The 72,089-nt window shown below is 41.8% G+C and overlaps 2 protein-coding genes across 2 annotated transcripts in view; both read left to right on the forward strand.

Annotated features, from left to right (window-relative positions):
- Positions 1–20,653: 20,653 nt before the first annotated feature.
- Positions 20,654–59,769, forward strand: LOC134077435 (NACHT, LRR and PYD domains-containing protein 12-like). Its single transcript, XM_062533077.1, has 12 exons — positions 20,654–20,850; positions 21,568–21,681; positions 35,322–35,435; positions 37,397–37,479; positions 37,744–39,595; positions 40,683–40,853; positions 41,762–41,935; positions 42,431–42,601; positions 54,612–54,785; positions 55,089–55,098; positions 55,303–55,438; positions 58,784–59,769. Exons 1-12 carry the CDS (start codon positions 20,666–20,668, stop codon positions 59,293–59,295), a joined length of 3,696 nt encoding a protein of 1,231 aa, XP_062389061.1. The 5' UTR covers positions 20,654–20,665; the 3' UTR covers positions 59,296–59,769.
- Positions 59,770–71,155: 11,386 nt separating this feature from the next.
- The window catches only part of LOC134081944 (NACHT, LRR and PYD domains-containing protein 3-like), a 56,558-nt gene continuing 55,624 nt past the window's right edge, over positions 71,156–72,089 (forward strand). The window contains exon 1 of the mRNA XM_062537596.1: positions 71,156–71,230. The gene's annotated coding sequence lies outside the window, so the exon portion shown is untranslated. The remainder of the gene's footprint in view (positions 71,231–72,089) is intronic.

Raw genomic sequence — 72,089 nt, forward strand, 5'->3', positions numbered from 1 at the left:
TTATGTTACACAGCATCACAATATAAGAATTCACAAAAAATACTCACAAATATGCGAACGTAAAATATTCGTTAACAACATTACTTACAAGCAAAGCTTCTCCAAGGCTTTTAAACACATAGATGACGTAGATTGTATTAGGAAGGAAAAATGCTTTCTGCTGTAAGTGTGCTGGTCGTAAAATGGCTGAATGGTGGTAACCTAGCAACCACCAGACAGATTCATAACAATAAAGAGATTACATAACACTGACCAGAAACTAGCTATCCTGCTGTATCAGATATGGCCAGTGTGTGTCGCCAAAACAAAGAATTAATAACACATAACATGACACTCCCCGTTTGATATTGAACACAATATCACTAAACACATTTTTTAAAGGAGTTAAAGGTAGCAAGTACAGTAGTAACTAATAACTAAAGCTAGAAGTAACTAAGGAGACATAAGCAGTATCACTTCCACGATAGGCCTAAGAAAAGTTTTTGCGCTGCCTCCTTTTGTTACTCTCAGTTCCAACTTCCTGACTTTTCCATCAGTGCCAGGGATGGCTTTAGTGACGAGAGCCATAGGCCACTCATTCCTCTTCACTTGGTTGTCCTTTAACAGGACTAGGTCACCTTCTTTAATGTTGGGCCTACTTTCTTGCCATTTGCTGCGTGTTTGAAGAGTAGCAAGATACTCGCGTCTCCATCTTTCCCAGAACATGTTGGCAAGATGCTGTACTCTTTTCCATTGCTGTCTGTAAAGGTCTGCGCTCTCAAAGGATCCAGGGGGAGGATTAGGGATGGACGTTTTCTGTGTGAGGATCATCGCTGGTGTTAAGAGATAAGGAGATTCTGGATCATTGGAGATGGGCGCCAGAGGCCTTGCATTAATGATGGCGCACACTTCGGCCATGAAGGTAGACAGCACCTCATGAGTGAGATGTGAGGGGGCGACTTGTGATAACATTGAGTCTAGGATCCGTCTCGATATCCCAATCATTCTTTCCCATGCCCCTCCCATGTGAGAGGAGTGGGGTGGGTTAAAGGTCCAAGTGCTTCCCTCCTCGCTGAGATATCTTGACACGCTCGGCTCACCTGTACTGTCCATAAGCATTTTCAGCTCTTTGCATGCTCCTTTAAAGTTAGTTCCACAGTCGGAGCGTATTTGTTTTACGGGGCCACGCAGGGCAATGAAGCGGCGTAGAGCGTTAATGAAGGATGAACTGTCCATTGACTCGATTAGCTCGATGTGCACAGCTCGCACACTTAAGCATGTGAAGATTACAGCCCACCTTTTGCTGTTGGCGTGACCTCCGCGGGTGCGGCGTGTGGACACGTCCCAGGGTCCAAACACATCTAGGCCCACGTTTGTAAAGGGTGGCTCTGTGCTTACACGGTCAGCGGGCAGGTCTCCCATTTTCTGCTCTGCTGTTTTTCCTCTGAGCTTGGTGCATATGACACATTTACGGAGATTGCTGTTGATGCATCTTTTAGCTCCAATTATCCAAAAGCCCTCTGTGCGGATGGAGGCCTCAGTGAAGAGACGGCCCTGATGTTTCACCCTCTCGTGAAAGTGCTTTGTTAGGAGAGTTGCAATGTGGCTGCGACCTGGTATGATGAGTGGATGTTTCTCTGTGGTACTAAGAGTGGCGTGTTCAAGTCGTCCTCCAATCGTCAAAAGACCATGTTCCAGAACAGGATTCAGTTTTCTGAGTGGACTATTTCTAGGAATTTCTTTCCCTTTTTCCAGACATGTGAATTCAGCTTGATAGGCCTCTCTTTGGACACATCCAATAATGACTGCTTTTGCTTGTGCCCACAGGTCAGCAGGGAGAGGCTGTGTACAGTGGTGCCATCCTCTGCAACTCTCTTTGTGCTTGAAGGACTGTGTAATGTGGATAAGAGATGCTGTAGCTCTAACAAGAGACTTCCAGGTAGAAAATCTCTCAAAGCGGTGAGAGCCTAGAGTCGTTTTTAGTTTTGTGCATGAGGTGATCAAAGAGCGCACCTCAACATCGGACTCTGGGTGAATGAGGTCAAAGGTCGCTTCCTCTGGGGTATGTGAGGATTCTGGGTGCTGTAAGAATGTTGGACCAGTGAGCCAAATGGTCTCAGTGAGACGAGCCGCGGGAACTGATCTGGTAGCCACATCTGCCGGATTAAGTGAGGTGGGAACATAATGCCATTGCTCAGGAAGTGTGTACTTTCGGATTTTTTACACTCTATTGCTCACATACACGTAAAACCGTCTAGTGACATTACAGATATACCCCAACACCACCTTGCTGTCTGTGTAGAATTTTAGGGAATCTGGCTTATAGTCTAGCTCTTGAACAATCAGCTCTGCTACGTCGACTGCAAGGACAGCAGCACATAGTTCAAGTCTGGGAACGGTGTGGTTTGGCTGAGGAGCTAATTTAGCCTTGCCCATGATGAAGCCTACATGACACATGCCATCACTGTCTGTGACCTTCAGGTAGGCTACAGCTGCTATGGCTTGTATGGATGCATCAGCAAAAACATGGACCTCCTTTCTCACTGAGTTTGAGAGAGATGCTACTGTGTATGCTCGTGGAGTTTCGAATTGTTCGAGATCCTGTAGTGAGTCTCTCCAGGCATTCCATTCAGCCTCTTTTTCAGTGGAGAGAGGAGCGTCCCAGTCTACAGTTGTGCTCGTGAGCTCTCTGAGCAGGAGTTTTCCTCGGATAGTGATGGGGGCCACGAGACCAAGGGGATCAAATAGACTGTTGACGGTTGCTAAAACACCTCTACGAGTGAATGGCTTATCACTGTTGGCAACGCGGAATGTGAAGGTATCATTTTGGAGATTCCAGCTCAGTCCAAGGCTGCGTTGTATAGGTGGAGAGTCTATCTGTAAGTCTAGGTCTTTCAGGTCCTTTGCGTAATCGTCTGAGGGAAACGCCTCCATGACTGCTGGGCTGTTTGATGCTATCTTATGGAGGCTGAGGTTAGAGATGGCGAGCATGTCTTGTGTAGCTTTGAGGAGGTTGATGGCTTCGGCGACAGAGGGTAGGGATTTGAGCCCATCGTCGACGTAGAAATCCCTCTGCACAAAGCGCTTAGCATTCGCGCCATACTCGGCCTCTCCATGTAGAGCAGCGCGCCTGAGACCATACATTGCAACGGCAGGGGAGGGACTGTTCCCAAACACATGAACTCTCATTCTGTATTCCACAATGTCTTTGGATGTGTCATTGTCTCTGAACCACAGGAATCGGAGGAAGTTCCTGTGATCTTCTCTGACTACAAAACTGTGGAACATTTGTTCTATATCTGCAGTGATGGCTACAGGCTCACGCCTAAAGCGTATTAGGACCCCCAGGAGGCTGTTGTTTAAGTCTGGGCCTGTTAGCAGCACATCGTTCAATGACACACCATGTTGACGTGCACTGGAATCAAAGACCACTCTAATTTGGTCAGGTTTACGTGGGTGGTACACACCGAATGTGGGTAGGTACCAGCATTCTTCTCTTTCTTGCAGTGGTGGAGCCAGTTCAGCATGATGGTGAATGAAGATTTTCTCCATGAATGCCACAAAGTGTTCCTTCATCTTAGGCTTCTTGCTGAGCATGCGACAGAGAGAGGTGAGACGACTTAGAGCCTGCTCTTTGTTATTAGGCAGGCGTGAGCGAAAGGGAAGCGGCGCCACCCAGCTGTTCATGTCGTCCATAAACATCTCGTTGTCCATAATCTGAATGAACAGTTTGTCCTCAATTGAGGGACCAGTTTTATCGTCATCCTCTGTTCTTTCAAAGACTGTGCTACCTAATGTGCTTTCACAGGTGGAGCTACGACTATGAGAGGGGTGACTGGCGGGAGCATACTGAGGGAAGAGGGGGGTTTTAGAGACTCTTTCTGCATTCAGCGATTCTTTCAGAGAGATGTGGTTAAGACATGGTCTGAAGATTGAAGGGCGGCCATTACCTAGAATGTTGGTGTGATAAGCGCTCACAGTTGTAGGTTTATGAGCGCCGCCTAAACAGACTTCACCAACCACGACCCAGCCGAGGTCAAGCTTCTGCGCATAAGGTGCATTTCTAGGCCCATTGTGCTGTTCTCTCACTTTGTGAACTTGTAGTATGTCACGTCCAAGTAAGAAGAGGATCTGCGCATCTGGATCCAGAGGGGGGATAAGGTGTGCTATAGACTTGAGGTGTGAGTGGTGTTTTGCTGCCTCGGGAGTCGGTATCTCTGACCTGTCATCTGGCATGTGATTGCACTCAATGAGCGTGGGAAGCGACACACTACAAGTTCCATCTAATGACTGCGCGATGAAGCCTGTAGCTCTCCTTCCAGACATCTCTGTGACTCCGGCGCATGTGCGAAGAGTGTAAGGAGACTCTGTGCTTTTGAGGCAGAAGAAATCAAAGAATTCTGACCTGGCTAACGACCGGTTGCTTTGGTCGTCGAGTATAGCATAACCTTTCACAGCTTTGTTTGGCTGGCCTTTATGATGGACTTCAATGAGGCATATTTTAGAGCAGGACCGGGAGCTTAGTGGATCTCCACAAACATCAGTGCATTTAGAGTTAACAGTAAGAGAGGTTTTCTCCTCTTCCTCCCCGCTATGCTCTGCATTAGGGGAATTAAAGGTCCAGGAGGGTGGTCCCGGATGGAGGGCTGTTACGTGTGCACCACTGTTACATTCTGAGCACTGTATAGCTGTTTTGCAGTCTTTGGCTAGGTGTCTGTTTGAAGAGCAGCACCTGAAACGGATATTGTTCTCTTTTAAGAATGTCTTGCGTTCCTCGATGCTTTTAGCCCGAAAGCCTCTGCAACGCCTGAGGGGGTGGGGCTTTTGGTGAATAGGACAATGTCTACCTATGTCTGGCCTGTTATCGGTGAAGTTGGTGACGTTTGGGGTTTGTGTGTGAGAGATCTCAGTCTTATGGGCTGATACAAGGCTTTTAGAGTGTCCATAACTTTTTATGGAGCGCTCTGGCTTCACAGCATTGACCACAGGTGAGCTCAGAGCAAAGCTAGGGTCATTACGCTTGTAGGCTTCACGACACACAAAGTCGACAAAAAATGAGAACGGAGGGAATGCTACCTGCTGCTGAATCTTATACTGGGAACCCTGAGACATCCATTTCTCTTGGAGGTTGTGAGGGAGTTTATTGACGATGGGTGTCACACCTCGTGCCGTGTCCAGATAAGTGAGCCCAGGTAGGTAGCCATCCAGCTTTGCAGACTCAATTTCTCTCAGCAGGTCTCCAAGTTCTCTAAGCTTTAGAGGTTCTCTAATGTTAATTTTGGGAAAGTTTTCCAGCTTATCAAAAAGAGTTTTTTCTATTATCTCTGGACAGCCATAGCAGTCTTCAAGACGTAGCCACGCCATTCTTAGCCCTGCAGTGGGGTCAGTATTGTGAACTGCTCTTAGTCTCTTAACCTGCTCTGAAGACTTGGGCCCTAACCATTTAACGAGAAGATCAAGCTCTTCGCTGGCTGTCAGTTTTAGCCCCTCTATAGCATTAAAGAATGTGGACTTCCAGGCCCAGTAGTTTTCGGGGTGATCGTCAAACTTGCTAAGCCCTGAATTAACAAGCTCACGGCGTACAAGGTACCTGGCTATGTCGCTCATTCCTGTATGGTCGCCAGCGCATGGCTGATGCACTGGTTTTATAGGAGGGGGAGCGTGTGGCTGCGGAGCTGTACCTTGAGCGTGGGACTGACCAGTAACTGGGTGATAAGGAAGAGAGGGATATGGCTGCATACCTGTATGTGCAGCGGCATGTGGCTGATGCGCGGCTCTGACTGGAGGGGGACTGTGAAGCTGTTGTGCTTCACTTTTTGCATATGTCTGACCGTGCGCTGGCTTGTAAAGAGGAGCAGGGTTTGACTGTATGCCTGTATGCTCTGCAGTGTATGGCTGGTAGACTGTTTTGGTTGGAGGGGGCACGTAAGGCTGAGGCTTATAAGGGGGGAGCTGGCTATGGCGTGAGGCGGAGAGACAGTCAACATAGTCACTGGTGCGTTTTTCTGTGGGCTCATGAGGTAATCCTATGATGTCCCTTCTCCTTTCACCTAAAGCCTACCTTACATTGCCAGACTTTGCAAAGATTTGGAAAAGATTTTTGAAAAACTACAGTCTCAGACCCTCTCACATCTAAAGACAATTCATTGAGGTTTTAGTCACAGTCTAGTCACAGGCCAGTCTCAGATTAGGATTTTGCAAAGACTGTGGGTCACTATTTACAAGACTGCTGCTAGATTCCTTCAAATTATTTCCATCGTGCAATAGGCTACACGTCATCATTCACAGGAAATCACATGATAGCCTACTCATATCAAAGTAATTTTTTCGCGTTTCTGCAGCATTGTTTGATGTGTGACATCACTAACAGATATAGAGCTGTTCTGTCACGTAGAACAACCGACTAATAAATTATAAGAAATGAAATAACAAATAATCATAAAGGCTACAGCTGTCGCCTATTTTGCCCCTTCCTGTTTCATGTTCGCGCAAGGTTACTATTGGTTTTTAATGTTCACGTCACTATTTGCATGAGCCACGACTGAAAAGACTTCCGATAATATCAAACATGTTTGATATTGTCGTAACGGCAAAACTAGAAAAAGACTGCCTCCGACGGACTTAAAACCGCTAAGATTGGCACCTTACACTAAACGATTTAGATGACGGGAGCGCGCTGCGATTTCAGTACAACTCCCAAGATTTCCGCCCGATTTTGGAAATTTAGTCGCCGACTGTTAAAACAGACCAAAATCGTGCAATGTAAGCCAGCCTTAAGTCTAGCTCCTCTGCTATTGACTCTAAGATTTCAGCTTCTGCTGTGGCTGCTGCAACTTCCTTTTCATGCTGCAGTGAGTGCAGCTCTGCCTCCAATCTGGCCTTTTCTAAAAACATTTCAGTCTCTCTCTTTACAAATGTGGTGCGTGCTCTTGCACCTTCTGCCTTTGCGCGTGCCTTGACTGCTGCCATGCTCGCAGAGGAACTAGTTGTGGACCTAGATACCACTGACCTGGTCTCCAGCTGACTAGATGAGTTGACCGGACCCCCTTCGGTAGTCTCTTCCATCTTGTTTATGTCGCGCAGGAGGTGGCCTGACGAAGGCTAAAGATGAATGAGGATGAAGAGTAGCTGTCTTCCTTTAGGATCTGTGTTTCGCCCGCTGTGATGCTGCTTTTTCACTATTCTGTCCTCCAGCGTGCGTGTCTGCTTTGCACGTGTTGACAGATAGCTAAACAGTCAGTGATGAATGAAAACCCCAGACGTGGATATAAAGTTGACACTTTACTCGTGTAAAGGCATTAACACAGGAAACCACTGAATCTGTGAAACTAAATACAAAAACAGTATTTAGAATAAAGCTAACCTGTTCCAATAAATCACTTACAATCAGGTCTGAAGTAAACACTGTAAATATTGTAAATACTCATATAGCCTAAATAATATATACCAAAGAAAGAACTACAGCCTATGCTGTATTAAATGCTAGCTCCTAAGTGAACTGCATAGTAAATGCATTGGGTGAGCTGCTTATGTTACACAGCATCACAATATAAGAATTCACAAAAAATACTCACAAATATGCGAACGTAAAATATTCGTTAACAACATTACTTACAAGCAAAGCTTCTCCAAGGCTTTTAAACACATAGATGACGTAGATTGTATTAGGAAGGAAAAATGCTTTCTGCTGTAAGTGTGCTGGTCGTAAAATGGCTGAATGGTGGTAACCTAGCAACCACCAGACAGATTCATAACAATAAAGAGATTACATAACACTGACCAGAAACTAGCTATCCTGCTGTATCAGATATGGCCAGTGTGTGTCGCCAAAACAAAGAATTAATAACACATAACATGACAAATGTGTTTAAATAAACCACTGTTGTCATACAGTTAACAGGCCTGCATTGCAGCACATTAATTACATATCAAGTGTTTTCCGTGTGTATATATTTAACCAACAGCATAAAATAGCAGAGTATCCTCACGTTTTCAGTAGGCTAGCCTACCGCTGTTCCAGAAATCACAAATAAGAAGGTATCCGTTCGATTTCTGTTCATTTTAGCAGATTCTAACGTAAGGAGCAAAGATTCTAGAACAGAGCAAGATGGATCACAGGGATAAGCTCCAGCGTCATCCCAGACGTTGGTTTTAGTGCAGTTGAACTGATCCGTCTTGGTCCGCTCTAGTGTCTTGGGTAAGGAGGCAGAACGAGACACCTGTCATACTCGTCATGGGGAGATTCTTCGAAACGGCCCTATCACAACTTTGAACTGACGTCATTGGGATGGGTTTTGGCCAGCGCAGTTGCTTAAAAACCAACTGCGCTGAACTGCGCTGGCTGAGCTAAGACGCAGTCTCCCGAGATCTTGTAAGGACATGTGACTGCTAAGACGCAGTCTCCCGAGATCTTGTAAGGACATGTGACATGATGTCACGGGGGTAACTCCCACCGCGACTGCAAGAAGTCGGACATGATTTCTAACCAGTTTGCATTTCGTCTGTCCCAGTATGCACTCTGTTTAACCCAGCATGCATCACATCAAGTCAGATCTGCGCAGATTTTCGTCAAGTCAAAAGCCGTGTTCAAGTTCAACTCCAAATGACCTTTTGCAGCAACGAAAGCTGCCGGTGGCAGCAGGGGAGGGGATACAAACGCTGCTATGAAGTTGTACACTCTCTACTTCCCGTAGTGTAGACTTGGCTAGACTTGACCATGTGACGAATCACGAGGCACGGACCCGCACGGACCCTTGTGGATATGAGGCGGCATCTAAACACCTGCACATACGTCAGGGATGTAAAAGCCAATTAGGGCAAAGACCTGACGTCATGAAGGCAGGGTCTAGGCTCCGCTGCTCTCCGCAGTACCTCCAGAGCGGCTGCTCTGCTGCTCCGCAGCAGCCTGGTCACGACTTGCTCCCGCGATAAGTTGAGGCCATGTGATACCGACTGCCGAGTCGAAAACACACCCATCTAGACCATCGTGGACAGACTTTTAACCACGTGCATCTTGTGCTGCGCAGTTTTTGTGCTGCGCAGCCAACTTGAACGCGCCTAATCGCACCTCTTTTCGTGCATGCAACCGGCTGTATCCCGCCCCATGACGTCAGTTCAAGGACTTGATAGGTCCGTTTGGAACAGGTTTGGAAGGAATCTCCCCATGACGATTATGACAGGGGTCTCGTTCTGCCTCCTTACCAAAGATTCTATAGCGGAGCAAGATATCAGCTAACATTTTAGGACAGCCCTGTAGTCAGCGTCTGGGACGACACCTGAGCTTGTCAAAAGTGATCCATCTTGCTCTGTTGTAGAATCTTTGCTCCTTACGTTAGAATGTACTAAAATGAACAGATATGGAAGGGATACCTCCCAGCAAACAATTAACGTTCTGCTAACTTTCACTAACGTTAGCTTTTGGTTCCCCTATGGTTCGTTTTTCAGCAACCTACTAATAACGTTTAGAGAACGTTATCTCCAGGTTGTCAAAACAAATAACGTTCCCCTAACGTTTTTACAACTAAAGAAAAAAACGTTATATTCTGGTTGAATCCCAGCAAGCAAATAACGTTAGCCGCTGGCTTCCTGTGGTTAGTTTATCAGTAACCTTCTAATACCCTGGAGAGAACGTTAGCTCCAGGTTATCAAAGTTTCCCGAACGTTATTACAACTAAAGAAAAAAACGTTATATTCTGGTTGCATTTCTCTTTTCACACAACGTTGCTACTTAGTTGTTTTTAGGTATCTTATTTGTATAACCATATCGGTATTCTCTGGTTATGTGCGTGGGGTTGATTGATGAAAATCGCCCCAGAGTTTCTATGAGTTTCTAATTGAACACGGCCAGCAGCCACACTGCAAAGTCGGAATAATTTGTTGCAAAATCGACATATAGCCCTATTCTATTCTTCCCCCCTCTGTTGGATTGATATTCGGCCGACCAAAGCCAGCCCGTCAGCTGACTCAGCTAAAGGGGCCATCGCGAGAAGCTAGGTTGAGAAACTTTCATCTCGGGTCCGTGAGTTCTGGGGTGTTGGTGTTTTAGCAGACTCAACCTCGCTAACTTTAAGACATTTGGATAACACAGAGATAAAGTTACTCACGTAGGCTGGCTGTATGGTATCGATCACATTCTTCACATCGTTCTCCATGCACTTGTTCCATTAAGTCCAACAGGCTTTTAAAAAACACTGTACAGGGTAAACCGGGTGGAAGAGCTAGCTAGCCATAGTCCCAGGCAGGCACACAACGATTTCATGCTAACTAATCTGACGAATAGTTTTGGATTAATCCATAATCGATTAGAGTGGCACCTGAAATGCATTCATGTTTTTAAAGCTTTATTTGTTATGAAAATATGATGATGAGGACTCCAATGAATTCTCAAACGTTGAGACTGCATCTTAAACAGCAATGTTCCCAGGGGAGAATTGTTTTATATTAACACGTAGTCCAAGTTATAGCCTATGTTACTGTGCTGTTCACTCAGCCTATCCCACAATTCCCAGTCCCAATTTAAAACAAAATAAACCAAAATCCATCATAATTCTGAACCGAGGACTTTTAATGGCATACGATGCAATAAAAACAGCCAGTTTTGAATGTTGAAACAGTGTGTTAGGCTAGCGCCTGCTCTGCTTATGTTTTGATCTGACTAATCGTTTATTATAGGAAAAGACACCGTAGACAAGAAAGTATTAGACCTAACCGCATTTAAATACTTAGCTGACACAAAGTCATGTTAACGGGTCGTATTCGTAGCAGTTCAGCAAGCAGCTAATGGTAAGTGAAGATTTATATACTATATATAATCATTGCCTTAGCCATCAGAGACGTTCGTTCTCCCAGGTTACAGATAGGCTGTCGTCGCAAACGGCGAGTGTGCAGAGAGTCATGTAAGAATGTCACAATTATTCTACATATTTTTCCCCCTTTACACTTTGTTGCTGGGAGGTTAGGGGAACGTTAATGCAACCAAATATAGTAAAGTTCCCTAAAGGGTAGGAGAACGTTCTGCTAACCAAAATAAACAACCAGAAAAAAACGTAGTATTTTCGTCAAGAAAACTTTCCTGGGGAACCTTGTGGCAACTTTCGCAACTTTCAGGCAACGTTTTCCTAACCAGGAAAAAAATGTTCTAAAAACGTTCTCCTAACCAGAAATTGTTAGCTGGGCTTCTTGTTTGTGATTTCTGGAACAGCGGTAGGCTAGCCTACTGAAAAGGTTTTGACATTCTGCTTTTTTATGCTGTTGGTTACATAAACACACGGAAAACACTTGATATTTAGTTAATGTGCTACAATGCAGGCCTGTTAACTGTATGACAACAGTGGTTTATTTAAACTACTTCATATCAATTTATTTCGTCAGTCATCATGCTCATTGTAATGAGTAAGAATGAAAGTTAAATATTGTATTTAATGCACACAAATTCCGCGATATCTCCCGCGAGGTCTCACGCGAATCACGTCTGTCAAATTTGCAAAATCGTGTTCGGGACCATCTGCCTCTAAAACGTTCGCCCCTCCCGGTGACACTCAAGCTCTCGTTGACGTATGCAGCCAGACGAAGTCAGCCGTTTCCGAACTCGAATGCACCTATGCTCACGCGATTTGGAGCACAGGTTGTCTCGTGTGCACGCTCTTCGCTCGCTCTAGATTCCGGGAGATTTGAAGTAATTCACGGGCATCAGGGAGCCGCTATCAATATGCGGGAGACTCCTGGACCTTCTGTGAGACTTGAGATGCCTGGCCTACCATAAACTCTATTTAAGTTACGATCAAAAATCGCTTTCACACGTGGAGGGACTTTTGAAGTAAAAGCGAAAGTAAGTCTTTCTCCGTGACGCGTCTGTAACTTTGTTGTTATGTATCGAGGGCACACCGTTTGTATTTAAAGGTAAGAAACCCACTATTTAATGTCCTCATGTTGTCATTCATTTTGTGTTTTTGGTAGGCCTTTGTGGAATATTTGGAATAAACATGTTAGAATTGCATTGCATAAACTTGAAGATTTCGACGGACAGGGCGCGAGCTGACGTGAAAAACCGGAGATTTTTTTTTAATCTGTAGCCTATGCCTTCCGTTATTGATAATTACGAGCATGCACCTCCATCTCACAAAACACACACAAACAAGGTATGCGTAATATAGACTCTTGTATCATTTACCAGATGAAAATGTTAGTCTGTCCTGGAACCATAGAACTTTCGAAAAAAACTGATTGACGTCGGCATTTTAATTGCAGCGGAAACAAAAAAAAACGTTCATGTTCGAGACGAGCGCAGTGAAATTGAAGGATATCTTGGCTATCTGTCCAACGACACAATTGCTGTTTTGCGATCTCAAAGAACAACTGCTTGCACGGAAACACTCAGGTTTTGTCTTGCAAGTGGACAAGGCCACTGACAGTAACAAAGGTGCTTTAGTTATTGCTTATGTCCGCTTTGTTAACTTGACAGGGAGCGAAGATATTCTATTCTGCGAGTAGGCTATGTCAAAAGTAGGGCCACTGCTGATGAGCTATTCAACATTCTCAACAATTAGTCTACCTGGCAGAACATGACATCAAATGGGAAATGTGAGAAACTTTGCTCGGATGGCGCACAGACGGTGAACTAATGGCTCTTTTCGACTGGCAAACTAGTCCGACTCTACTCGGTACGGTACAGCGCGGCTCTACAGGGCACGGCACGGTACCAGTACTATTTGCCTTTCCACCTAAACCGTGACCTGGAAGTGGGTGGAGTCGGTGGGGTTCCCACTGACGTGACGTCGGTTTCAGGCTTCAGGCCACTAGAAGTTGTCACACCGCAGTCAGTAAAAAGTGAACACAACTGTGGAAACTTTCTCTCTTAATAAGCAGTAACAGCATACAAACACAATTGTGATTACAATGTTACTGTCTAAAATCATCCATGATACCAATGAATCATTATATAGGACACGGAATGAATAATTGAATTAGTCTGTGAACGAGCTGGCTAGAACTAGCTCGCAAACGCTAGCTTAAAAAGCTAACAAGTGAATGGCATACTATATGGCAATACAGCAATTTGCTACCAGGTCACTAACAGTTGAGGGACTTCGCTTAAACTGAATACTGTTGCAAGTTCACTTGAGTATAAACTACCTACTTTAACTAACGTCACTATAATGTTATTCAGGTAATTGTCACTTCAGAGACATTACACTTCTCCGTTTAAAATGTTACCTTAGCTAGGAGGCTAGCTAGCTCGCTAGTAACCAGACAGTCAGGGGCGGAGTGGTAATCGGGAGATTCGGGAGATTTCCCGCCAGGCCGGCCGGCCTGATGTTGCATTTGAACGTGCCTGAGCGGCCGTTAGAACATTTGTTATCATAAGATATTTTCCCGAGGGCTTCTATGCCCTGAAATCGCTCGTCAGTTTATACTCTTATGAAACCAACCACTATTTAAACCATTTAGTTGCGATATATACCTTAGTCATGGTTACCCTACATATTAATTACAGGCCTATTCATCTCAGTTCTCTCCCATCAATGCATTTGTGGGTAGCCTTGGGTGTCTTGGGTGTATTTAACTCTTTTGGTCACAAATAAATTCAAAATAGAACAGCAAAGCCTCCTGGGAATGGCAAATACGTTTGCTAGGTCAAGTCTATTACAGAAATGTAGGGGGATAGATGAGCGACCCCTCCTCTAATGGCATGGCCCCATAGCCTGTAGGACTATTCGTGAAAGTAGCGTTTTGATAGTGAACGGATTAGCAGGTGTTTGCTTGATTAATATGGAAGGCAAGAAGAGGAAAGAGAAAGAGGGGGCTGAAAAAGGCAGAATTAAGAAGAAGCGACTGCTGGAGGAGCATGCATCTAAATGCTCAAAACAGATTTAGGCTATCCGTAGCCTAGTCCACGGCCATTACGAGTGCAGGTAAATTTGACAGAATGAAAAACATTGACGCAAAGCTCAACTACGTTAGGCTAGGCCTACTTGCTAGACGGAAAATATCACAAGCTAACTCATGTAGCCTACATTTCAAACGAATCAATGGCTTACAGTTTTTTTCAGTGACTAACATAGCGTTTGTCCAAACAGTTGTCACGTTTTCAAAACTCTAAACACATTGTGGCCATACCATTCACACATTTCATGTCGTTTTCGCACAATATGCAGGCAGTGAACACATTTCCACAATGCTTACATTTTCTTAACAAACAAATTATACCTCTCAACAAAATGATGGATCGTTTTTCTATTATTTTGCAGATGTTAACACATGACATCCCACTAGTTAAAACAATTCCAAACCTTAGTAACCTCTGCTTCTGCAATGTTATCAGTTCAAAAACAATATATCTCAGCTGATAATAAACAAACAATTGAATAACTGGCACACAGATGATGTTGGGTAAATTGGGCCAACCACAGCTGATTCCAGTTTGTCTTAGACTCAGTGGCAGGGGTTACTTTTTACATTTACATTACACTTACACAGTAAAAGGAGGAGGTGATGTTTTTGGAAACAGGAACATGAAAAGACAAATACTGTAATGTCTGGATGAGGAAGAGTAAGAGCAATGGGCCCAGGGAGAAGAGCAGTGAAAGGTGCAGTAGGAGGTGCAGGAGCAGTGAAGCAGTGAGAGGAGCAGGCCCAAGGAGAGGGCAAGGTAGAGATGTAAAATGCTTTTGAATGTGAACATTACAGTATATGGACATACAGTTCCCAACCAAGAAATTTAGTGTAAAAATGGTGTATTGCATGTTTTGCATGCAAATGCCCGTAAAACTGAAACATGAAAGTCTGGACCTGGACCTTCATAGATTGACTATATTACATTTAGCCAACATTTTGTTTGTGTTTATAATATACGGAAGGTGGTCGTGCTCAAGGCATGGGTGGGTTGGGCCGGCAGTGGGCTGGCGGCGGGTAGGGGGCCGGTGTGGTCAGAATATTCCCGGTGGATTTTAGTGTCCCACTCCGCCCCTGCAGACAGTAACTGGCAGCAGCATTGTCTGATATTAAGTTATTTTCTTAACAAATCCATGCACTGACAATTACACTAGACGACCATGTTAGGACACCGCACACCGTCGTTAAAACGATCGACCATCTGTGCAACCAACTGCGTCCAGCTAGGTCTCGTTATAACTGCAGTTCAAATGGCATGCTAATCGCGACTAGCATTTAGCTAGTTGGTTTTAACTTTGCAGAGCTGTTTTAACACTGATTGCAAGGCAGTGAAAGGTAGGCTAATTAAATGCATGGTCCTAGCGGAACGAGTGGAGAGTGTCCTGTGTTACTATTATCAGAGAATGTCTAATAAGTAGAAGGGCTCTGCTATTGTCGTTTATCGCAACTCATTGAGCTAACAAGTCAAGCAGTGCATAGATAAAACTGGTGGGTGGCTCTGGTCAAGATCCCCGAGCTTCCTTGCGCGCATAACGTCATTTATTTGACCAATCAGTGGACTGCACTGATCACGTGGCATTTTAGTATCGCCAGGTCCCGACTAGACCCACCTCTGAAACAGGTACGATAGGTACTAAAAATAGTAACGGCTCCATCCGCTAATCCGCAGTCGAAATGCTCCCAAACATGGTAGAGTCGCACTGTGCCGTACTGTACAGTTACGAAAATGCCCAGTGGAAAGACGCTATAAATGGTCTGCAGGCCGTGATAAAGAGGGTAGTGCCCGATGCGCAACGGATGGACTGTTTCATTCAGGGAAGCGATCATGTCAAGGCCTGACCTGAATAAGATTTTGAACGAGGTTGTGAGATTGGTGAACCTTCATTTATAACACAATGGTAGCATATAGTTGGCCCTTTTTCTTTATTTTTGGAACACCTTGTCAATAACTGACATTATTGGTCATTGATTTAGATTTTTATTTTCTCTATTTTTGAAGTGATAATCTGTCGTCAAATGTTATTTGTTAGGCCTACTGATGTAGCCTATATTTAGCAACTGACATTATGTCAATACATTTTAGATTTTTGAGCTTGACCTACTACTTTTTTAGAGCGATGATGGACAGGTGGGGCTCGAGAAAGCCCCCTTGATCAAAGTGGGGAATGAAAGAAAAAGTTTGAGAACCACTGGGCTAGTAGAGCTTAGATCGGGCCCAAAAAATCAAGCCCGAACCGGCCCGAGCCCGTGCACGTTGTGTCCGAGCCCGGCCCGGCCCGACATATTAACTGTAATTATGAGCCCGAGCCCGATTTAAACCCGACACTTTTTTAAATGCGTGAGCCTTATAACTGACGTTCTCAACTACAATTATGAGTTGTTTGAACTACATAAATCTGAATTAGGCCTATCTTAATGAATAATGAAACAAGGACTAAGCATGTAAACTTCGTTGTTTGTTTATTCTGAAATGGATCACAAATGGATCCGAATGAAGAAACGCAAATGTCAAAACGAAACGCCAACGCAAATGTTGTCACTGTCCACGACTTGTTCGAAACTCTTCCATACGTCCGACTTTCCTCCAGACTTGCTCAAAGTTAATTCTCCTGATCTAATTTTCTGCTTTATATCGTCCATCTCCATGTTGCGCTTAAGCTAGGCCACACAATGTTCTACAGCAGAGCAGCAGTGTGATGCGTGCCAGTGGAGGAGACCGTGCGCATGATGTGTTGCATTTTGTAACTTGCAACTTTGTACACATTTTGTTACTTAAGCCTACTTTGCTAAAAAATATATTTAATATTTCGGATAATGGCATAGTCTTCCCACCCAGTTAGGCTAATAAAGAAATTATATATATTTTTAAAAAACACAAATGCTTGATCAAAGGCCCGACCCGGCCCGGCCCGAGGATAGTGGCGGGAAATATCGGGTCGGGCTCGGGTCGGGCTCGGGCTCGGGCAGAGAATCTAACCTCTATGGGCTAGCGCCCGTAGTAGAGAGTTATGCATGACGATTTGGGGCTTGATTCCATAATCTGGCCCTGGCAAAGGTGTAGGCTAACTCGATATTATGTTACAGCGGAGTTTAGTTAACAAATATGATTTATTCAGTAGCCTAGATTTATATGTGATGTTAGTAAGCCCGTATTTACTAATGGTTTGTTAGGGCAGGACTACCCTAAAGGCGGAAATGCACTGTAAAAAATGACACAGTGGAAATGCAAGAAAAAATTGAGGCAACTTATTACGCGTGAAAATATTAGGGGAAAATATCACCCTGTTATTTTCAAGAATATAGTCTTAAGGCGAGACACTACAGGTGAATAGGGGAACATTTTAAACTTAAAGATATCTTCATGAAACTTTACCAGTTGAATACTCACATAAATAGGAGAAAAAAATGTATTGCAAGTTTTCTTTAATTTAATGTTTGAATATGCTAATTAGGCGATATCTCATTAAATATGCGCTAACTTGCATATATTTTGATGCGAAGGATCTGACCATTGGAAAAAGCCAGGTTGAAAATTATTTTTTTGTTGTGTTAATATATCAAATAAAAAAACATTTACAGAGGGGATTATGAATATCTTCTTTTGTTTTCCAGAAAATCAGAAAATACTGCCAATTGGCTTAAAAAGTGGATTTTCGCCCTATTTTTAGGCATAAAAAGTCATGTAAATCATGCCAAGAATGGTATATCAACAAATCCCTCTGTAAATATCTTCCAAATATAGTTAGGAATAAGACTGGAAAGTTTGGTGTATGTAGGTGCTGCAGAAGTGGAGATCCTTTGCATGGCGTGTGGGGAAAAACTCGTTTTGAGAAAACAGCCTTGAAACACAGCCAATGAAATGCGTTCTCAGCTTAGACTCGTCTGTGAACTTTCGCGATTGGTTGCTAATACAAAGGAAATGCCCATATTTGGATAGCATAGCGTCTTGTAGGAGACACAGGGCTTTCCAACGGTATCAAACACGATATGATTTGGATCACGGTCACGGTAGTACATGACACTTTAGAATGGGAACTTTTGGTAAAATTTGGAGAAATATATAGGCGCGAGTAGACAAAATGTCATGAAATAAACACTTAAATGTGCAAATCGGACTTTGTTGTTGTAGTAGGGTGGTAGAATACATGCTAAGGTAGCAAACTAGCACAAATTCTCGAAATTGACTGATGCTAAAAAATCCAATGTTTTCACCTGCCGTGTCTCGCCTTAAAAAATCATGGACATTTCCTCAAACAATTCATGTGTATATATTGTAAAATAAATGTATCAAATTTGGAACGACCCATGCTGCCAAAAGACTTTGAAAACAAAAAAAAGAAATTAAATTTGTGAATCAAACCTTGTGTGAATAAAATGTGAGAGATACCCAAGCACAAGGAATGGTCAGGGAGTTTTGGCCAATGATATAACTTGAAATTTGTATGTTTGAAATGTGATCATTTTTAAATGTAAGCCTGTGTAAGGTATGTGGTGACTGCAGGTGCACAGGATGTTCATGTAACCACACGAGGGTAGGCTGTCTGCTAAGCTCACTCAAGAAAAACCACAAAAGAACACAAGGTGCTCAGAGATAACTGAGTGGAACAATACCCAGAAAAATAAACGTCAATGTGGCGGGAATGTGGAGGATGAGTATCCTGTGTAGGGGTCATGGCAAGGTAAATGATCTGACTGTCAAAAAACTGGTTTACACCAGAATCGGGTGAAGTGTTGGAGTCTTAGGGAAAGGAGTATAAAAAGAGAGAACAAGATAAGTTCGGGGCTTTTTGTTTTTGCGCTTTTCCGAGATGTAGCGACAGAGGAAGCGGGCTGCTGGGACCTGGTGGGGGGTGATCACGCAGGGTCGCTTCTTAGTTACCATTGGGAAGAAGACAGAAATACTTTTGTTTTTCACTTTATTTGAACCATTTTTCCTGTTGAATTTTTGCGTTTTTGGTTTTTGCTTTTGAACCTGCATGGTGATTGGGTTGTTAACCTTTAGTCAGTAGGCTTTTCTTTGTTCTTTTATTTTGTATTCCAGTCCTATTTTTATACCTTTTTAGCTTTTACTTTTATTGGGTTTTTACTTTACTATTACATTTATTGGAACCAAAAACAAAATAAAAACAGCTTCCAGTGGGGAAGAGAAAGACATCTTTTGGTCCCAGTCTCCATCTTAAAGGGATATTCCGCCATTTTTGGAAATACGCTCATTTTCCACCTTCCCTCGAGCAAAACAATCGATATTTACCTTGTTCCCGTTCATCCAGCCATTCTGTGAGTCTGGCGATACAACTTTTAGCTTCAGCCTAGCATAGATCATTGAATCGGATTAGACCATTAGCTTCTCGCCTGCTAGCTTCATGTTTAAAAGTGACTAAGATTTCTGGTAATTTTCCAATTTAAAACGTGTCTCCTCTCAAGTTATAAAGTGCAATAAGACCAACTGAAAATGAAACCTGCCGTTTTTCTAGGCTGATTTGACATGGAACTACACTCTCATCTGGCGTAATAATCAAGGCAACTTGCAGTTACTGGCACTACTATTGCTTGTTGTCTATGGGGACTATTTTCAGATGCTGCGTAAGATATCACTGCGCCTATGGTACGTTTGCAAGTTGCCTTGATTATTACGCCAGACTCACAGAATGGCTGGATGAACGGGAACAAGGTAAATATCGATTGTTTTGCTCGAGGGGAGGTGGAAAATGAGCGAGTTTCCAAAAATGGCGGAATATCCCTTTAAGGGGTTCTTTCCCCCCCGGTGTGCATGAAGTAGCCCAACTCTTTCCGCGGATATTACTCGCTGACCCGTTGGGATCAGTGGTCGGGCCGGTGCGTCTTCGTTCCAGAGAGCCTGCGTATCCGGAGGAAAGTGGGGTAAGTCAAAGGTTGTTCTCTGCTCCTTCCCTGTTGGCCTGAGGGAAAGAGCTCTGGTCATACGGCAAAAGGTTGTGATGTGTGGGTGACATTTTGGTCTGTACTGTATGGTTCACGGTGAGAGTGTTTGTGTTTGTATGTCTTTAGAATAGGGTCAGGTATTATCGTGGTTGTGTTAGGGAAAGTTAGGCCTTAACGTTCCTAGCATCTTTAGGTCAAGGTGTTCTGCTAGATGAATAGACGTTTCAATATATATATATATATATATATATATATACTTAAGCGAAGTCATTCGTATATTGTTTTGGCTGTGAAGTCGTTCCGTCCGATGTATCCTCCTAAAGTGCGCCTACATCTCCAGTAAAACCACTTTAGATACGCTGTCAATGGATTGGCTGAAACCAAAGATGATTTACCAGTCGGTCATGTGAAAGTGTCAAACCAAAGGCTAGGCCTCCTGTCGTGTTAGTAGAATAATGAAGGCAGCATAAAAGCACATGATGAAAAGTAGCATTAAATGAGACATCGTGGAAGCACTGAATTGTCAGTGGAAAGTAATTGTAGTGGAGTAAGACATCAGCTTCAACAAGCTGCCTTGATCCCTTAATACGTCAGTTTAAACACACTTTGATCCATTAAGGGGCTTCTGAGAGGGCTCCATCATAACAGCCTACCCTCTAAAGTCCTAAAAAAATCAGTCCACTATTTCATATGTTTCTGTTGCTGTGACTGTTAGCATCTTCAACACTGTTCTGGTTACAAGTTTGTTTATATTTGTGTTAGTGTTTTTCTTCATGTTGTTGAGCTTCTTTCATCATCTTACATTTGTTGTGTTTCTTCATCTTATCAGAGTGCTAAAAACAAAGATAGCGGTTCATGTTTAGCTACAGTTATAATCTATAGTATGCGGTGACCCATGAAACAAGAGGTAAAGCTGCATATGTCTCATGTCCATTCCCAGAGAGACTCTCCCACTGCTGCTAGGATGAGTGTCTCTCAGGAGAGAGAGGAGGCTGCAGGTCACAGTAAAACACCCAGACCAGAGTCTGCAGCACACAGCTGTGTGCAACAAAGCAGCAAAGCAACACACTCTGATGGAGGGTAAGTGAATCCACAGATGCAGTACACATCATAGCTGCCCCCACACCCTCTCTGTTCTCTGGTGCATTGGTGCCTCATTGTCTGTGTTTGGAATCATGTGGTGCCTGTCTGTGTTGGCAGTAAACTTGTAAACTGCACAAATTAATCCACATGTTCATGGGAGCAGCAGTAGAAAGAGAATTCAATAGCAATAGTGGACATTAGACTGATAATACCATCACTGCAAGTTACCTACACTGCATGTGAACCTTTTGTAGTTATGTGTTGGTATGTGTGTTTGTGTGGTGCTGCAGTTACCCACCAAAATGCTAGAAGTGGCAAACTCCATCTGCCATGTTTTCATTGAAATGTCATGTGCCATTTTATTGCTTAGATTCTGTACAGACAAATAGACAAACTGCGGTATATTCTGAGAGGCTTTTTATTCTTACAAAAACAATGTCTGTGATGATTTATGTGCCATTTGACATCCAGCTTATATTAGCAACACACACACACACACACACACACACACACACACACACACACACACTTAAGAAATAAGATGCCAGAAGGTATCACTTTTCATCCATGTCAAAGTGAAGGTCTAACTTCTCCCTAAATTATGGACACCATGTAGATCTGTATGTGTTGAGAAAACAACAACATATGGTATGCTTATTTACTCAGTGAGTTGATGTCATTGAGTCAGTTTCTTGTGTCTCCTTATGAAACCAGTCCACAGACACACAGACCTCCATCTCCAGTGCCCAGCTGTGTGTCCATGAAGAGTGATCGGTCCATGGATGCTATGCCCTTCTTCAGCAGAGAACCAGTTCCATCAGTTGTAGAGTGAGTAGTTATCAGTCTGTAGTTTTTAGATAGATAGATTGATAGATACTTTATTGATCCCCAAGGGGAAATGCAAGGTCCCAGCAGCTTAAGACACCACACACAACATACAATACAATGTAAACAGGAAAATACAAAGCAAAGCAACAAATCAACATGACTAGAGGAGCAGTACAATACTATGGATAAGATGTGCATGAATGTACTGAGGATACTGAGGATTGGAACTGTGATCCAGTATGAGGTGTGTGTCAAGTTGGTAGTGCAAATAAGTCCAACAGTGCAACAGTGCAAGATTAAATTCTAGTGACCAGCAATAAATATGTACAGTACAAAATGTAAGCATAGTGATAATAATAACAGTACTAGTATAAATATATGGACAATTAAAATAGACCTAACATAGTAGTAATATAAGAGTTATAGCAGCAGTGCAAGGATAGTTAGATATGGGTGCAGACATTAGTCATTGGTCAAAAATATGGACAAAAAGAAGGTAGACATGTAAGCCATGCCATGTAAGTGTATAAGAGGGTGGAGGTGCAGATATACTATGAATCGAAGTCCAACTCTCCTTTTCCCTTCAGTGAAGCATTGTACAGTTGTATGGCCCTGGGTACTAATGACTTCCTCAGTCTGTCTGTTGTGCATGTCATGAAGCGTAGTCTCCAGCTGATCAAGCTCTTCTGCTGTATGATAGTGCTGTAGAGTGATGACAGTCATTGTCCAGGATGCTGTGTAGCTTGTTCAGGGTCCTTTTGTCTGATACTGAAGTGATGCACTCTAGATCAGCTCCCACAACAGAGCCAGCCTTCCTTACCAGCCTGTCTAGTCGCCCAGTATCCCTCTTCCTAGTGCTTCCTCCCCAGCATGCCACAGCATAGAAGAGGACGCTGGCAACAACAGACTGGTAAAACATCCAGAGGAGCTTGCTGCAGACATTGAAGGAGTGCAGCCTCCTCAAGAAGTACAGCCTGCTCTGCCCTTTCTTGTATATTGCTTCAGTGTTGACTGACCAGTCCAGTTTATCGTCCAGATGTACGCCCAGCAGTGATGGGCAGTAACGCGTTAGAAGTAACGCGTTACTGTAATCCAATTACTTTTTTCAAGTAACGAGTAAAGTAAGGGATTACAATGGCAAAATCAGTAATTAGATTACCATTACTTTAGGCTGCGTTACTGCGTTACTAAACTGCGATTTTAATTGCTTTGTGAGACTGTCTGGTGACAATCAGTATAATGTCCAACGCATTGCGAGAGATGTAAACAACAGACGAGACAACAGAGTGCGGGAGAGAGCATGACCATGCTGCATTTAATAGCCTAGGTGAGTTGGAGTTTTCCTAAACTTTTCCCATAGTTCGGGACTTGGACTTCTTTTGCTTATCTTTACTTCACTTTTATTGTTCTTTCTACTTTCATTTCATTCGATGACTTATGCTTTCACTCTGGACTGATGCTTCAACTCAAATGTCTTTTCAAATTCGAAATTGGGGTCGTTGACGTTCGAACTTGTTTTCGGTGGACATAATTAAGTTTGTACCGTCGGAGTCTTTGCGAGACAATGAGCAAAATGTCCGTAAATAATAGAGCCTGTATCATCTGCGTTCTCTGTAGTCGCTTTCAGACATAACCCCTGCGGTAGCCTATGAGGTTTGCCAGACGGAGGTCCGACTCTTCGGTTAATTATAGGCTACAGAATCTATGTATGTTTGAGTGAGGGGTGGCGCAGAATGCGGCCGCTGTCACAGGACTTACTGTTTTTATTTTACCAACGACAGCGCACCCGTTCCGAACATTGTTGCAACATTGCAGCATGTATTCTGTTACATCCGCAGCATCGATGAAAGATTGGAGCGTGACATGCAGGTTAACTGCGCAACGTTTAATTGAAACTCAGCAGTGACGCTCACATAATCTGAACGAATTCACGTTCTTTATTTACAAATGTGTTGCATGCAGTTCATAGTTCACAGAACTCGTTTATGCACAACACTGCATTTGATTCTATTTTATATGATGGAATATGCAAAAAGAATAAAATTAGGCTGAAAGGTGTATTGCTTTATAGCATATTCAGGTTGTGTAGCCTTAGTGTGTTTTTGAAAAGTAACTAAGTAAAGTAATTGTAAAGTAACTAATTACTTTTGGGAAACAGTAATCAGTAAAGTAACAGGATTACTTTATTGGACAAGTAATCAGTAATCAGTAACTAATTACTTTTTCCAAGTAACTTGACCAACACTGACGCCCAGGTACTTGTATGTGTTCACCACCTCCACATTGACCTCCTCAATGATGACTGGCAGAAGAGCAGGCTTAGACCTCCTGAAATCTACCACCATCTCCTTGGTCTTGGCCGTGTTGAGTTGCAGGTGGTTGAGTCTGCACCATTGCACAAAGTCCTCCATCAGGCTCCTGTATTCCTCCTCCTGCCCATCCCTGATACATCCCACAATTGCAGTATCGTCTGAAAACTTCTGCATGTGGCATGACTCCGTGTTGTAGCAGAAGTCAGACGTGTACAGGGTGAACAGGACTGGAGAGAGCACTGTTCCCTGTGGAGCACCTGTGCTGCTGATTACAGTGTTGGAGAGGCAGTCCTTCAGTCTGACAAACTGTGGCCGCTCTGTCAGGTAGTCTGCAATCCAGGATACTAGGTGAGCATCCACACCCATCTGCAGGAGCTTGTCACTCAGTCTGGGGGGTTGGATGGTGTTAAAAGCACTGGAGAAGTCAAAGAACATGATTCTCACAGCACTTTTCCCCTTGTCCAGGTGAGAGTGTGTCCTGTGTAGGAGGTATGAGATGGCATCGTCGACGCCCACTTTCTCCTGGTATGCAAACTGTAACGGATCTAGTGCATGGCGCACCTGTGGCCTAAGTATCCCCAGAACCAGTCTCTCCAAGGTCTTCATCAGGTGTGATGTGAGAGCGACTGGCCTGAAGTCATTCAGCTCACATGGATGTGGTTTCTTGGGGACGGGGATAAGACATGATGTCTTCCACAGTGTTGGGACTCTTCCGAGACGTAGACTTTGGTTGAAGATATGCTCCAGTGGCTCTCCCAGTTCAGCAGCACAGGCCTTGAGCAGTCTTGGGCACAGTCCGTCAGGCCCGGCTGCTTTCCTGGGATGGAGTTTCTTCAGCTGTCCCCTAACTTGATCTGCCGTTATGATGAGGGGGGAGGGGAGGGGAGGTGGTGCGGTGTAACCATGGTCTTGGTCACTCCGGGGGGGAGGGGAGGAGGAGACGTGCTGCACTGGGGGTGAGGGGGGAGGTGTGAATTGGGCAGTTAAGCTGGTTGTCCGTAGTTGATGGTGCTGGTGATGGTGATGGTGGACGACCATTGTCCACTGAAACAGTTGATGGTGCTGGTAATGGTGGTGGTGGACGACCATTGTCCACTGAAGCAGGGCAGTCAAACCTGTTGTAAAACTGGTTTAGCTGGTTCGCCCTGTCCAGATCCCCCTCCACAGAGCTGCTGCTTTTCCTCAGGCCGGTGATGGTCTTCATTCCATCCCAGACCTCCTTCATGTTGTTCTCCTGCAGCTTCTGTTCCACCTTCTTCCTGTAATCCTCCTTGGCCTCTTTCAGCCTGACTTTTAGTTCCCCCTGCACTTGCCTCAGCTCTGCCTGGTTCCCCTCTTTGAAAGCCATATTTTTCCTATTTAGAAGGGCCTTAACATTGCTGGTCAGCAAGTTGTTTGGAGGTTGCAAGCTATTTAGAAATGTCACTAACATGCAATACCACACACTAGGGCTGGGCGATATACCGAATATACTCGATATATCGCCGTTTACAGTACGTGAGATACATTTTTGTCATATCGCAAATATCGAGTATTTCACCATTTTCGTCATTTTTGCAAGCGGCAACCTTTTACTGTGGCGGCAATACTGCCGTTCTGTGCAGACCTGTGTCCCTATCCATCGTAACCTCTCCCCCTCCCTCTCAGTAACAACGTGAGCACTCACCAACCAATCCTGAACTATCTATTCAGATGAGGGTGTGACGTCTAGGTGTAGCAGACTAGAAGAAGTGAACTTTCAGTTCAAAACAAGCAGCGGTAGCATGTCTAGGCCAGTGTTGTTCAACAACGAGCTAGGTTATAGATGGAAGCAGTTCTGATTTGGTTATATCCTACGAAACAAAAAACGAACCGAAACAGCAAGGGATCTTCAAATTAAAGTTACAGCGATGCCCATGCATTAGGCAGAAGACTACTGTCTATCTAAGTGCACGTCTGACTTTCAAAACGACAGCGCAAATGCGCACATCTCACTCTACACACATGCATTTATTGTGCTATGCTCGTCTATGCGTCCTCCCGATTGATTTTTAAATTAAATGTATGAGATTTGCGCATTGAGGCAGATTAGGCTACTGTCTATGAGTGCATCTGACTGTCTCATAACGAAAACGCAAACTTCTTATTTATCAACGAACAACCGAACGACTAATTAAGGAAGCACACACCACCGTCATCATTCATATGGAGACATATCAGAGACATTAAAAGCAGCTTAATTTATTTGGAAAGTCAACTAAAGCCATGAAGCCATGCAAAAAGAGAAGTGAGTTAACATTTTTATCCTTAAGAGTGTATAGGCAGAGGGGCCTTTCAAAGACGGCAGGGAAAGAAGAAGAGAGAATGATAAAGCATAACAGGCCATGCTCTGCAAATAGGCTAAAATAAACCAATTGATGTACCATGGGTGTGTTGAAATGTTTGCATGCACACGTTTCCCTATGAGAAACATTCATAGTAGGCTACTAGCAAGATTCAAAAGTACTTTCACCCCTACTTTTACATACAAATTTAAAAAAGAAACCACTAAGAATGTTTTAATGTGGATATCATTTCCAGGGTTTGGACTGGTATGATTTATCCTAGCCTGCTGCATCATACTGACATGATTTAAAACATCACTGGGTAAAAGTGAGAATTCATTACCGGATTACTCCTCACACTACCACGGGATTAGCCCCGGCGGAGATGCTATTGGGAAGGAGGCCAAAGTCTCACCTGGATCTCCTCCACCCGGATGTGGGAGAAAGAGTTGTCAGGTCACAGGACAAGCAAAAGCTGAGGCGGGACCAACATGCGAAAGACAGACTCTTTCAGCCAGGGGATAGAGTGTATGTGAAAAACTTTGCCACTGGTCCACCCTGGCTGCCGGGAGTTATTCAACACCAGTCTGGTCCAGTGTCTTTTCTGGTGGATTTGTCGGATGGCAGGCAGGTGCGAAGGCACCAGGATCATCTGTGTGACCGCTATGATACAGGTGGGGAGGAGCGTCAGAGTGTTGGGCACAAGGATTGTGTGAGCAGCTCGGGAGGCGCTAGTGAGGGGCCTCAAGCACCTGAGCAAGAGCAAGTGTCACCTGCAGAACTGTCAGTACAGGGCGCGCCACCTGCCTCCACCCCAAACCTGCTCGGGGGAGCACAACCTGCTCCTGATGTTGGGGACATCACGCCAGAGCTAAGAAGATCAACAAGGCAACATAGGCCTCCAGATAGACTGACCTGTTAAACTTTATTTGTGTTTCCAAATGTTAAAAAGAAAAAAAAATGTTGACAAATGAGACCAGCAATAAGTTGTGTGGATAGAACTTTTTGTTATTGTTGGTATGGTAGTTAAGTAACATGTGTATGCTTTATATGTTTCTAACCAGGGATGGACTGAGGTATCCAGACTGGGGTTTGATTTGTGCTATTATATGTTTGCACTTAAAGGGGGAGAAGTGTTGCATAGTGAAAAGTGTGTAGGCTTTTGTAAGAGGACTGGTTTTCCCTAGGAACCATTAGTTGTGTGAATTGTTTCCCCAGGCTAGAATGTGGGGACATGGGTTCTTCATGTTTATCTTGTTGGCTGCAGTTAAAATGAAGTCTAGTAAAAGTGACTTAACCATTGTCCTGGTCTGTGCGTGGTTTCCCTAAAAGATACACTCGGTTACAACAAAGTTCTTTTGAGAAAATGTAAAAATATCGAGATATATATCGTACATCGTGAAATGGACTAAAAATATTGAGATATTATTTTTTAGCCATATCGCCCAGCCCTACCACACACACACACACACACACACACACACACACACACACTGTGGAAATGAGACGGTTGAGATAAGTTAAGAAAAGTGAATTTAAGAACTCATAGCTTATCATCAGTGACAAAGTAAAGTTGTAACCTGCTCTCCTAAGGATGGACATTGTGTATATATATGTAACCCTTACAAGACTGAAGTTATTAAGTTATGACTTAACCACAGGTCTAGATTTCCCAGAATGCCCACTAGGTGTATTCAACTGAATGAATAAGGGAGGAGACTGTGTACAAAAATAAACTCTTTTATTTTTTTGAGTTGCTGATGACGGTATAACCGTTGGAAGGAGAAGTGTAATTAGGCAATATGTTTACGAGCACCAAGCTGTATTTAGTCAGGATATCTGCTACACAACCAAAGTAAACAATCAAAACAATAAGTTTCAAAAGGTGATTGAAACCCCCAAATAGTAGCCTGGAAAACCAGCGCCAACTGCTGGACGGCAAAATGTTTTGCCTGCATTTGGGTCTGGCCTCGGACCATTGAACATTTTGAAAACACTGCCCTGAATCTGGCAGATGGCAACTAAACCAATCACAACGCAGAGATGTGTTTTGAATCAACGCGGGCGTGGCAGAGGGCTCTGGGGCGGGGTTTTGAGGGAGCGTTGGCCTATAGGCACAGACACGGTTTGAAAGACAACGGGTTGTGCTCATCAACAATGTTCCGTTGTATCCATTGATCGAGGCCAGACTAAATTAGACATCCAATCCATTTAGGCTGGTTTATCAGGCTACCCAAATAGGGCACACAAATAACGATGGGGAGGATAAAAGGATATCAAAGAAAAGAATAAGTCTCACCAACAAAATATAAAGAAAACAAACACAGATTGGAGGTGGTTTCACACAATGTAGAAATAGTGTATAACTAAATACTGGCCTGGTGCCGTAGTATGGTGAAGTTGTTATAGTGTGGATGAACTAACAGTAATGCTGGATAGAATATCAATACGCTTCAAGCTACCAGTGTGGATAGACTATCAGTGATGCTAGGCTTGGATATCAAACAAGCTACCAGTGTTGATAGGATATCAGTACGCTTCAAGCTACCAGTGTGGATAAACTATCAGTAGGGCTATGCTTGGATACCAAACAAGCTACCAGTGTGGATGGACTAACAGTAATGCTTAGCTATACAAAGCAAGCTACCAGTGTAGATAGAATATTAATACGCTTCAAGCTACCAGTGTGGATGGACTATCAATAGGCTAATGCTTGGATACCAAACAAGCTACCAGTGTAGATAGAATATCAATACGCTTCAAGCTACCAGTGTGGATATTCTACCAATAGGCTCATGCTATGCTTGGGTGTCAAACAAGCTACCAGTGTGGAAGGGGCATCAAACTGAACAAAGTTATACAACACTAAACAGTGGTGGGAAAAACAGTGGCTACAGATCATTCCTGAAAGTAACAAACAAAACAATCAGTTTCCTGCCCACTACATGGTTTACATAGGCTAATATATAAGTTACACATTCAATACCAACAGTTACCGTACACATTCCCCTTATTAAAATGTACAATGGCTTTAATCAGTTTACCTCTAAAAATCCCCGCGACGGCATGCCTTTAGTCGGCTGCCCTCTTGCTCGGACCCAATGGATACAAGTGACTACGATTAAAATACACAAAATCATTGGTCATACGTTTGTTCCGAACAAGACAACAAACTTTTACTACCTGACGGTTTTACTGCACAGGAGCCCAGGGAAGCAGACGAGCAGGAAGACTGCAGTGTACTGTAAGTAGAGCGAATACGAAATGTTGATAAGCATTTTAACCAACTACGTGCGTAAACAGCTTTAGAAGAAAACTTCCCTTACCCGCTCGGGTAAACCACCGCCGGCAAAAGAGTCAGACGAAACAGTGCTCTCACCACTGTGTTTGCCGCGCAATGTGGTTTAAACAAAGAACATGCAACCTAGTAGCCGTCTACTTGTTACCGCAGGTCACGTGAATCAACGTCAGGTGGATAAAACGTCAGTTGACTAAATCAGGTGACCCTCTAGCCTTCTCCCCCCTCTACGGCTCTACCCATCACATATACAGTGGGTACGGGTTGAGAATGCACCTTCTCCCGCGGGACTCCCGAAGAGATCCCGCAGGCCGTCAAGCCGATTTTTTTCGAGGCTAAGGCAATGTACCCAAACAACCACCAGGTGGCAGAAAGTTTCATCCCGCATTTCAAAATGATGAAGACCCCTTTAGGTCTATGTGAAGACCGCATATCCGTCAATAGTCGACTCCTTAATCTCATTTAATCATTACAATGAAGGTGATGACTGGCGAAATTATTCAAACGACGTTTCAATGAACCATTGTTGAAATGAATGAAAATGGTTAGGCTATAGAAAATCGCCTACAGCCTAACGCCGACACAGCTGATTCTTTGATTGATTCTAAGCTGTTTTGATGTAGGGGATGGGTAAACTGGCGCGCTACAAACATGTTACCAATCAAATGTAATATTAGTAGGACTAGCCTACTTAGACACTTTAGTCATAGGCAACGTTGCCATGTTAATTTGGGCTAGAAGTGCTTGCTTGTGGTGGCGCTCCTGTCCGCTGCTTCTCCCGAATTGTGTGGCAAATTTGTCAGCAATCAGCTTAAATGTCAAATCATATTTATTACAGTGCATGAAAATGCACTGTACTGTTCTTCCTATTCTTCAACTTCTTCTTATTACAGTGCATGAAAATGCACTGTACTGTTATTCCAAGTCTTCTTCCGCAACTTCTTCTTATTATTACAGTGCATGAAAATGCACTGTACTGTTCTTCCTATTCTTCTTATTACAGTGCATGAAAATGCACTGTACTGTTCTTCCTCGGTCTTCTTCTTCTTCTTCTTCTTCTTCTTCTTCTTCTTCTTCTTCTAACGCACGCTATTCAGCTTCAACCGCTTAACGTAGAAACTCCATTCAAATTTTGTCGCGTAGGTCTTACTTACGCGATGTGGGCTTTGTATTTTTCAACTTTGTAACTTTTATACTTTTTAAACTATTAGTTAAAAACTATTACAATTTCCCCCATAGACTTAACATTGCTCATTATGACATCACGGCAGCAATTAGAATCTTACGCCAGGTGGCCGGCCACCTGGGCACCAACTGTCAGTTTCTCTGGCTTTAAGCATACAGTCTCTCAGAAGACTACGTATCCTGTTAACTGTTTCCTCTGTCCACAACTGTTTCAAAATAAAAGTCCTCACTGCAATAATACACTATTAAATCATTTAACCATTGAAACTACTCAACTATTGAACTGTTCAACCATTCCAACTGTCAGTTATCATCCACTATGCCTCCAGTCAACTACATGAAACCTCCATGTACCTAGCAACCAACATAGCAACCATTAAAATTAAGTGTTTATGACCGTTTCCATAGCAACCAACATGATTATACTGCAGTAACTTCTTGTTTCCTGATAGTGGCCACCATGGATACCCTAGCAGCAAATGTTTCAAAATAAAAGTCCCTACTAGCAAGTTAGCTAGTTAGCATGGTTAGCATAGTTAGCATTTTTAGCATAACTGCAAAAAATCATCAACTAAGTTAGCTAATCAACCTGGTTAGCATTGTTAGCATAGTTAGCATTTCTAGCATTCCTGCTAGAAATCATCGGTTAAGTTAGCTAATCAACCTGGTTAGCATCGTTAGTAAAGTAGCATTGCTAGCATAATTAGCATTTTAGCGTAACTGCTAGAAATCATTAGCTAAGTTAGCTAATCAACATTTGAACATGAATAGAAATCATTAGTTCAGTTAGAACTGGAATGTTTCATCTTTAAACTGTCTACCTTCACACTATCAACTCTCTGTAAACTATGCAACCACCATGTTTACGCTAGCTACACCTTAGTAACCATATCTACATTATCTATCTATTTTTGCATTTTCATGCACTGGTAATTCCTTGGAATTGCATTTCTAGTTCTTCTTCTAACGCACGCAATTCAGCTTCAACCGCTTCACGTAGAAACTCCATTCAAACTATGTCGCGTAGGTCTTACTTACGTGATGTGGGCAATGTATTTTTCAACTTTGTAACTTTTATACTTTTTAAACTATTAGTTAAAATCTATTACAATTTCCCCCATAGACTTAACATTGCTCATTATGACATCACGGCAGCAATTAGAATCTTACGCCAGGTGGCCGGCCACCTGGGCACCAACTGTCAGTTTCTCTGGCTTTAAGCATACAGTCTCTCAGAAGACTACATATCCTGTTTCCTCTGTCCACAACTGTTTCAAAATAAAAGTCCTCACTGCAATAATACACTATTAAATCATTTAACCATTGAAACTACTCAACTATTGAACTGTTCAACCATTCCAACTGTCAGTTATCATCCACTATGCCTCCAGTCAACTACATGAAACCTCCATGTACCTAGCAACCAACATAGCAACCATTAAAATTAAGTGTTTATGACCGTTTCCATAGCAACCAACATGATTATACTGCAGTAACTTCTTGTTTCCAGATAGTGGCCAACATGGATACCCTGGCAACAAATGTTTCAAAATAAAAGTCCTCACTAACAAGTTAGCTAGTTAGCATGATTAGCATAGTTAGCATTGTTAGCATAGTTAGCATTTTAGCATAACTTTTAGAAATCATCAACTAAGTTAGCTAATCAACCTGGTTAGCATTGTTAGCAACTTTAGCATTGTTAGCATAGTTAGCATTTTTAACATTACTGCTAGAAATCATCAGCTAAGTTAGCTAATCAACGTGGTTAGCATTGTTAATAAAGTTAGCATTGTTACCATAGTTAGCATTGCTAGCATAATTAGCATTTTAGCATAACTGCTAGAAATCATTAGCTAAGTTAGCTAATCAACCTGGTTAGCACTGTTAGCATAGTTATCATTTTTACCATAACTGCAAGAAATCAGTAGCTAAGTTAACCAATCAGCCTGGTTATCATTGTTACCATAGTTAACATTTTAACATGAATAGCAATCATTAGTTAAGTTGGAACTGGGATGTTTCAGCTTTAAACTGTCTACCTTCACACTATCAACTTTCTTTAAACTATGGAATCACCATCTTTACCCTAGCTACACCTTAGTAGCCATATCTACGTTATCTACACATTTTTGCATTTTCATGCACTGGTAATTCCTTGGAATTGCATTTCTAGTTTCTCTTTGTCGCCATGGTATTGGGGGAAACGCGGAGAAACGAGACGGTCAGTCCTCGTATTTTTTCTTTGCGTTTCGTTATAAGAAATATATAGGTAATAGTTAGGGCAGCCGTGGTGTACTGGTTAGTGCATCGGGCTTGTAACCGGAGGGTTGCCGGTTTGATCCCCGACCAGTCCACCATGGCTGAAGTGTCCTTGAGCAAGGCACCTAGCCCCTCACTGCTCCCCGAGCACCGCTGGTTGGGCAGGCAGCTCACTGCTCTGGGTTGTGTGATTCACCTGGCTGTGTGTTCACTGTGTGCTGTGTGTTCACTAATTCGGTTAAATGCAGAGAACTGAATTTCCCTCACGGGATCAAAAAAGTATATATTCTATTCTATTCATTAGTTAGTCTTGAATTATTATTGAACAGATAGGCTACGGGATCTGATAATTTGCTGCGCAATTGACCAAGCAACCGCGGACCGACAGAAAAAGAAAGCAAACGTTGCTGCTATCGGGAGGAAATGCTTGCTAATTTTATGTGTTTAAACATAGAGCCATACAATTAGGTGTGTCTGTTATTATGATAATTTTCGAGCATAACTGCTTGTCCATAGCTCAGTGACAGGTGTTAATAGCCTTGCCATAAGCACTGCTGTGGAATGCAGGTGCTTCTTTTATTATGCGATTAGAGCATAAGCGCTTACTCATATAGACTATAACTCAGGGACAGGTGCAAAACCACCAACTGGGATGGATCGAAGGGCAAGCAAGCACTGCCACACAACGTGAAGGCTTTTGTGTTGTCAACACTAAACATAAAGTTTCCTACGATGGGGAGAAGTGGCCGCAAGGACTGCATCGATAAGATCAACGAATGCCTTCGCAAGCCCCAAAACCCCGGTGATAAATTTTCTTTCCTTTAATTCAATAAAAAAAATGTTTATCTGAAGAACTTTTCCGAGGTTGTCTTGTCTACCAAATCCAAAACTTAAATAGCGTAAACACTTTATCTTATGAAAAAACTCTTAGGGGGAACAGTTAGGCAGCCCTTCCTCCATATCGTAGTAAATTAATTATCATAATTTATTAGAGGGATCAAAAAAACTCATAAAGTAGGCTAGCCTGCTACTTTTTCCAGACTAAATGTGTCACTTTAGTGATTGGCTCTTTCAAATGCAAATGAGGTGGATGGGCTTTTGAATGGGCCTGCTGCAGGTGAGAGGACAAATCCTAAGAATTTGTTGTTTTTACAAAGTGCCATTATCATTGGCATATTCTCTTAAAACAAGTTTAGAGCGAACGTTTCAACTATGTTTGCCATGGTAGACAAAAACACTCAAATAAAACAATAGCCTAAAAAATAACTGTAGTGCGTAATGGACACGGCTCTATATCCTAAATAATTTTCGATATCTGACCGTCCATTGTTACAATGTTACAAAATGCGCGATCTTCTCCATGCATGTATCCTACGGTTATAAGTAAAGTGACAAGCATAGGCATGTATTAAAGAGATTTCTGTTAAATATATTTTATTTTCAGTCGTCAAAAGTGGTGAGGACAAAATCTGTGATAACAAGTGCTGGGTACATGTAGGCTACCCAGCGTCGCCGGTTAAAATGAACATGCCTCCGTTTTAAAATAGCCTATACACATTTCTAAGTATTCCTAGCATGTAAATGTAGCCAAAATGTCCATCTTGTCCATCTCTTTCGTCTTCGCCTTGACATTGACAATAATAGCCTATTCACGGAAATGCGGTCTTGTAACCGTAGCCTAATGAATTCATGAATTAATCTAAGGTTGCCTTTCGAGTAGCCTATTTCAGGTTGAATTGAAGGCTATTTCCTGCTGATAGGCCTATAGGTTTCTAAAACCATTTTCATTCATTTCAACAATGGTTTATTGAAACGTCGTTTGATTAATTTCGCCAGTCATCACTTTCATTTTAATGATTAAATGAGACGGATATGCGGAGCATTTCTCTCCCTCTCCATTGACCAAAACGTTGCTCTGGCATCTCTGCTGGACTGACTGAGTTATAGGCTACGTCGAGTGAGAGAGCTGTGAGGTAGGCTGTAAACATTCGAAAACTCTGCAACTGCAATCTAACATGCCGAGCGTCATGTCTCTTTTCTCCGCTTGTCACCAGCGCGGTGTCCTCGGGTTTTTCCATGAGCCGAACCTTCATATTATTAGGGCGGTCTATGTTGCCCCCTTGCGGTTGCAGTTTTCCCGATGCTTCGGGAGTCCCGATGTGCGGGAAAGAAAGGAGCATTCTCAACCCGTACCATCTGTATGTGTTTAGAAAACAACATCATATGCTTATTTACTCAGTGAGTTGATGTTGATGAGTTTCTTGTGTCTCCTTATGTATACAGCCCACAGACACACAGAGCTCCATCTCCAGTGCCCAGCTGTGTGTCCATGAAGAGTGATGTGTCTATGGGTGAGCCTCCCCTCTTCAGCAGTGAACCAGTTCCATCAGGTGTAGAGTGAGTAGTTATCAGTCTGTAGTTTTTATAGGCTATGAGCTGTTAACAAACGACACTGACATACAATACCATGAACATGCATGCACGCACACATACACACACATACACACACACACTATGGAAATGAGATGGTTGAGATAAGTTAAAAAAAAGTAAATGTAAGAAATCATAGCTCCTCATCAGTGACAAAGTTCTAACCTGCTCTCCTAAGGATGGACACCATATAGATCTGTATGTGCCCAGTTGTGTGTCCATGAAGAGTGATTGGTCCAAGGGTTATGTGCCCTTCTTCAGCAGTGAACCAGTTCCATCAGGTCTAGAGTGAGTTATCAGTCTGTAGACATGTCAGTCACATGTTATTCTGCATACACAGACAGACACTGACCCAACAATAAAAGTGAATGCAAAAGTTCATAGCTTTGCATCTGTTGGATTGTCTAGTGCAGGGGTATTCAATTAAAATTCAAAGAGGTCCAGTTACTAAAATTTCCTCCCAGCAAAGGTCCGAATTGTATATTGTCACTCAAAATAGTGTAGACTACCCTGATGTTAATAAAATCAATAACGCATGTACATTTCTAGGCCTATTTAATTTATTGCTAAATTTCAAGTGTTTTCAAAGTAATAGCCTGTGCTTTTAACATACCAACAAGTCTTAACTTGAATGGTAGCCTACGTGAATGCAAAACAATACTGTAGTTGTCTACATTTCAATAAGTTGACAGACAACAGACACTGAATTTATTCTGAATAAAATGAATATAGCCTGAAGTGCAAACACAGCTTTGAGCAGCCTGAACTATGGGCCTATATTTCAAGTAGGCCTAAAGTAAAACATTCAGAATCTTTTGAGTAAAATAAAAGTGTATCTTTAAGAAAACAAATACTGCTTTCTGAACAGCTGCATCAAGCTGTGCCAGCACATCCTCTGCTAATACTTCAGCTTTTCTTGTTGTTGAAGCTAACAATGGGATCTGTAAAGTTTCTGCAGCCGCATTAAGCACTCATTCACAACTGTTCCATCGCTAAATGCTCTCTTGTTTTGCACCAAAATCCATGCAATCTTTAACAAACACTCATTTGCCTGTAAATGCATGTGTGATCACGCGAGTAGACCTGTCATAGTGTGTTTTCAACTTGATAATAGCCTACCTAGTAAAAGCAGACCTTCCTGCCTGGAAGGTCTGAAGTTACCTAAACAAGAAACGATTACATTTTGGGAGTGATTCGAATAACCGTCTTGATTCAGGGGGCGCTTGCGGGGGTCTGCGCTCTCGGACTCGGAGTGCTTTTCAAGTTTGACTTGCCCTCACTGCGGACTTCTGCGCGTAGGCTACCTTTCTTCAAACGACCAGTGTTTGATCTCATGTGACGCTAACGTTACCATTTTTTTTAATCAACGGGACAGTTTCAAAGCACATCTATCTGTCTATTCATCTTTAAAAGTTCGGTTTTCACAATCTATTTTTGAGCAAGCCATTTTCTCTCATCTCTTCTCTCTTTCCCGCTAGGCCTATTCACTGTTGCTGAAACGTAAACAATCGAGTTGATTGGCTTGGCTACTGATGATGCTCTTTCATATTAGGCCGACAATTTTAACGGGTCCGGACAGAACCGTCACTGGGTCCGGACCCGGACCGCGGCCCGCCATTTGGTGATGCCTGGTCTAGTGGTTTGTGTTGTGTTTTAGTTCTAATGTCTGAATTGAGGATGGTCAACAAAGCTTGACAGCTGGATTAGGATTGGTGATTAAATGAAATTCCAATTCTAACTTAGTATTCAAATTTAGTAGTGGTTTGGCCCCTCTGTCTTTTGTGGAATGGATCCTTTAAACCTCTATTCTGAAAACAGGTTTCAAGTGCAGATATAATAAAAATGCATAGTGCACATTTTAATCAGTAGATTATCTGAGGAGCAATTAGTGCATTAGTCCAAGTGTTGTTTGTCTGATGTCCCTGCAGGTTAAGGGCTGATCTGACCCAGGCTCTAGGACCCAGCAGACACCTGCACACTGGACATACAGCAGGCAGAGAGAGGGAACTAGGTGAGTATACATTTTTGATTTGTTCAGGTTTTCTGAAAAGTAAAGTCCTGGTATCAAACTGATCTCAGCGCCTAAATTTCAGTGTGTGATTGTGGGTATTGTGCTTATTTTATTGAGGTGAATGCGGGACTATTGACCGGACAGACCAACTTCTGACTTGATCTATTGTAGATTGTCTATTTGTAGTGACTTCGTGAGTATATGAATCATTTTTATTATTGACTTTTATAATGATTAATGACTTGTTTTGTCATTTTTAAACAGATGAGAACCTGAAGAGAATTATAAAGAATCACAAAGCCAGTCTGAAGAGGAGGTTTGAGAACATCTCTGAAGGCATCATCAAACCAGGAGCTGAGATACTCCTCAATAAGATCTACACAGAGCTCTACATAACAGGAGGAGAGAGTGAAGGGGTGAATAAGGAACATGAGGTTTGGCAGGTAGAGTCAGCGTCCAGATCTCAATCCACAGAAGACACACCAATCAACTGCAATGACATCTTCAAGCCCTTACCTGGACAGAAGAAGCACATCAGAACTGTCATGACCAAAGGTGTTGCTGGAATTGGAAAAACTGTCTCAGTTCAGAAGTTCATTCTTGATTGGACAGATGGGGTAGCCAATCATGATGTAGATTTTATGTTTCCCCTTTCTTTCCGTGAGCTTAATTTAGTCAGAGGTGCTCAGTATAGTCTTCACAGGCTCCTGCTTGACTTCCACCCTGAGCTGAAGGAGCTGAATGATGGTGAAGGATACAAAGACTGTCAGGTTGTGTTCATCTTTGATGGTTTGGATGAGAGTCGGTTGACTCTGGACCTGGAGCAGAACAGTGAGTTGTCTGATTTGAAAGAAACATCATCAGTGGATGTTCTGATGACGAGCCTCATTCAGGGAACTCTACTTCCCTCTGCACTCATCTGGATAACCTCAAGACCAGCTGCAGCCAGTCAGATTTCTGAGCAGTTCATTGACCAGGTAACAGAAGTACGAGGATTCAATGACCCTCAGAAGGAAGAATACTTCAGGAAGAGAATCAGAGATGAGAGTCAGGCCAACAGAATCATCTCACACATTCAGACATCCAGGAGTCTCCATATTATGTGCCACATTCCAGTCTTTTGTTGGATTGCAGCTACTGTACTCCAGCAGACGCTGGAAAAGAAAAACATCAAAGACATTCCCAAAACGCTGACTGAGATGTTCATACACTTCTTGCTCATCCAAACCACAAGAAAGGATCAGAAGTATCAGAGTGGATCTGAAAAAGATACAAAGAAACTTCTGGAATCTCAGAGGATCATTTTACTGAAGCTGGCAGAACTGGCTTTCAAGAATCTAGAGAATGGCAACCTCATGTTTTATGAGGAAGACCTGAGAGAGTGTGGCATTGATGTCAGTGAAGCCTCAGTGTACTGTGGCATGTGCACTGAGATCTTCAAGACAGAAACTGTGGAATCTCAGAAGAAGAAGGTCTACTGCTTTGTGCATCTGAGTGTCCAGGAGTTTCTGGCAGCTGTGTTTGTGTTTCACTCGTATTTGGAGGGGAACCACACGGCATTGGAATCCCTCTTCAGTGATGAGCATAGAAATGAACTCAATCCATCAATGTTATATTCTTTTCAGTCAGTACTAAGATTAAAACCTCAAGATAACTTACATGTTTTACTGAAGAGTGCGGTTGATAAGGCTTTGGAGAGCCAGAATGGACACCTGGATCTGTTCCTTCGCTTCCTTATGGGCATTTCTCTGGAGAGAAATCACAGACTTCTGCAGGGTCTACTGTGCAACACACACAATAGTTCTCATAGTATTAAGGAAACATGTCAGTATATGAAGAAGCTCAACAGAGAAGGTCTCTCTCCTGAACGATGCATCAATCTTTTCCACTGCTTATTTGAAATGAATGATGATTCCATGCACAAAGAAATTCAGACATTCTTGTCATCACCAAAGAACATCAAACAGAAGTTATCTCCTGCCCACTGTTCAGCACTGGCCCACATGCTTCTGATGTCTGAGGATGTGCTGGATGAGATTGAGCTGAAGAAATACAACACATTAGATGAGGGACGCAGGAGACTGCTCCCAGCTGTGAGGTGCTGCAGAAAGGCACGGTGAGTTTCTGATGGAGAGACTTTGCTAATTATAGTGACTAAATATAATGTTGAAGTCACTAGTCTACTACCAGCTGGGGTGAACCCAGACTAACCTGTTAGCAAATTTGAATTTGGAATTTTTCAGTATGGAAAGGAGCCCATTGACATCTTGTTCCTGAATCACCAAAAATCCAGGACTGTTTTATTTCTTTACAATTGAGTAAATAACTACAATAAAACTATGATTAACTAACAAGATGTGCTTGCTGCACTTCTGAAATGGTTTTGGTAGATTTGAATGCACTAATGTAAGTTTAATTTCATTGCTGATTACGTCTCTGAAAGTCAGTTGGAAACAGGCGTCAATGGGATCTTTTTCAGACTGACCTGCCCTGACCGGTTCACCCAGACTAGTCTACTACCAATCTAGGCTGACGGTATAAAACCTTCAAAGATGCCTAGAGGTGAAATAGTCTTGTGTGAACATGCACTTCACTTTTTTATGACACAGATTTATTTGAATGAGCTTATGCAAATATGCCTGTCTGTAATACTCTGCCGGTGTAATTGGTTAATTTGGCCACACCCATTCCAGTACACTTTAAAACGATTTTGGTTTATGGCCTTTTAGACATGTAGATTTAGATATGTAATGTCCATTTTAAAGTGAAAGTTTGTTGAACTAAAAACAAATATCTATCAACCGTTTTAGTCTTTTAAAAATGCAAGATGGTAGATGGTTTTAGGTTGATTTGAGAAATTCCAGCTTCACTATGGGATTGTGGTTGAAAGTGTTTCATAAAGTGTCACTTACAGTATGTTAATAAATTGCTTATAATGTATATTATATAATTCCTATAACATTGTGTGAGAGAGAGAGATCTGCGAAAGATCACTTGGTGGTGCTTATTGTGTCCCATTTATCCATCTCTGCAATATTCATGTTGTTATGCAGACTTGCTGAATGCAAACTCTCAGAGAAGTCCTGTGGAATTTTGAGAGGGAGAGAGAGAGACGCGGATCACTGGTGCTGATTTATCGGGGCACCTTGTATCACATTTATCCATCTCTGTAATATTTTATCCTTTCTCATGTTGTAATGCAGACTTGCTGAATGCAAACTCTCAGGGAAGTCCTGTGGAATTGTGGCTGCTGTTCTACAGTCACCAAACTCCCTGATAGAGCTGGACCTGAGTCACAATGACCTGGGAGATTCTGGAGTTCAGCGTCTCTCTAAGGGACTGTCTAGTCCCCACTGCAAACTGCAGACCTTAAGGTTGGTGTTAGTCAGACATTGTCTTTGTAAAGGATTATTATTATGACTAGCATAGCACATTATGGTTTGGTTGGTGTTTTATATGTGTCTTAAAGGGATATTCCGCCATTTTTGGAAATAAACTCATTTTCCACCTCCCCTCGAGCAAAACAATTGATATTTACCTTTTTCCCGTTCATCCAGCTATTCTGTGAGTCTGGCGATACAACTTTTAGCTTCAGCCTAGCATACATCATTGAAACGGATTAGACCAGTAGCATCTCGCCTGCTAGCATCATGTTTAAAAGTGACTAAGATTTCCGGTAATTTTCCCATTTAAAGCGTGTCTCTTCTCAAGTTAGAAAGTGCAATAAGACCAACTGAAAATGAAACCTGGCGTTTTTCTAAGCTGATTTGACATGGAACTACACTCTCATCTGGCGTAATAATCAAGGCAACTTGCAAACTACTGGCATGTTGTCTATGGGGACTATTTTCAGAGGCTGCATGATATCACTGCACCAATGGTACGTTTGCAAATCCATCCATGGCTGAAGTGCCCTTGAGCAAGGCACCTAACCCCTCACTGCTCCCCGAGCACCGCTGTTAAGCAGGCAGCTCACTGCTCTGGGGTAGCTTCAACAGCGGCGCTCGAAACTCGACCCCAGTCCAATATGCGGGAGAAAACTGTGGTTGTTCTTATGTTGTGTAGTAGGATGGATGGGTGGATGGATCCTGATGAGCTCAGCCAATTGTGTTCTGTAGTTTGACTGCAGTGGCCTCTATCCTAACAGCATCAGTAGCATAGACAAGGGAAGGGAAGGATGACCGTAAGCTTTCAATACCCCTGCTAGAACTAACTCTCTCTCTCTCTCTCTCTCTCTCTCTCTCTCTCTCTCTCTCTCTCTCTCTCTCTCTCTCTCTCTCAGGCTCAGTAAATGTGGTATCTCAGATGAAGGTTATGTTTGTCTGGCTCTGGCTCTGATGTTAAACCCCACCTGTGTAAAAGTACTGGATGTGAACAACAATCATCCTGGAGAATCAGCACAGAATCAGTTATCTGCTACACTGGAGGATCCTCACCGCAAAGTTGAAGCACTTCAGTATGTACTCTAGAGAATCAGATACATCAATTTGTAGTCTGGATTGATTGATTGATTAATTGATTGATTTGTTCTTACATTCACGCAAGTGAGGATATGTAATTGCATTCAGTAGCCTAACCAGTACTGTATAATCTCCACACAGAACAGAACATTTGATTGACAAACTACAGCAAAAAGCTCTACTTTTGAATTAAAAAAATATTTCTGACTGTATAGTTAGAACACATACATTAACAAGTAGACTACAGTATGTGACCTGTTACTGTTACTGCAGAAGGACTAGTTCTCACTAAAGGTAACAAATGAGTCATGAGTCAATCATTAATCAGCCAATCTAAATGCAGCATCAACTACACTGTTTACACTGATGTCATTTATCATCATTTATCATCATATTATGTTAAATTCACTAAATGTAGTCAATTTGATTCAAAGTAACCTTGCATAATATGTAGAGTTCTTCTGTCATAATCCTGTCAAATGTTGTTGCAGACTTGCTGACTGTAAACTCACTGATAAGTCCTGTGAGATTGTTACTTCAGTTCTACAATCACCAAACTCACTGCTACAGCTGGACCTGAATTACAATGATCTGGGGGATTCTGGAGTTCAGATTCTCTCTAAAGGACTGTCCAGTTTGAACTGCAAGATACACACATTAAGGTGGGTATACATTTTATTATCATCTTAGGGAGAAGAACCATGACGTATATAACAATGAATATAACATCAACTGGTCAGCACTGAACATGCTGTAGTAGCGTATCGCTTATATAATTGCATTTGTGTAGTCAAACTTTTGAGCCGATTTGTTAGTTTCAGGATTTGTTTGTGGATTAAGCAATATGGCAGCAGTGAGAGTGGCATCTGTAGCAGATATCACCATGGCTGTGATTTGCAATATGGCAGCAGTGAGAGTGGTGTGGGTAGCAGATATCAGCATGGCTGTGATTTGCAGTTATAGGCATGAGATAGAGGGTGCCTGAACATTTATTTAGAGCAGGGGTCTCAAACTCGCGGGCCAATTGCGGCCCGCGAGACGATATTTTGCGGCCCGCGCAGATGAAGTCGAAGCTTAATGTTAGTGCGGCCCGCGCAGATGCATCTGGGCATTTTATATTTTGTAACAATCGTGGGCTGGGCTCTATGGCTGCGCTACCATAGCTCAGGCTCGTGACAACAACACGAATTAGCAATTGTTTACTTGCATCATGTTCCAGCCTGCAACTTTCTGTCAAAATAATAATGTAGCCTAAGTCGCCCCATGAGGGTATTTTTTATGTGATAAACGACACGGGTTAAAACAGACCTATGCGGCCCCCCAACCAGTTGATGTTGGTCACAGTGGCCCCCAGCTCATTTGAGTTTGAGACCCCTGATTTAGAGCATTGGAGCAGATCTGTAGTTTATTGATATTTTAATGATGCAGGGCTGTACGCTAAGCTTTTTCACTAGGAGCACAGGTGCTCCTAAATGAAAAAGTTTAGGAGCACAGAAAAAAATTTAGGAGCACTATGAAATTTCCTTGAAAATCTTCTTGCCTTAAGCAGGATACAGATCATTCACAGCAGTGGCAATCATAGTCTCTGCTCAAACCCTACACAAACAGAAAATGGCTTGTCTTGTTTCTATTTCATATTTTGAATTCAGAATTTGTATACATTTTGTTATCAATTTATAGCATTTTAGGATCTGCATAATTACTTATAGCTTAAAATATTCAGTAAACTGAATACTTCATATTGATTACACTGTAATGATATTACAGGGGTGGTGTGCAGGTCTAATTGAGTGCCTGTCACTTTAAGATGTACGTGAAAATAATTAGGTTTCATTCGGTTTTAGGAAAAGAGTCAATCATGTTTTCATTAAATAACTTAAATGTTCAAAAAACGAACAAAGGTAAAGACAAATATTTCTGGTGTAATAGAAAAGATGAGTGTCCACTGTCCAGTAACGTTAACTTCTATGATTTAGGTAGCCTACCATGGCATGGCATCGTGAGTTGTCACTTTTTCCTTGGTCATGTTTAATTGGCTGGGTGCTTAACTTACTCTACCATGACTCGTCTTGGAGTTTGGTAGGCTATATCTGTTATATCCAATGAGTGACAACCAGAGCTCAAAATAAAACGTTACGGTATTCTCCTGATAACGTTAGTGGAATGGAATTAATGTGAATGTAACCTCCATACAAAGACGCAGAGTGGCTATATGATGCGCACATTTGGAATGAAAATGTTCCGCCTTTTTAAAGCAGGTGTAGCCTACACCAAATCGTGGTTAAATCCATAATTTAGACAACAGAATCAGTCGGATTTCTCTCATAGAAGTCAACCAGGCCTATGTCAAATGCAGGCTGGGGTGAAGCTAACACGGTTTCCACACCGTGTTTATCAACCGTGATAATAATAATATTTGAAATGAACACGGTAATTGTAGGCTATATAGTCAACATTCTTATCATGGTTTGCCGTTTCAACGGTAGGCTAATCGCTACAAAGTCACCAACTGATAACGAACAGATTGAAGAAAAAGAAGAATGGTTTTGGAGTGACATTTCTTGCGTGTGTGAGAGACAGCGAGGTTGATGCTGAAAGCGTGAGTTTCCAGCCAGGAGCGTTAGAGTTATCAACTATGAAATTTGTATACAGATGCGCGAAAATTGTACTAGCCTATACTTTGATCCACTTGGTGTGGATTTTTAGGAGCAAAATGCGAATAAAAGGGTTGAATTCAGTACTCGCACCTGTGCTCCCATTTCATATTTTCAATTAGCACTAATATATATTTCCTCGCATTTGCGACGAGGTGCTCGCAGTGTACAGCCCTGCGATGTGTTATTAGTTTACACACACACACACACACACACACACACACACACACACACACACACACACACATACACTATACATATATATAATCTCAATGAGGTTGAGTTGAACTGTAATTATTTATTAACCATCTGACTCAAATTATGTTAGTATAATAGTAGTTCAAGAGAGTTCATGTTTGGAGAGAAGGGTGGGCTTGACATGGTGCCAAGAATCCTGGCCATATGGCCGCTTAAAGCAACACCGTGTCGTTTTTCAACCTTTATAATACATTTCTAAGACCCTTGTGATGGTACATCGATTTACAATAGGTTGAATGACACGTCTGCCATAGCCTGACGGTGTCTGTAGCGCTTTTACTGGCACTACGGAACTTTGGGGTTCGGGTACGAACCAAAGACTACAAAATTCGACTGCTTTACTGCATAGGCTACACTTCCCCCACCACTTCCTCAAATTCAGTGCGAGCAGGGACGTGCACAGGGGGGTTGCTCAGGTTGCTCGGGCAACTGCCCATATGCCCTTCTCGACTCATGTTGCCCTTCCGAGGGCAACAAATAATAACTAGAAATGCAATTCCAAGGAATTACCAGTGCATGAAAATGCAAAAATAGATAGATAATGTAGATATGGTTACTAAGGTGTAGCTAGGGTAAACATGGTGGTTGCATAGTTTACAGAGAGTTGATAGTGTGGAGGTAGACAGTTTGTTGAAACATTCCTGTTCTAACTTAACTAATGATTTCTATTCATGTCAAAATGTTAACTATGGTAACAATGATAACCAGGTTGATTGGTTAACTTAGCTACTGATTTCTTGCAGTTATGGTAAAAATGTTAACTATACTAACTATGCTCACTGTGCTAACCAGGTTGATTAGCTAACTTGGCTAATGATTTCTAGCAGTTATGTTAAAAATGCTAACTATGCTAGCAATGCTAACTATGGATACAATGCTAACTTTACTAACAATGCTAACCAGGTTGATTAGCTAACTTAACGGATGATTTCTAGCAATACTGCTAAAAATGTAAACTATGCTAAATTCGCTAACAATGCTAACCAGGTTGGTTAGCTAACTTAGTTGATGATTTTTTGCAGTTATGCTAAAAATGCTAACTATGCTAAGAATGCTAACCAGGTTGATTAGCAAACTTAGCTAATCATTTCTAGCAGTTATGCTAAAAATGCTAACCATGCTAACTAGCTAACTTGCAATTGAGGACTTTTATTTTGAAACATTTGTTGCTAGGGTATCCATGGTGGCCACTATCAGGAAACAAGAAGTTACTGCAGTACAATCATGTTGGTTGCTATGGAAATGGTCATAAACGCTTCATTTTAATGGTTGCTATGTTGGTTGCTAGGTACATGGAGGTCTCATGTAGTTGACTGGAGGCATAGTTGATGATAACTGACAGTTGGAATGGTTGAACAGTTAAATAGTTGAGTGGTTTCAATGGTTAAATGATTTAATAGTGTATTATTGTAGTGAGGACTTTTATTTTGAAACAGTTGTGGAAAGAGGAAACAGTTTAACAGGATATGCAGTCTTCACAGAGAGATTGTATGCTTAAAGCCTGAGAGAGAGAGGGCTGCTGCAGGTGGGGCTGGCCACCTGGCATAAGACTCTAATTGCTTACGTCATAGAGGCCAATGTTAAGTCTATGGGGAAATGTATAATAGTTTTTAATTTATAGTTTAAAAAGTATAAAAGTTACAAAGTTGAAAAATACAAAGCCCGGATGGCCTATGTTAGACCTACGCAGCAAAGTTTGAATGAAGTTTCTACGTTAAACGGTTGAAGCTGCATTAACTGCGTTAGAAGAAGAAGAAGAACTAGAAATGCAATTCCAAGGAATTACCAGTGCATGAAAATGCAAAAATAGATAGATAATGTAGATATGGTTACTAAGGTGTAGCTAGGGTAAACATGGTGGTTGCATAGTTTACAGAGAGTTGATAGTGTGAAGGTAGACAGTTTAAAGATGAAACATTCCAGTTCTAACTTAACTAATGATTTCTATTCATGTTAAAATGTTGATTAGCTAACTTAGCTAATGATTTCTAACAATTATGCTAAAAATGCTAATTATGCTAGCAACGCTAACTTTACTAACAATGCTAGCCAGGTTGATTAGCTAACTTAACCAATGATTTCTAGCAGTAATGCTAAAAATGCTAACTATGCTAACAATGCTAAATTTGCTAACAATGCTAACCAGGTTGATTAGCTAACTTAGTTGATGATTTTTTAGCAGTTATGCTAAAAATGCTAACTATGCTAACAATGCTAACTATGCTAACCATGCTAACTAGCTAACTTGCTAGTGAGGACTTTTATTTTGAAACATTTGTTGCTAGGGTATCCATGGTGGCCACTATCAGGAAACAAGAAGTTACTGCAGTACAATCATGTTGGTTGCTATGGAAACGGTCATAAACACTTAATTTTAATGGTTGCTATGTTGGTTGCTAGGTCCAGGGAGGTTTCATGTAGTTGACTGGAGGCATAGTGGATGATAACTGACAGTTGGAATGGTTGAACAGTTCAATAGTTGAGTAGTTTCAATGGTTAAATGATTTAATAGTGTATTATTGCAGTGAGGACTTTTATTTTGAAACAGTTGTGGACAGAGGAAACAGTTTAACAGGATATGTGTAGGCTGTGTTCGAACTGCGTGCTAAATACTAGTCACATACTGATAATGACGTGAAGTAGCAAATAGTATGCAGTGTTTGGAAAATGTAATATTACCAGTACACAAAAGTTTCCCGGATGTTATACTGATGGGATACTGCATCCCATAATGCATAGCGATTGTTTCCAGCTTCAGAAAATTTCAGTAACAATGGCGGACAGCGAAGGGACAAGTATGGCAAAAACCGGAGATGAAGAGCACAAATGTGAGTATTAGTTGGGTGTTTTGGTATGGAATGTTTCGTGGCTTCTGTTATTGTGGAAGTTTTATTACTGTAGAGCTGTATTTGTGTATGTGCAAGTGAATAAATAGCCCAACTTAACCAAAGCTAACGTAAACTAACTGGCGCTCAATGGAAATGAATGGTAGAAACCTGTTAGCTTGCTAAGTCGCTAAATAGCATGACGATTTTCTAGCCTCTAGGTAACGTCGTCATTCACATTAACGAGAGCAATGTTTATTTATAGCCTAGTTATCGTTATGGTTATCATTCTTGGTGTGAACGGCCCTTATCTCCTAAGTATTCTGTCAGTTATAACTGACAGAACTCTATTCGTACTTTTAAAAAATAAGTTTAATTTATAAAAGTGTAATGTGAAAATCTTTGATAGCTAAGTTGCTTTGGTATCTAGGCTACTGAGAAATGAGCACCTGGTTCAAAACAGTTCCCAGTTTAAGCCTACTGCTCTTTGATAAGTGATATCATAGCCGGATTTGGGTATAACCAGAGAATGTCTAGGGCTCTGGTATAGCCTAATGATGGAAAATAAAATGGTAATGGCAGAAAATAAATTTCTCCTTACTAATATTTGATTTTAAATGAGTGTTTATAAGAAAGTGTCTAAGATGGTAAAAGATGTAACCTCTATCTCTAGGACTGGCACAACGTCATGCACAGTGGTCTTGGGAACATCGAAGGCTTCTGCAACAACCCTGTAGGAGGTGGCACTGGATAACCAATACTGAATGATGACAACCTCCAGTCTCTCCCCCAGCCTCCATCACAGTCCACTTCAAGTGTGTCCACAAGGGCATTGACAGAAGTCGTTCTTCAGATCCACATCTCCAAAGAGGAGACGGACAATAGATAGAATAGTGTTGCCATTCAGTTAGCAATATTGTCCCCTGGGGTCATTCTGAGAGAATGTGCACTTGTTGTTTTTCTTGATGTTAAAGTTCAGACATTTTAATCAATTGAAAGTATTTTGTTCAATGTTTAGTGTCATTTGTAAGGTAACTGTCATACAGTGGTCATTATGGGATTATCAATTGTCAGTGTAGCACAGTTACATTTACTTAATTTCACATTTCACTTAGTTGCAAACCCAAGTCTTGCCAATAATGACACCTTTTTGATCCATTAACCATGGTTGCATACGCCTTCATAAGAAAAGACAACTGTGGGCTACAATATTGTTAGTTTCTCTAGGCATATTGGTCTAATCACTCTGAATTCCTGCTGAAGAACGAGATTAAAGACCATCAGTATTGCAGACCTTCTTCTCCTTGCTTGTTTGTTGGCTCTCACCACAGAGAGGTAGCCTAAGACATATCAAAACGGTAGGACACACAGAAGTGCTACTCTCTCCACTGATCAACACTAGAGAAATGTTTTATGAACATTGTTGGCACTCTGATGGCAGCACAACAATAATTTTATAACACTGCACTTACCTGATTTCACAGCTTGTGCATCCTCTTAGCCTAACTCTTATAACGTTTGTATCAATTCATTGTATTCTTTTCTGTTATTTAAATTCCATTATATCCTAATAAGCTTAGGTGATTTTATTTATCCATAAACATATTATATATGAAACATCACACAGAGATTCTTCATGGGTAGGCTATGCTTTCTCCAGATGTCCAGACTCCAGTGTAGCCCAAAAGCTGGCTGATTTGATAAGTAAACAGAACAATCCTCCTGCCATGTCAAGTTTATTTATAGGCTATAGCCCATTTCATGCAACGTGCTTTACATAAACAAAAGCAAACTTGTGATGTTCTAAATTTCCAAGAACGCTAGAATTGAAATGCAATGATTAATGCATTTCAGCTTAACTCGTTTCCCACTGCAGTCTTATACAAATGAATGAGGTAGTTCGACTAATTGCCAATACGTTTTTCTTGCAAGTAGGTGGCGGTGCGTGCTTTAGGCTGTAGATGCATCACTGTATAAAATGCCTATATCTGGACACAACTAGACTGGAGGAACATGCTCAGTACTCCACATTTAGATTCGCTTCGTTTAGCAACGAACACAAATCATTATAGCCTGAGCATGTGTCACTAACGGGATAAACGTGAAGAATTCCCCAAAATATCAGACGTAATTGCGCTCACTTTAAATTGATTAGTTTAGACAGTTTCTTCAAGTCTACCTCTAAATAGGCTACTCGGAACAGAACACATAGCCTAGCCTAACTATAACATGGTATTGATTAAAATCTACGTTGAGCTCTCTAGAATGCATTGCGGTATTGCGTTAAAATGACCAACGTCACCGTAAGCTTGCTCACTTGATTTTACTAATCCATCAGCTGTTTTCCACAGGTGCTTCAGATACGCTAGCGATGGTAAAGGTCACAGACTAGTCGACCAAAAATGCTGACAAAGTTGGTATGGCTAAACGCTTTGTTGCGGTGCTGACTAAACTTATGAATAGAGTTCTGACAGTTATACAGAACATAAGGAGAGGGTCGTTCACACCAAGAACGATAACTAATAATTAAGCGAACACTGGTAAATGTTAATAACGACGTTAACAAGAGCTAGACAAGCTTCATGCTTAGCGACTTCGCTTTCTAATATCATTCATTTCCATTGAGCGCCAGCTAGTTCATGTTAACTTTGGATAAGCTGGGCTATTTCACTTGCACATGAACACAAGTAGCCTAGGCTACTAAAACTTCCACAATAACAGAAGCCACGAAACGTTCCATACCAAAACACCCAAACAATAATCACATTTGTATTCTTCGCCTCCGGTTTGCCATAGGCTTGTCCTTTCGCTGTCTGCCAGTGTTTTTGAATTTTTCTGAAACTGGAAATAATCGCTATGCATTATGGGATGCAGTATCTGAGTAGTGAGCATCATTGGTACACTGAGGATTTTGCCACCATTAGTACAACATCCTGGGAACTTTTGCATACTGGTAAAATCTAATTTTTCACACACTGCATACTGCTCGCTAGGTTCACGTCAGTATCAGTATGCGACTAGTACTTACCACCCATTTCAAACAGTGATTTAGTACGCTGTGCTGCTGGTGACGGCTACTGCGTACTGGGGTGGGGGGCGTAGTGTGCAGTACACAGTGTATACTTGACCAGTATGCAGTATGTAGTACTTAGCAAAAAATTCCGAACACAGCCGTAGTCTTCAGAGAGATTGTATGCTTAAAGCCTGAGACAGAAGGTGCCTCTCATATATAGCGTTTACGCGTCCTATCTCGCTCCTCACTGATCTACATAAAGAATGATGGAGCGGCAACAATGGGATAGTCTAGCCCTTCTTTTATCTTTCTTTATGTAGATCATTGAGGATCGAGGAGCGAGGGAGGACATATAAACACTGCTTGAGAGGGACCCACAGTAAATACTTTAAAAGTTGTATGTAGATAGGCTAATTAATGTTGATAGACAAAATGTTTAATGGATGTTGATAGGCAGATTGTTTAATAGATATTGATTGACAGTTTAATGGGTGGATGAGTGAATGGTCTGAAGAAGATGAATGGATAGAAGGTTGGATGGAATGTGCCTTATATTCTTGTTAAGAGAGACACTGATACAGCTCTCTGAGAGTAGTTGACACAGGTGTAATCAATTTAACTGGCTAGTCTTAAGAGAGCAAGAGTACTCTTAAAGCCTGAGACAGAGTAAATAATTTAAAAGTTGAATGTAGATAGTCTAATTAATGTTGATAGACAGAGAGTTTAATGGATGTTGATAGACAGATTGTTTAATAGATGTTGATAGACAGTTTAATGGGCGGATGAGTGAATGGTCTGAAGAAGATGAATGGATAGAATGTTGGATGGAATGTGCCTTATATTCTTGTAGAATGGAGAGACACAGCTCTCTACTGAGAGTAGTGGATACAGATACAGGTGTAATCAATTTAACTGGCTAGTCTTAAGAGAGCCAGCCTGAGACAGAGTAGATTGTTTAAAAGTTGAATGTAGAGCGTCTAATTGATGTTGATAGGCAGACTGTTTAGAATGGGTGGATGAGTGAATGGTTTGAAGAAGATGAATGGATATAAAGTTGAATGGAATTAGGAGGATTTATTTTGATACTGTTGTGCGCAGAGGATACAGGGGAACAGAATATGTAGTCTTCAGAGAGATTGTAAAGCCTGAGAGAAACTGACAGTTGGTGCCCAGGTGGCCGGCCACCTGGGGTAACATTCTAATTGCTGCCGTGATGTCATAATGAGCCATGTTAAGTCTATGGGGGAAATTGTAATAGATTTTAACTAATAGTTTAAAAAGTATAAAAGTTACAAAGTTGAAAAGTACAAAGCCCACATCGCGTAAGTAAGACCTAGGCTTCAAAATTTGAATGGAGTTTCTACGTTAAGCGGTTGAAGCTGAATTGCGTGCGTTAGAAGAAGAATAATAAGAAGAAGAAGACCGAGGAAGAACAGTACAGTGCATTTTCATGCACTGTAATAAGAAGACTTGGAATAACAGTACAGTGCATTTTCATGCACTGTAATAAATCGTAGGCTACAATGGATGCAGAATTTCACGTGGGCCTAGATTTTTAAAAAATCGCAAAGTAAAAGTAGCCTCATTCACTCCATTGGGGCACCGAGAGCGAAAGTCAGGAGGGCAAATTCTGTTTACGTAGGCTACTGTAGTTGAAGCGCTGCACGCGACCGGCACCTGGGTTGAGCCTGCATAACAGTCTATCGCGGCCCAAGACGAAAGATATTGTCGCGGTTGTCTGGTGAGACCGACTGCCTCCTCAACGTTGTCGGAAAAGGTTAGTTTGTGATGTACAGTATGACAAACGAACAATAATCATCATGAAGTTGTATGATATTAATTACAATCTCCATAAATCCAGGCTGAGTTTGCTACGTTTAGCCTAAATAATCAGACAGCCTGCAAGCAGACAAGCAGCCCGTTGTCCCATAGCAGGCTAGCCAACTATTTTTTTGGTATAGGCATAATAGTTCGTTTCTCACATTTCGTTTTAGCAAGAAGAATGAATGATGGAAGTAGCCTAATGCATCACATTCATTATTTCATTCAAAATGGTTGAATGCCTAAATCCTATCACTATTTGGGGTAGGCCTACTGAAGTAAAAATGATCACTGAAAAAATTCAGGAGAGGGAGAGACAACTCAAGTAGGCAGCAAAGGGCAGCACATCAATGCAGGGTTGGCTACGAAAAAGCCAATCAGCAGGTGAGACAGAGACCATGCACTGTGATAAAGATGACATAAAGATGACACTGTGTAGGTGAATTGATTAATTAATCAGACTCATATTTTAGCCTAGTAATGACAATTTTTCATAGGCTACGTTACATCTAAGATGAGGAGCAGCCACAAGCCCCCAGACCCTAGAAAATGTGGACCAGGATGAGGCATATAGGGCAGATAGGCCAAGAGATGAGTTGTGTTTTTTTTTTTTTTTTTTTAGGGGGGGGGGGGCGTGCCCTTTTTTCAGGTCCGAGCAACTGCCCCTCAAAATTCCTGTGCACGTCCCTGAGTGCGAGCCCAATAGCGTGTATGTTGAATAGACAGTTGATGGCCGAAGCAGCAACGAAACCGAAAGTGTTATGATACAAGTGTAAACTTTGTAGGCTACAGCCTGATGTTGAAGTAGCGATTTATGACGAAGCCCCTTTTATATTAGGACAAAAAACAGTCAGTAGCCTAAGCCTCTACGTAGCATCTAAACGGGGTGTAGGCCTATACATTTGGTAGGGGCTAGCCTACAACCTTGAAAGTAAATCACGATAAGACAGAAATAATATTTTAGGCTAACTAACCTAATGCCTGAGTCATGTTTGTTTATTTACTTTTCAGGTGAAAGTGTCTTGCCACAGGCTATAATGGAAATTGACTTTTCTGCTTTGCAGATTGCTTCATATTATAATATTGACCATAAAGCCTATGCCATTACCTACTATATAGGCCTACAAACAATTGAATTATATTCATTCTTTAAGTATAATGACGTTGCCTCATAAACATGAGCTACGCGATCTTTTGCGTTTGAAAAAATAAAACCCATGAAATTATATTCGTATGATGATATGCTGAAATGTATGCTATAGGCTACTGTAGGCTACCTGGAATATACATTTCACACGCAACGCAACGCAGGCAGTCAAATCCATTTCCATTTCAGTGCTTCCAACTCAGTGCACACAAATGCACGTGTATCCTAGGTCTATCATCTAGTGTCATGCTGCCAACCAAACTGCTCGGGAGCTGGTTATGTGTGCTAGTTATAGCTCAACGTGTAAATCTATCGCCTATAGGCTACTGAACAAACAATTATCTTGAAAAACAAAGTTATCACGTGTAAGATTCTGTCATCATATTACAAGAGCTCTACCTCTCCAAACATTTTGGGCGTGCAAATAATATGCCACCATGGACGTGGATACCATAGCATACAATATCTGGTGACCATCGATTTTTTTTATGTTATAGAGACACTAAAAATGACCACCCTAGATTAGGCTACGCTATTGCTCATATCGTAATCGTTTTTTTAAAATAGGCTAAGTGATTGACCAACAATGAGCAACATTATCCCAATACCGAGAACATGCACAGACCTGAGCTGAAAGCCTAGTTTTACAAATGTATCACATAACTGGTATCGTAGTACCACATAATTTAATATCTAATGTGCAGCCTCAATATGTCTAGCCTATATTGTATGCCATGTCTAACTTGTTTCTGGTGTAACCGTGACAGATTTTACGACATAAGTAGAAGACATTACCGTTTCCCAACTGTAGGGAGACCCAGAGAGCAAAACTGTCACGGTGTTGCTTAAGACAATAGCAGCAATCAAATGCACACAGGGAACTTGACTACAAAGGACATTCAACCATGAGACTTCTCCTCTCTCTCTCTCTCTCTCTCTCTCGCTCTCTCTCAGGCTCTCTGATTGTCTCATCACAGAGAAGGGTTGTGGTTTTCTGGCCTCAGCTCTGACTTCAAACCCCTCCCATCTAAAAGAGCTGGATCTGAGCTACAATCATCATGGAGAATCAGGACTGAAGCTGTTATCTGCTAGACTGGAGGATCCTGCCTGTAAACTGGAGATACTTAAGTAGGCTATGTTCGGAAAGAAACCCCAGTGTTGCACATTTAGAAATTGTCTCCATTGTGGAGACCATATTCATTTCTGTGAGTGTAGTGGCCTATTTTCAAATGTGTGTTGTAATAGCTGCTTTACACTGAAGTGTATTTTTTGTCTTTTTGATGCAACACCCAGTAATGCAAATATTTGGAGGTGTGTTCAAATTTGCAAACATAGCCGAATATTAAGGAACCTTTGCAAATAGTTTTCTGTTTGTTTGTAGCTGTTCAGAGAATTTGCTGTCACTGTTTGCTGAATTTGAACACCTCTTAGATTCCAGACTGTGAGATGAACAGAAAGACAGGGAGGTGAGCAGAGGAACAGAGAGAACAGAGAGCTGAAACTAAAAACTATTTTCGGATAGTCTGACCAGGGGGGACAAGTGGATGCCTTTGACAGCTGGAAAAAGAGTTACTTCATTCTTTTTTATCAAGGGAAACATATAGCAGACCATTTTCTGTGAAATAATACACCTTGCATTTCACAGGTGGCACAACCAGAAAGAAAAACAGCAGTCTTGACATCTGTGAAATGGTACATGTGTGTGACATTTGGTTTTTCTTACAGAACTGACCATGCTTTAGACCATGCTTTAGACAGAGCACGACCACGTTTGCTGAGATGTAAGTGTTTAATATCATATTTGTGATAATTTGCTTTCAAATATTTTTAGCTTGCATATTTGTATGGGTGTCTAATAGCAATGTGAGTGTGTCTGTGTTTGGTAGGGTAAGAAGGTGTGTGTGTGTTTGGTAGAATAAAATAACACCATTTTTGGGGGGGTGTATGTATCGCTTTCCGATACATAACATCGGAAAGCTAAGGTTGTGCTCTGTCAAGTGACATGCATAATATCTGCGTAACTAGAACTTGAGCAATCCAACAGAGAGGAGTGTGTGCATTTTGCATTTTTCACCCGTCACAGATCATTTCTTAAATATAGGCACAAAAACCTTATTGCCTTAAAGGTTGTGTATGGAATTCGCAAAACGACTTGCAGATTTTGAACATATACAACTCAAGTCCCTCCCTCCATGGACGCGCATTCATGCACGAGCAAGAATTCAGATGTTCGAGAGTGAGACAGGCACTCTTCTTGAACTGTATAATGAAATGCCAGCCTGGCGTCTATACAGCACATGAGCTCTAGTCTCCATACAATTGCTCACATCAACTTCCCCAAGCAGGTTACTTAGCTAGCCAGTTTTACATTTTTTATTCACCTCCAAAGGATTGTAGGTAATAGTTCCACAAATCAAACAAGGCAGATGATTTTATACGTTATGGTAAAAGCACCAATTAGGCTACCAGCCCTTTCGTTCGGAAATTCTAAAGCAACGATGCATTTTAATACACCAAAATAACATTTGATAAATGAACCTTACATTTTTCAGTAGCCATAGGTGTGTATATTTGAACAAAATCTGGTGTGGTTCTTAACGGGGCGTTTATCTCCTGAAATATCCACCATAACACCGTTTAGTGCTGGCCAGTTGGTTCGCCTATTCACATAGCTCCAAGCGGTTAAGTTTCGGTTTCATGTTTACAACACTCTTTGAGTCACAGTAAAATGTCATTTTTGATACACATAGCTTATTTTTTGCGTGAGTGATTGAGTTTCCGTAGGTAGGCTATCCGCTGTCTTGGTTTGTATAGAAATGAAGTGACACATACAACAAGAGGGGAACATAGGGGACGTGCAGCAGGCATAGGCAGCAGCCAGCAGGCCTAGTTGGTTTTGTTTCAGCACTGACTCACAGTCACCTGCTTTGAGTGCATGAAAGTGTCACGCGCACAGAGGGGAGGGGGAGGAGGAAGAGGAGTAAGATTGACGAACGAGCTATGAAATGATGGTAGAGGGTAAAGAATCTTATTGGCTGGAATTTTTCGAGCCCTGCCCGTTCCACAGATGATGGACTTGTTTAATTTCCATTTCAGTGCTTCCAACTCAGTGGCTGTAAGTGGGTTAGGAATAGGATTTCAAGTTATTTTGCAAAAAAATGGCCAAAAAAGCTAATTCCATACCCTTCCTTTAAGCGGGATACAGATCATTCACAGCAGTAGCAATCCTACACACAGAAAATTGCTTGTCTGTTTCTATTTCTTATTTTGAATTCATAATTTGTATACATTTTGTTAAAGGTAGGGTATGGAATGAGCTTTTTTGGCCATTTTTGCAAAATCACTTGAAATCCTATTCCTAACCCACTTATAGCCACTAAGTTGGAAGCACTGAAATGGAAATTAAACACGTCAATCATCTGCGGAACGGGCAGGGCTCGAAAAACTCCAGCCAATAGAATTCCTCACCCCATACCATCATTTCACAGCTCGATCGTCAATCTAACGTCTTACTCCTCTTCCTACTCCCCCTCCCCACCGCGCGCGACCCTTTCGAAAGCTGGTGACCGCGAGTCAGTGCTGAAACGAAACCAACTGCCTGCTGCTGCACGTCCATGTTCCCCTCTTGTTGTGTCACTTCATTTCTATACAAACTAACTAAGGCAGCGGATACCTACGGAAACTCAATCACCCACGCAATAAATAAGCTATGTAGCAAAAATTACATTTTACCATGACACGAAGAGTGCTGTAAACATGAAATCGAAACTTAACAGCTTGGAGCTACGGTGGAATAGGCGAACCAACGGGGCAGCACTAAACTCGGATATTTCAGGAGATAATCGCCCTGGTAAGAACAAACCAGATTCTGTTCAAATATGGCTAATGAACCATATGTACTACAACCCTTTGGAGGTGAATAGCCTAAAGAATGTAATTGGGGAAGTTGATGTGAGTGATTGTATGGAGACTAGAGCTCATAGTGCTGTAGACGCCAGGATGGCATTTCATTTAGCCTGGCTCGCTCTCGCGCTGCGCATTTGAATTGTCGCTCGTGCATGGAGGGCGGGACTTGAGGTTGTATATGTTCAAACTCTGCCGTCCGTTTTGCTAATTCCGTACCCAACCTTTAACAATTTATAGCATTTTAGAATCTGCATTATTACTTATAGCTTAAAATATTCAGTAATTTGAATACTTCATATTGATTACTCTTGTCTTTAATGAAATTACAGGGGTGGTGTGTAGGTCTATTGAGTGCCTGTCACTTTAAGAAGTACCGTACGTGAACATAATTAGGTTTCATTCGATTTTAGGAAAATAGTCACGCATAGTTCAAGGATAGCCTACATGTTTTCATGAAATAACATGAATGTTCTAAAAACTAACAAGGTAAAGAAAATATTTGTGGTGTAATAAAAAAGATGAGTGTCCAGCAATGTTAACTTCTATGATTTAGGTAGGCCTAGATTACTGTGGCATGGCAATGTGAGTTGTCCCATTCACTTTTTCCTTGGTCATGATTAATTGGCTGGGTGCTTAACTTACTCTACCATGACTTGGAGTTTGGTATACAGTATCTGTTATATACATCCAATGAGTGACAACCAGTGCTCAAAATAAAACTTTACGGTATTTTCCTGATAAGGTTAGTGGAATGGATTTAATGTGAACGTAGGCCTACATAAAAAGACGCAGAGTAGCTATATGATACAGCGCACATGCGCACTGTACAGCCCTGGGTGTGTGTTTGTGTGTGTGGTTTGTAGGTGAGTGTAGGTATAGGTGTGTGTCTGAGACACAGGACACAGCGTTTGTGTGTGTGTGTGGGTGTGTGTGGGTGTGTTGGGTACGGTGAGAATGTGTTTGGTAGGAGTGTGTGCGTGTATGTGTGTGTGTGTGTGTGTGTGTTCTGCAGGACACAGGATGTCATGTGATCTACAACACTGTGTCAGTGTGTGTGTGTGTGTACTGTAGGTGAGTGTCTGAGAGTAATTCTACAGTTCACAGTGTGTGTGTGTGTGTGTGCGTGTGCTTGTGCGTGTGCGTGTGCGTGTGTGTGTGTGAGTGTGTGTGTGTGTTGTTCTATTGTGACGTGTGTTGTCTGCTGTGTGTTGTGTGTACAGTTTCCTGTGAGTTCACACTGGACCAAAACACGGCACACAGAGAACTCCTTCTGTCTGAGGGGAACAGGAAGGTGACCTCTGTGAGTGAGAAGCAGCCGTATCCTGACCACCCAGACAGATTTAATGACAATGGCCAGGTGCTGAGCAGAGAGCCTCTGACTGGACGCTGCTACTGGGAGTGGGAGTGGAGTGAGACCAGTGTTGCTGTGGGAGTGGCCTATAAAAGCATCAGCAGGAGTGGATGGATCGGACGCTCTGCCAAGGCCTGGTGTCTGTTCTGTTCCAGTGAAGAATACACAGCCTGGCACAATGGAAGTTATACTGCCCTACCCGTCCCTCGCGCAGGCTGCAGGAGAGTAGGAGTGTATGTGGAGCGTGAGGTCGGCACTCTGTCCTTCTACAGGGTCTCCTCTGATACTCTCACACACCTGCACACCTTCACCACCACATTCACTAGTGAGCCCCTACATGCAGCGCTTTGGGTTCAGAACTCCTCAGTGTCTCTGATCTAGATCACATGACCTGCTGTGTCCTGCAGTGAACACACACACACACACACACACACACACACACACACACACACACATATCCACTTTGTCCATTGTCCACTCCAACGTGCCAACCTGTGAGGCAGTCCTTAGAAATTTAATGTACAAATTCATGTGCCGCCTGGATCTCTCACACAATGGCATTATTGAAGCTCTAGTGAACCCAGCTAAGAGCTCCTTGAGGTACTCCTCTAAGCTTAGGAGGCATTGGAGAGAAAGCCTATATGTTTGATGGGTGGTTTTGTCTTGTTGTCCTGATGGCTTGTTGTATTGTTGTCTTGATGGTTTTGTTTGTCTTGTTTTATTGTTGTTGGTTTTTTTTTGTTTTTGTTTTTTGTCTCTTTGTCTTCTTGTTTTTATTATTTATTCTGTCTGTTTTTTATACTCTGCTATGGACATTGTACTAGTGTCTGTGATAAATAAAGAATTGAATATCCATTATCCTGCAGATCACTCTCTGGAGACACACTTATACCTGCACACACACACCCATTATCTTGCGGATCACTCTCTGGAGACACACTTATACCTGCACACACACACACACACACACACACACACACACACACACACCCATTATCTTGCGGATCACTCTCTGGAGACACACTTATACCTGCACACACACACACACACACACACACACACACACACACACACACACACACACACACACACACACACACACACACACACACACACACACACACACACACACACACACACACACACACACACACACACACACACACACATTATCTTGCGGATCACTCTCTGGAGACACACTTATACCTGCACACACACACACACACACACACACACACACACACACACACACACACACACACACACACACACACACACATTATCTTGCGGATCACTCTCTGGAGACATGAGGGCATGTGAGCGGAGCTGAGCGTGGAGCGGAGCTTGGTAAATCTAGTCGGAGCGCAGAGCGGGTTTTAATCCAGAGGCCGGAGCGATGGTTCCGTTTCGCTCCAGTTCCGCTACGATACCGCTCTCACCACGAGTCTAGAGCAGTTGTTCTCAACCTTTTTCCCCCCGCGACCCAAATTTGAATATACAGACTCAGTCGCGAACCAATAGCAAAATTAGGCCTACAGCACTCATTCATCAAGCCAATAATTTGACAATTTATTTAGAAAATAAAAAAATATGAGATCTACATGAAAATACACATTTCATATCCTAACGAATACACATTGGTATATAGGCCCACAGAGCATTTCAATTCGCAAACATAGGCGAACGTTTGTAAACAGTTTCAGTTGGCCTTGATCTCGGCAAAACGTTTGCAAACAGTCTGAAGGGGTAGTTCTCCGCGAACATACAGTGGATGTGAGTTTGATGAAGGCAACAATGCAATTACAGTTAGAATGTAGGCTAATATTAACACCAAATCATTCAAATGTAACTGTTCAAAGAAAACAATGTTCATCACGAACATTCACTGTTTTCTAAATTTGAATGCACATCTGTTATTTAGCTGCGTGAGAGCAGAGAAGCCAGCTTCATGTAAATATGTGTCACTGAAAGGCAAACACACTTTTATTGCATGGTGACCAAGGGTAGGATATTCGTGCACAACGCGGTGCCAGAACTGAGGGAGAGTCAACTCTGAAAATGTCTTCTGCAGGCCGCAATTGATAGGTCCATGAGATTCCACTTACACATTGTCACAGTTTTCATTTTATGGCGCACCGCCAAAGTAAGTGACGCTGGATAAGTTGATAGGCCACATTTTAAATTAAATATCTCATAGCCAAGTCTTAGCATGGTTGAATGTTCAAAACTGTAGGTCTAACCAGTTTCAGGTAGCATACTGTAGTGGGGGCTTCGAAGTTTGAAGTTCGAAGTTAGACGGAGGAATTTAAATATTTATTATTTATTTATTAGCCTAATTTTCGGACTTCGGTCCGCGACCCTTTCAGAACGACCCAAAGGTTGAGAAACGCTGGTCTAGAGCATGTACAAGTCCACACAGAATCACGTGTGCCACTAGAGGTCATTTGTTAAGAGATGGAAAGATGGAGTTTCTAAAATATTATGAAATAAATGTGTTCTATTTTCTGACTGATGTTTGCGTTGCTGTGAGTTATTTATAGGCCATTTCCTCGATGTCCACGCAAGTCTGAGGTGAACTTTTGAATTCTGTATGTCTATTTGTATTATGAGAAATAAGGTGAGATTTTAGCAATGATGAGTGCACTAGTATGTTGTTCGGTATGTTTCATAAGAACTACGTCAATGGTTTCTTTATAAAATGTTGTTTAGCCTAATTCGCCGGCATGTGACACATTCAAAGTAATAATTAAACAAAACAGTGCGATCATTTAGCTTTGTAGCCTATTAAATGACACTGGTAAGTGAATACACATGTGAGTTGTTGGTCACAAGATGAAATGATTTGTAGGACCCATCCTACAGTATATAGCCTAATCTTTGAAAGAAAGTCCGAAAAGTGTTTCAATCACAGGCTCTTTCCAGCAACAAAGCTCAGTTCAGGCCACATCGGGCAGTGTCTTCCAGGCGTACTTCGGTGAAAAAACGTCAGATAGTGCTCCCTCTTTTAAATTTGAGCGAGTGTGGAGCGATTTCACCGGAGCGGGATGAAATTTTAGGTGAGTGGAGCTGTCTGGTGCAACTTTGAGAGATGGAGTGAAGGAGAGAACACGGACGTAAGCGATGGAGCGAAGGAGAGAACACGGACGTAAGGGGAGCGAAGGAGAGAACACATGACCACACATATCCAGTATCCTGCAGATCACTCTTTGGAGACACACTTACACTTACTGTATACCTACACACACACACACACACACACACACACACACACCTGTAGATCACTGTCAGGACACACACACACACACACACACACACACACACATATTATAAGGCTCCTACATATTATACTTTTGTACTTACTTTTGTGAAATGAACAAATTAAATGAAGGAAATGATTGAACATGTGTGTCCTCTTCTGTTGTAACCTGGAGCTAGGTCACACACACACACACACACACACCCACACACCTGTACACACACACACACACACACACACACACACACTGATGAGCCCCTACATGCAGCACTTTGAAACTCATCAGTGTCTGATGTGCCCATGAGGAGCGGATGTTCTAACATATCGACAATATGTGAATCATACAGTATATTTTCTGTGACTTAATATGACTTTTTCTATGCTAAAATTGTGCACCTGGAATGTCAATGGTATCCACACACCTGTTGGCGGAAGGTTTTGACTCATCTTAAAAGGGAGGGAGTTGATATAGCATTACTTCAGGAGACCCACCTGGATGAGGTGGTACATCAAAATTGCAGCAAGGGGGGTTTGATTTAGTTTTCTTTTCTTCATTTACATCAAGAAGCAGGGGAGTTGCCATTTTGTTTAAGAAGAATACAATTCAAAATCTTACAATGCATTAAGGACAAAGGAGGGCGTTACCTAATTATTAAAGGTGAATTATGTGGGGAAATAATTGCCATCATGAACGTGTATTATCCTCCTGGCCACCCTAGTGACTTTCTAGCCACCGCATTCTCTACATTGGCTGATCTTCACGTCAGAAATACATTTGTTGGTGGAGACTTTAACTGCCACTTAAATCCTATTATGGACAAGTTTCCAATAGGCAAGTCATCCTCACCATTCTAGATTTGTTAATGCTCTCTGTGAAGACCTGGATTATGTAGATGTATGGTGAGCTCAGCACCCAGCGGAAAAGGAGTATACTTTCTACTCGAAAGTTCATAATTGCCATACACGTATATATAGATTACTTTTTCTCACCAAAATTATTGTTACACTCAATTCCATATAGCTCTATAGGCAGTGTGGTTGTGTCTGACCATGCCCCAGTTTTTGTTCAATACCATATCAGAGATCCAGTTCCTTTCACTAGATACTGGAGGTTTAGACCTTTTATTCTTACAGATAACAAATTTGTTTCTTATTTCACAGAAGAATTTCAGTCTTTTCATGCTATTAACTCAGCTTCTACAGAAGACCCATCATTACTTTAGGAGACTTCAAAAGCTTTTTCAAGGGGGCTTGCTATATCCTACATGTCCAGTAAGAGACACGGACAGGCAGAACAAAAGGAAATCCTGGAATCTAAACTTAAAATATCTGAAAATCAGTACATTAACACTCCTTCAGGGAAACTTAAAGAGATATTTGCTTTACGTTCAGCTTTAGACTCTTTATTAAACATGCAGAAGGGAAATTAGATATGCTAAACAAAGACTATATGAGCATGGTGATAAGACAGGGAGATACCTTGCCAACCTAACAAAGAAAAAATCTGACTCCAAAATGATTCCTTCAATCGCAGACAGTAGTGGTAAGCAATCTTTTGATAATTTAGTCATTAACAATACATTTAAAAGTTTCTATGAAAAACTGTATAATTCAGAACTACAACAGGATACCTCAGAATTAATGGATACCTTTTTTTCCTCCCTTGATCTCCCCTCTTTGTCAGAAGAACAGAAACGTACCCTTAATGCCCCCATATCTAAACAGGAAGTGCTGAATGCTATTAATGGACTACAGTCTGGAAAAGCACCTGGGCCTGATGGGCTAAGTAGCGAGTTCTTTAAAGAGTTTCAGGATCTATTAGTTGACCCTCTACTAAACATGCTGAATGATTCTTTTGAAAGGGGCATTCTGCCTGAGTCTTTGAGAGAGGCCAAAATCTCACTGATCCTAAAAAAAAGGAAAACACCCAGAGGACTGTACCTCCTATAGGCCCATCTCTCTTCTCAATGTAGACCTAATTAAAAAAAAAAAAATATTGGCAAGAACACACACAGCTATTCTAGTTCTACTGTAATCTCAGTGCAAGACATTTAGAACAAGTAGGACACGCACAGATATTCTAGTTCTACTGTAATCTCAGTGCAACAATACATTTAGAACAATAGAACACACGCAGCTATTCTAGTTCTACTGTAATCTCAGTGCAATAATTCATTTAGAACAAGTAGAACACGCACAGATATTCTAGTTTTACTGTAATCTCAGTGCAGTACATTGAGAGTAGAACACACACAGCTATTCTAGTTCTACTGTACTCTATCTCAGTGCAGTACATTTAGAGTAGAACACACACAGCTATTCTAGTTCTACTGTAATCTCAGTGCAACAATACATTTAGAACAATAGAACACACACATGCAATAATTCATGTAGAACAAGAGCAGGCAACTGCATCCCTTCTCCTCTGTAGTTGGTCAGAAGCATAGACTGTATATATAGAACTGGACAGTGTGTCGTCCATTAGAATTGAAGCAACCGCTAGTCCAGAGCCCCCTGGTGGCTGGCTGCAGTACAATTCGTAGCTCCGCCCATCCCCATGTTGGCAAGTAGCCAACTTTCCGTGTCACTTTTCTCAACTAAAACTAATTTTATATTTACAACATGTTATTCGAAAAAATAGTTTTCAATGTGCTTCAATACACACCATTTTTCTTTTCTCTGTGAAATTATTATTTTTTTAAGTTCTTTTAACAAATCTAAAAAGGGCGTTGATTGACAGTGCGTGACCGCAGCCTCAGCCGCTTGCTGCCGTTCAGTCCGTGGAGTAGCTGTAGGCTCGGCTGTGGTGGTGTTCGTTCGTCAGGCAACTTATCATATTTGTTTTATTTGCTGTTAATACATTTTATACATTGACAGTCATTCTATATATACAGTCTATGGTCAGAAGAAAGTGAAAAATGAAATCCTGCATTTGGACACTAGTACACAGACATCCTGGAGAAGCAGGACTGAAGCTGGAGAACCCGCACCATCTTTGCCTTTTCTGTCTCTGTCTGTGTGTGTGTCTGTCATGCAATATTAATCGCTCATGAGATCAACAACAGAACAAGACCGGCTGGTTTTCTTGGCTATCTGAATGTGGATATAATGTTTTGGAATGAGGCTGTCTGACCAGTTGCCCGTAGAGAGCATTTGAGGATAACAGTATTGGACAAACAGATCAGTTGCCCGTAGAGAGAATTTGAGGAGCACAGAATTGGACAAACAGAAATACAAGGAGCTAACACTGATGAAGCAGCGTAAGTTTCTGTCTATTTGTTATTTATAGAGAAGGTGTCGAGCTTACAATAATGTGAGTTTCATATATTAACCATAGTGCTTAATTATAGAGGTTAACCATAGAGCTTAATCAAAGAGTTTAATCAAAGAGGCTAACCATAGAGGTTAATCACAGAGGGTTGTTTCATGCGGTGGGCCATTTACGTGCGTGCGTGCATGCGTGTTTTTGAGAGTTCAATTTCAAGTAGTTTATTGTCATGTACACACACACAAGCTCTTGTACATGAGTCATCAACCTTGGCTAAAGCATGAGCCATACTTGAGTCAGCAGTTAGTTGAGGCACTACAGACAAATGTGTGTGCTGTATGTGGGTTTTGCTGCAAACTCCAGTGGAGTCACGTCTCAATAGGCCCTGATCTCCTCACAAGTAGACTGTTCATGCCTAGTGCATTATGGGAAATGTGGTTCAATTAGCCTACACATAACAACACACTTACTCTGACTGACCTTGCCGGGAACCAACGGGTTTATGAACACAATTGGACCAGACTACTGAACACAGCATCCATGACTTTACTAGATTGTACAGAGGAGCTTTTAAATAAGCAACTTTTTTAGGTTAATTGTGTACAATTCTCCCTCCCAGCTGGCTACGCCATGTACTGTGTCTTTAAGGAAAACTCAACACTAAAGGCTTTAGTGCTGTGTGGAATTGTCTGAGCTGTAAAACCTTTTATAATAGCTTCTTGCAGGAAATCAAAGTTCATTACGAAACAGGTATCAGACAGCAAGGTGAGTGCTTTTAAATATTTTGCTGTGAAATGAAAATTGGATATGGTTTAAGCCTGAAAGTAAAGCAAAAGGATAATTGATGTTACTTTGTGCATTTAAAGAAATGTGACCATTCAAAGCGAAATCAGTCGCTTTGCGCACAACGTTATTTTGAGAAAATCAACAATAACAAATTTCCGGGTTAAAATGTTGAATTTCACGTTTTCGCATAATTCGACAGTATACAGTCTACAGTTTCATATCGTGAACGCATTTCACGGAAAAACATACGTTTTGACTGTTAAACCCGGCGAAGATTCAACACATTTGCTGTCATTCCCGTTGTCCACGTGCCGCTTAAAAAGGTGATTTCTCCTCTTCTGGCTTATCATGACAGGAGAACCATGTCAACTTTGGATGGGGTTATCTTAGCGATAGTTTGTGTAATAACCTCAATAAACATATCGTTGGAAAGCTTATGGCCGTTCACGTGAGCACAATAACTTAATGTAGTAAATTTTACCGAAACGACTGGTTTCGCTTTACAGGGTCACAAATGCTCTTCACAAAAGCACAATCCTAGATCTGAAATAGACAACATTGTGGATGGTAATCAGGGATAGAAAATAATGGTTAAGCTGGTCAAGGGTTAAGTGTCCGTTACTGTACTGATTTCCTGCTTATTTCCCGTTGACTCCAGATCAGCATGGTTCCTCATGTAGTCTCTCTGGTATCAGTGTGTCCCGCCATTGAGTTTTGTGCTCATGATACGAGTCAGAGAGGAGATTGTGCTTGTGGACAACAGCATGATCAAGTCTGTAAATCAGTTACTAAGCTGCACTGGAAAACTGTGCTCCATTTGGAAGCCTTCAACAACAGGGTCTGGTGTCAGATATATTCACATGTATGAAGTTCTCAAATCATGCAAGGGTCTTTCTAAGAGATAGGCTAGAGTATGTCAATGAACTAATTCAATTGGTCTAAGTATGATTCTGGTGACTTGTCTAAATAACATCAACTTAATGTTGTGCTACAGTATACTTAATGTCTAATGTTTTATTTGTATGGAAAACTTGAAATGTGAATTGCTGTGTTATTGATCTGAATTTCCTTAGATAGCATGTTACACTTTAGGCGTAATCCTCCCCTAGTGGCTTAACAGCTTTTGAACATGAGTCATCAACCTTTGATTCAGCACGAGCCATATTTGATCCAGCAGCTAGTTGAGACACTACAGACAAATCCAAAAAAAAAAATGTCAATGTCAGATAACCTTTGCAGAATATGACAGATTTGACAAAAATGTACTGCCTGCATGAATTCAGATTCAGATTCAGAAAACTTTACTAGTCCTCGAGGGGCAATTCAGTTTACAGCCAATCCATCCATTAAGGGTTAAAAGTTGCATTTGCGTTCACTAGGATGTATGCAATATGTTAAATAATTGAATAATAATAAATAGACATAAATAAATAAGTAACTGCCGCAGCAGTTATACATCACCTGTCTACACACACACACACACACACACACACACACACACACACACACACTTCATTCACCAGTGACAGAACAGAGCAGCAGGGTGCAAGAACCAGTATTGCTGTATTATGTGTATTCTTTTAACAGTCTAACATGACAGTCTAATAGCAAAGGAAATAAATGAGTTTGCATAACGGTTAGTTTCACACACTGGCACATGATACCGCTGACCTGACTGCATGATAACCAATCCATGACTTAACACATGATGTGATTGGCACAATATTCTCTCTGCTTTCTGAACCACCCGTGTTTTCCAGAGAGAACAGAGATCTTCTAGCTGGGTACCAGTGATTTTTGAGCATAGCTTAACAATGTCGCGCAAGCTCTTTTTGTCTTTCACAGATAGTCCAAATTTAAAACTAGTAGTAGGATCTGCTCGGGTAGCTTAAAGGTAGTGTAGAAGATTCAGAAAATGTTTGTCTAGGAGCGCTTCTTGGACTCAGAAAAAGTTTAGTAGTGTAGAAGATCCTGGAAAACGATTACAGCAAAGCTACATTTTGAAAATTCACAGGTCAAAAGTCCCAACCCCTTTCTTCAGACTTCCCCGAAGTCACACCTCCAGAGTACAGGAATGTGCAATGCTTGTTCACGAGCGGGAGGGAGGAGCAGATTGCAGTTTGTTAGATGCAATCATTGTTACCATTCCGTTCAGTGTGATTGGGTAGTGTTTTTCCTGGATTGTTCTAGAGGCCACTAAAACTTTTCATTTTTGTGTCAAAACTTTTAATTAATTGGTTGTAATGGGGGGGTGAAGAGTATTTCAAGCAATATGTTCAAATATGCTCCAGAGAGCATGCTCCAAACATCTCCTACTCCACCTTCAATATGAGGCTGGTTGTTCAATTAGAATGTGGGGCTGCATCTTGTTAAAAGCAAATACAGTTAGGGAGATGATTGTATCTTTGAGGATCTTTTCAAAGCACTTCATTACCAGGGAAGTTAATAGTATTGGTCAGAATTCATCAAGGTCTTTGGGAGATTTTGTTTTGGGAATGGGTACTACTGTTGATGTTTTCCATAGATCAGGTATATCCCCACTGTCAGCACATTTTTGAAAGATAAATGTGAAGGCCTCACTAAGCTGCTCGGCGCAATAGCAGTGTACGGCCTATTGTTGTGACTTTTGTCTGTTGAGTTTAGATCTCTCTCTGGGGCGTTAATATCTCTCTTTGTGTGACTATGAAGTTGTTTTGGAGAGCTATCCTCAAGGTCAGACTGTGTAGATATTTCCCAGGGCCGTTTAGATCAGACAAGGCATCCAAAACTCATCATCTGATTATGTCCTTGTTACTATCAAATAAATGAACAGACAAGTTTATCTATGAGAATCATTTTGCATGTCTGCACGAATAACTCCATAATAACATTTCTACCATTTTTTAGCCAGCTCTTTCATACTTTGAATCGAAAAGTGAAGCTGGCAAAGATACGATGGACTTTTTTTTAATGTTTGGGGACTTGTAAAGTAGTTTGGATATGGCTTTTATTCTGAGTGGCTTATGAGGGCATACATCTTGGCCAGCTTAGCATCCGGTCATTTGGCTTCAATGCCACGATATCACCTCTGTCTGATGCAATGTTCAATCACGTTATCACCTCTGTCTGATGCAATGTTCAATCACGTTATCACCTCTGTCTGATGCAATGTTCAATCAAAGATGGCATGCACTGTGCTCACTGCTAGGTTGCTCTTGGTTGAGGTAATGTCCCAAAGGCTTTTGTTGTGGTTGCCGCCGGGCTCAACGCAATATACCTACAATTTATATCACGCAAGATTGGCAAAGACAGTTCTTGCACATGTAAACCATTAACAATAATGGGTTTCATAGCACTGTGCCCGCCACTTGTATGTACAATGTGAAGTCAACCCCCTTCATCATGCTTTTGAGTATTGCAGTCCCGTCAGCATTCTGCCTCTGACCTCCTCTCAGACTAGTAACATGTTATACTTAGGAACCGCCCGAATAACCGGCAGATGGAGGAGACCTATAGCATTACCCCTAGATTAGAACGAGTGTAATAAGTAAACGAGTCAGGCATTCTCATCTGTATTGATAATATTAGTTACAGACTTGTTGTGGATGTAAACCACACCTTATTCAGAATATCACCTCCAGCAGAATTTGGACTTTGCACAGAATATGGTGTGCATGTAAATGTAATCATTGACAATAACAACTTGATCAGTTGCAAAGTCTTCAATACACTGAAAGACTTTCTTTACTTCTGTAAGGAATGTTCTGTCAGTATGACGTTGATGTGGCCTACAAGCCTTCCTTAACCAGCTGTTCTAAAAGCAACTAGGCCAAAGCCCTTGATCAGTACTGAGGAATTGACTTTAGCGTACACTTAAACATTAAATATTCAAAACGTGTCTACAACCATTCATCAATATTCAAGGAACAGCCATTAATATTCAATTCATGGGATTCCTTCATGTCTTTCAGTAGAATAATGAAGGCAGCACAAAGGCAAATGAGGAACAGTAGAATGAAATGAGACATTGTGGAAGCACTGAATTGTCAGGGAAAAGACATCCGTTTAAACACACTGCCTTATTCCCTTTACATATTAAAGGAACACTTCACCGTTTTTTCATATTAAACGTTATTCGCTTAATTAAGACGAGTTGATACATACCTCTCACGTTTCAATGCGTGCTCTTACTGGCCCTGGCGCGTGACGCAACTTTGATAGCACTTAGCTTGCCCAGTTCATTCATTAGGATCCAAACAGAGATGAAGTCACACGACCAAGTACTATATTGTGTGGCGCAGTAATATCCTCACTCTTCCACTTTCAGTTTCACTTTGGAGTGAGGATATTACTGCGCAGAGTCTAAGTGCTCCCAATATTATTCCGCCACACAATATAGTTATCCCTCTTACCTGCTTAGAAATGCACCACGTTTTATTTTGTCTCACCATACTTGGTCGTGTGACTACTCGTGTAACTGTATTTTAATAGGGAAAACATGGAGGTGTTTGGTCGCTTCTAACTTCATCTCTGTTTGGATCCTGAAGAATGCATTGAGCTAACTAAGTGCTATCAAAGTTGCGCCGCGCGCCAGAGCCAGTGAGTGCACGCATTGAAACGTGAGAGGTATGTATCAACCCGTCTTAATTAGGGGAATAACGTAATTAAATATGGAAAAACGGTGAAGTGTTACTTTTAAGGGGTTTCTGAGTGGACTACATTATAACAGCCTACACTCTAAAGTCCTGGACAAATCAGTCCACTATTTCATATGTTCTTCTTACTGTGACTTCTGTTCAGACACCAGCTACAGCTAATCTACAGTATGCGGTGACGCATGAAACAAGACGTAAAACTGCATACTGTATGTCTCATGTCCATTCCCAGAGAGACTCTCCCACTGCTGCTAGGATGAGTGTCTCTCAGGAGAGAGAGGAGGCTGCAGGTCGCAGTAAAACACCCAGACCAGAGTCTGCAGCACACAGCTGTGTGCAACAAAGCAGCAAAGCAACACACTCTGGGGGAGGGTAAGTTAATCCAGGTGCAGCATGCTTCTGTTATGAAATTGAGAGGCCAACTCTTCATTGTCTAGGGTGGTATAAACAGTAAAAGCCTCCTGCAATTTGTAACGTGAAATAACCCTCGACCCCACAACAGCTAATCCACTCCTAAACCAAAACCAATCACCATCAACGCCAGTGCAGGTGTGACTACCAATTTGCAACAGGTAGTGACATCACTGAATCCCTGCCCGGTCTTCTCTGGTGTATAGACCTCTGAAGTTCGCCTACAAAAAGCTGCCATCTTTGAGATTCGGTATCTGGCGATTTTTCTTAAGGAAAATAACATGGGATTTTGAATTATCGCGCCTTTTAGACTCTCGCGGGAACGGTAAAGTCTTAAATGCAGACGTTTTTTTTCATACTGACAGTAGGCTACTCTATGACCTTGAGAAATGGAGATCTACAGGTATATGAAATATCACAGGTAAGTTGTCCTTATTAGAACGGTCAGGCACATGGGGGTTAATACTGATTTGTAGTGAGAAAGTAGGTGCTATTTTGGCTTAGGAAATAGTTATGCTTATTTCCACTGTGCTTTTATTTTACCTGAATATTTTAAATTCCAAATTAAATGTCAAAACGAATGTCAGATGAAATGTAAAATTTGCCTTTGTCTATATGAATAGGCTAAGAAAGACTATCTAAGGTCACTCACACTCTCCCTTGCTAAAGGCGCAAAATGGTAGGCCTATAGTGCACAACGATTCACAGGCCAGTCTCAGATTAGGATTTTGCAAAGACTGTGGGTCACTATTTATAAAATTGCTACTAGATTCCTTCAAATTATTTCCATCGTGCACTAGGCTACACGTCATCATCAACA

Source organism: Sardina pilchardus, chromosome 1 (genome assembly GCF_963854185.1).
Source record: "Sardina pilchardus chromosome 1, fSarPil1.1, whole genome shotgun sequence".
Lineage (NCBI taxonomy): Eukaryota > Metazoa > Chordata > Actinopteri > Clupeiformes > Clupeidae > Sardina > Sardina pilchardus.

Bases quoted from the DNA above. Each gene is read 5' to 3' on its own strand.
- LOC134077435 (XM_062533077.1), top strand. From the start codon at position 20,666: ATGAAACAAGAGGTAAAGCTGCATATGTCTCATGTCCATTCCCAGAGA. The intron at 20,851-21,567 runs GTAAGTGAATCC...TTATGAAACCAG, and splicing joins GCAACACACTCTGATGGAGG to TCCACAGACACACAGACCTC. The intron at 42,602-54,611 runs GTGGGTATACAT...GCTCTCTCTCAG, and splicing joins TGCAAGATACACACATTAAG to GCTCTCTGATTGTCTCATCA.